Source organism: Triturus cristatus, chromosome 11, assembly GCF_964204655.1.
Source record: "Triturus cristatus chromosome 11, aTriCri1.1, whole genome shotgun sequence".
Classification (NCBI taxonomy): Eukaryota; Metazoa; Chordata; class Amphibia; order Caudata; family Salamandridae; genus Triturus; species Triturus cristatus.
This window is the reverse complement of record NC_140594.1, coordinates 76312787-76384875: the sequence shown is the minus strand read 5'-3', so window position 1 is coordinate 76384875 and position 72089 is coordinate 76312787.

Genomic DNA, 72089 nt, shown 5'->3' with positions numbered 1-72089 from the left:
GGGCTCATTTCTGAGCCCCTGCGTCACTTTTGCGCCGCCTGTGCGTCACTTTTTGTGACGCACCAGTGGCATAAAACATGCGCCATGTTGCGCCATATTTACAAAGTGACGCATCTAGGTAGATGCGTCACTTTGTAAACCCCTGCGCCACATTATACCTGCGCCAGGTATAATGTATGCAAGGGGGGCGTTTTGACGCAAAAAAGGGTCGTAGAAGTGACGCAGTCAAATCTACGAGATTTCACTGCGCCACTTCTAGTGTGCAAATGCGTCAATTTCTTGCGCCTGCCTCACAGCAGGCGTAAGACTGACGCAGGCCCTTTCACATGGGGCTTGCCCCATGTGAAAGGACACATTGCTGGAGTTGCGTCACTTTTGTGACACACTCCAGCGATGCGTCACTTTTGCGCCTATAGATACGTCAGAAATACTGACGTATCTGTGACTCCTTGCGACATGATGCGTCATACTGTAAATATGACGCACCACTGGAGTCGCAGGGAGGGCGCAGTGAAAAGTGGCGCATCACTGTTTTCACGCAGTGATGCGTCACTTTTCATAAATGAGGCCCTGATGTAGCTGCTATAAAGCTTGTGGTGAATTTTGGAGCACATTGTCTAAAGCATTGTGCAGTAGCACGCTGTCACGTACTGACAACACATTTTCCACTGAAGTGTCCACTGAATGTGCACATACATACAGTTTTACTGAAAAAATTAAACACATAGCAAACAAGTAATAACATGTGGAAATCAGTTTTCAGTGAATATTTATCAATTGTGCACCGAGTAAAGTGCTTAATTTGTCCTGATCCTATTAACATCTTTGTTTCCATCACACTTCAGAATTAGAAAAACAATTGCTTCATTTTTGATTTCCGAACTGCTGATGGTTACTGATATACGCGTACAGTTCATTTACAGGTATTTAGGTTTTGTAGTATATTACAAAACAAAGACGTCCTAAGCCTTTCCTTTCACCCACACTGTACCCCAGCAAGATTGTTGCATAGTACCCAAACCTCATCTCACTTTGTGGGTCAGAGAAGTGAAAGTAAACACCAATATCCATGTAAAAAGAATTAACAGTAATTTGTCAGAATACATAGCCTGACATTAGACCTCTGTCTTTGAGTCACCAAATGTGACAAGATAAATACAAAATGTAAAGGCATCTTTATTTATACATTCGCGACCCACCAGAAATCGGCTGGCGACCCACAGTTTGGGGAAACTTGCTCTAGGTACATGTGTAATCAAGAGTTATTAATATATTATTGTGGTATTTATTGACTTCTCAGAACCCAAAGCTGTGCCCCACATACAGAAATAGCCCTGCAAAAGTATCTGGTGCGGTCTAGAGACTGACTTAGCTCTCGGAGGGTCGTCAGTGAGACCCATGTATATAGTCATTGCACTGCAGCCCATAGGCCTTAGGCCCAGATTTGAGGGCAAAGGAATATCTAACCAGGAGGCCAAAATCACTTTAGCATGCATCACACCAATGTTGACCAGGTCTAGGGGTTGGGTGAAGGTCATGTTCTTGCCTAAGTGGATAGGTCAAGCCTGCCTATTTATGCACTTTGTGGCATCAACTCTCCTTCTAAGCTGCTTATTTATTTTACTTATTACCTATTTATTTATTGTTCTCAGCAACAAGCTGTGAGAAGGTGGCCTGGTATATGATGTCCACTAATTAAAGTGGGCACCCGGCGCCAGTCCAAACAACCCTTACGGTGATTTAAGAGGTCAAAGATAACCTTAGAAAGCTATCCAAGTGGTAGCTGTGGAGAGCAGACATCAGGCTTAGTCTTGAAGGAATGTTAAGCAGCTTGTTTCACCAGATAGTATTGGTTAAATGAAAGGAGAACCACACAGTAGTTATAAAAATATGTATTTAGTAATATAACACTATCTAGTAAGACACAGTATTCCCTTCACGGAGATAATCACAAAGCACACAATATTTAAGCACAGAAATGACAGTAAATAGCACTAATACACAGCGGGCCCCAGGGGGGACCAAACCATATACTAAGAAAGTGGTATAAGAACTACAACTCGAGTTAACACAATGTTGAGAGGACGTAGAATCGCTGGGACCCTAAGGAACCACTCAAGGTGAGTAAGTAGGGCCCCCACAGAGGATGGGTGCCGTGTGGGAACACGACCGCGTGCTCCGTACAATTCTTTGGGAAAGTTGCGTTTGAAGTTTTAGAGTTTAAGGACCCTTCCCAGTGGACTTCAAGAAACCCTATGAAAGACAGAAGGTTGGAGAGCCACCCCACCCGTGGATACAGAGGTACCCAAGTTATCTATCCCAGGGAAGCCGGGTGCATAAGTCTGGAGTGGCGTCGGAAACCGCTGTCAAACCCAATGGAGGACTTCGAAGAAGAGCCGCTGCTGGAAGGAGAAAAGTGTCTGTTGCAATCCAAAGGTGGATTCTTGTCAAAGAGTACATGAAAGCAGAGGGCACAGAGCCTGGGTCACTCAGGAGTGACCAGGGTCTCGGTAGACAAATGCCCACCGATGTCGGATGCTTCAGGTGCGTTGATGGAGCCATCGACTCTGCAGCTACAGGGACCAGTAGATGTCGAGGACAACCAGGAGCCGGATACTAGCTGTCCCACAAAGGATATCATGTGCTGAGGAGTTGGTGTCTGGCGGGAGCACCAACAAGTCTTGGCAACAGCAACTCATGCAGAAGGTCCAGGATGTGTACGGTTCAGACCAGCAAGGTCCAAGAGACTCACCAAACACAGGGGAGTCAGGGCAAGCCTGGAGCAACCAGGGGAGCCTAAGAAGAGCAAAGTTGACCCTCAAATGGACTCACAGGCCGGAGGCACAGGAGTCGCGAGTGGACCTTGAGTGATTTTACTAAACAACATGCCATGGAGCACTCGGTGTGAGGAGGGCAAAACTCTTGATAGGAAATGGTGCCAGGGGTAGGGGCTACTCGGATCCCAATGCACTTGTTCGGCAAATGCATATGCACTTGCAAATGTACACGGTGCACAGGGGTTAGGCTATTGCAGCCCCCACAAGGGATTCTGACCTCATACTTGATGAGAACACAGCTTGGATCTCGAGTGAGTTTGAAACTCACTTCCTGTGTTGCTGGAGTCTTCGGAGTCCGTAGGAGCTCAGGATCAGCAGACTGGACAGTAGTGTTGAGGTACCTGCGGATGCAGGGAGTAACTCCTGCACTCCAAGGGAGATACCTTTGATTGTCCTTGATGCTCCACATGTCCTGCATGGATCCTGTATGGTGCACAGGCCCAGACGATGCAGCAGACTGAGTGGGAGACGAAGTCAGCCCAAATAAAGTCCAGCAAAGTTCAGAGTGTCCAGACAGTCGAAGTTCAGTGGTTTTTTGTTCAGAATCTTGTCCACGTTGAATTTAAGGTCCTACAGCCAGGTAAGCCCTTATGTACCAAGCAAACACAAGGAGATGGTGGACGGAGTGCTGAAACTTTTCAAACACCCACCCCCAGTCACAGATCTGGGTTGAATCCATCATCATTCTTTAGCTCACTTTGCCACAAAGCCCTTATGTACCCACAGAAGAGGGTTGGAAAGATTCAGGGGAACCTCCCAGGGGAGGGTCTGGACAGTGGGGAGGTTACTCTCATGTCCTTTGTCCAGTCCAGTTTTGCACCAGAGCGGGAGCCAACTGCTTCCAGGACTGGTTTGAACTGGACTATGCACAGGGACACCAAATGTGCCCCTCATGCAGAATTTCAGTCCCTTGCAAGCGCACCCACCCAGCCCTAATACACTAAATCCTGTCTGGGAGGTGGTCGCACCTCCCTGTGACAGGATGCCTATTGTTCTGCCTTCCCCTGTTCGAGCTTGGTTCAGCAGCAGGAGGGCAGAAATGTGTCTCTGGTCGGCAGAAACCATTTTGTGCTGTCCTGGATTAGAAGGCTGGTACCGGGAACACCAGGGACCCCACAAAGCTAACTTCTGAGGGGTGGAATCATACCTCCCACACCGCTTACTGGTGTGGGGGGTATGATTCCAACATGTTTGACACCAAACACGATAGGGTTAGTTTCAGCTGTTTTAGAGTTGGCCATCACGCGGTCCCATAATGCCACTCTATATTTCGTAAATAGCTGCATCACTGACAACCCGGGAGAATGGACTCCGTAGGCTGCAGGGGTGTTCGGCTAATGCAGTGGCACCCTCTCACTTAGAACCAAGCACCCTGCCCTCAGGATTGTAAAGGCCTGCTAGAGGGGTGACTTATAGGTTTTAAGTGCACTGACCCTTACATATAGTAAACCGATATCTTAAGTAATTGGTGCATTCACCAATTTACACAGGCTGCAGTGGCAGGCCTGTAGGTTCCATTTTGCATGGCCTCTCATGGGTGGCATAATATATGCTTCAGCCCAAGGGAGGCCTCTGGGGTAACTATGCCCTGGGTACATGGGTACCATATACTAGGGACTGACAAGGGTACCCCCCGTATCCAATCTGGAGTGTACCTAAGTACATAACATAACAGTTTAAGGAAAAATTAGATTGACTGGGGTCCTGATTAGCAAGATCCCAGTCAGACTAGTCAAAAACAGTATCAGATTTAGCAAAAAGTGGGGGTAACCATAAGAAGCAGATCCTACCTTCCTACACAACCCATAAGAGATAAGTAAACATTCAAAATTACCCGTTAACCTCTTCTATGCCCATGACGAGATAGTCTCGTCATGGAGCACGGTTGCGCTGTGCCCATGACGAGACTATCTCGTCATGGACCCCACCCGCTAATGCAATGCCCGGCACAGGAGGGGGAAAGGGCGGGGCACTCAAGGGGTTAAAAAGTAAATCAAAATACAAATGAGTAGATAAATTGGGGAGGGAAGGGAGTGAGAGAATAGAGATAAAACATCAATCAAACCATGAAGCAGGCCTGCAGGTGAATGCATTCTCATTACTTATTTATTTTAGGACTTTGAACACTCGGCGGCACGGTGAGTGTGCAGGGAACACATGCATTTGATGAACTGTCTTTATTCGCTACGATTTATCCATTCTTTGTGAACAAATATGAATATATACAGCAGTTCAGCATACATACCAAGTCCATTTTTACTCATAACATGCTACGGTGTAAATATTTTAAATCAGGTTGAAGTATTTTGTAGCGACATACATTTTTATTTAGTTTTATAAATCATGGTTGTCCTGGTGGGGGTATGGTAACCAAAATTTCATGGATTAAATAGTGTCTCACAAAAAACGTATTGTGTCCTAAATATTGTTTACAAAGTTTTGTCCATTGGCGTTAATAATCCAAAACCTGTATTCAATGGAATAATTTTTTGGTAAATTATATTTAAGGCATAATATTTATACCAGAGTGTGTGTGTATATATATATATATATATATATATCTATATATATATATATCCAACCAACAAACAAAAGTTTGGCTCTCAGGAAAGACCAAGCAGCAGTCAAGAAAGGTGATCCAAGTTTAATCCTACACTAGGATTAAACTTGGATCACCTTTCTTGACTGCTGCTTGGTCTTTCCTGAGAGCGTACGACATATACTTTTGTTTGTTGGTTGGATAATTATCACCGGCATGCTCCGCCGGAGTGTACGCCACCTTCCAATGGGGCCCAGTATTCCAGAAGGAGCTGTGTTACTTTTCGTGTATATATATATATATATATATATATATATATATATATATATATATATATATATATATATAGCAAATAAACTATTGATTGAGTTTTTATTGGAATATAGCACCCATCGCGATCACAGTACAGCTTGTATATGCATCATTTAGACACAAGCTGGTCCCCATGGAAGGTCCTCCATGCATATAGATGGTGAGGCCGGATTGGCCCCTGATTTGGGATGTGTCCTTCACTTCTGAGGGAATTAACCCACCTCTTCCTGTACTTTGCCCACACCCCCCAGGTTTGTTTGTTTCTTTGGACTTCCCGAGGACTCATATATGGGTATCTTTTGTGTGCAGTATAGGTCCATTTCTGCCCTCCAGGCTACCAGTGGTGGGGCTTCTGCCTACTGCCAGAGGTGTGCGATGTTCCTCTTTGCTATCAACAGTCCCAGTTTGATGAGTGGTCGGCGTGAGTGTATCCCTCATTGTTCACCAGTGGGAGAAGAGCTATCTTTGGGGTCAGGGTGATTGTGCGCCCGACTAGAGTGCAGAGTGCCGCAGGGCTCTTCATTGAGCCTCACTCTCCTCATTGTGTACATCCGACCTCTAACAGACATCATGTGTGCTCAAGGCTTCACTATGGTATCTTATGTGGACGACACCCAGATCGTTATCTCCCTGTCACCCAATACTCGCTCAACCTGTGGAATACTAACTACCTGCCTGGAACAGGTGACCAGCTTGATCGCTACAAGCTGTCTCAAGTTAAATGGGGATAAAACAGAGGTTATGGTGACTGGGAACAATCTGTCACTCTGGGATTAATTCCTCTGCCCCCCTACCTTACTTGGCTTTGTGTCCCCCCCCATAAACCCAAAGTAAAGAGCCTTGAAGTCATATTAGATGAAGATCTAGACCATGGGTTCCCAGGCAAAGAAGGTTGCGGGCAACTGCTTTTGTCTCCTAAGGTTTCTTTCTAAGACACTCAAATGGTTCCCTATGTATTCTCGTAGAATGATGGTTCAAGGGCTGATACTCTCCCATCTGGACAACGGAAATTCACTCAACCTGGGTAGCCCCTCATATGTCATCAGAAGGATGCAGGTTACTCAGAATGCTGCAACCAGAGCTTTGCTGGCCTGCCCAAAACGGAATCTGCTCGCTTAGCGCTTGCTCAGCTTTATTGGCTGCCTATAATTAAAAGAATAGAATTTAAGGCCTTATGTATTGCCCATAGGATAAAGCATTTTCAGGCCCAGATATCCGTCAACATCTCATCACATCACTCCACACAGTCCCCCCAGAGAACTGAGATCGAATGCCCTCTTTTTTTGGATGTTCCCAGAATCAGGAACGCAAGATGCAGTAGTAAGTCATGCACAAATTATATACATAAAAAAAGTGCCTAAGTAATATATTTTTAAAAATTACTTCCTGTGCACGAACACAAAGTCCTCTCGTCTCTACCTCTTCTTTGGAAGTGGAACCGGAAGCAGCAACATCCTTGGCCAATCCTAGGGCTTCTCTCACCAGCATGAGAGAAACGCTATGATTGGTGAAAGCGACCTCACTCGGTGCTCCACAGCGCTCTTGAGGCTTTGGCTTGCTCTAACACAGCTGGGTTCCAGCCATTTAAAGTGCGAATGCATGGCTGGCCGTCCCAAGACGGCCGGGCAAAAAGTCATGCGTTCTTTAAACGGTGCTTTGCTAACCCTCCCTGCTGAGTGACATGCTGCTGTCACTCAGCAGCGGCCTCACCCATGTCCTGATGCTCTGTTCGGGATGGGACATGAAAAATAAAATAGTAAAAAATTACTTTTTTATGTTTCCTCTCTGGGACTTTGGGTGGGGGTTTCTGTGGGGCGACGCTCCAATGGAGCAGTCACCCCTGTCCATGATACGCATTCAAAAGCTTTCTCAGAGTCTACGAGCATCCCTGCCAGGGGGTAATGCATTCACCAGGGCATTGTGTAGGCTGCGTATATTATGGTGTGTCAACCAGGTAGGCATAAAGCCAGTTTGGTCCGTGTGCACTAAAGTGAGGAGTGCTTTGTAGATGCGCAGTGCCAGCGCCTTCATAAGTATTTTGGTTTCGCATTTGATCAATGATATGGGTCTGTATGGAGAACACAAATTGTGGGCAGTCGGTTTTTGTCGACGGGCACCATCAGGGATTCTTCCGGGTCGGGGGGGGGGGAGGACACCTCGCTTCTAGCACTTCTGTGTCGTTTTAAAAAGGGAGGGTAAGGATGTCAGCCTGGCAGTGTTAGGATTCGGCCGATAGGCTGTTTGAAATCTCCTTGGCTGTAATTGGAGCCCTCTAGGGCCAGTTGCTGTGTTGTTGAGATTTGGGGAATGCCTACCGCAGAGAGATAACTGTCAGTTTTGTGTGTGGGAGCCGTAAACATGTGAGTATAGAGTGTGCCATAGTAGTTTGTGGAGGTTCTTGCAATGTCATCAGGGGATTGTGTGGTGTGCTGTTGATGTCTTCAACGAGTGTGACATGGCGGTGTTTGTCTGGCACTTGGCATAACCAACGGAGGAGTTTGCCCGTCTTGTTGCCAAATTCTTAAAGGCGACTCTGCGACACCTGCTATAGTCTCCTGGCCTCCTCGGTTTCAAGCTGTCTAAGTGCTAGGCTGGCCATCTGTGGCCTATGTAGGGCCTCATCTGGGGCCTGCTCTATGTATCCTAGTTCTATCTGCTCTACCGCCCGGTCGAGGTCTGCAATCCCCTGTTGTTTCACCCTGCATCAGCGTGTCAGAGTGTATATCACTTTTCCCTGTGTCACTGCCCTGAATGCTGCCCACAGTATTGCCGTGGAGTCCACCATTGCCTTATTGGATTCAAAGAAATTAGTCGTTCCCTCTCGTATAGTTTCATGGAATGCCCTTTGCATCAACCCCAAGGCGCTAAGATGCCATGATGGGAGGGTCTGGAGGCTGCCACAGCTTACTTCTAGTTCCAGGAGGCATGACACAAAGGCCACGCACATGTATTTGTATGACTGCAATGGAGGGCATATGTGTCGTGGGGACCAATAATTAGTCCAAGAAGTATAGGGTGCTGTGCACCCCAGAAAAAGAAAGTTCATCCTTCTGCTTCTCGGTGAAAGCTTCTCCACATGTCCTTGAGTCCAAGTATGTTGGTAAATTAGGCCACGAGGGATGAAGTGGGTAGGGGGCGAGGCTGGAGGACCGTTCGGTTGAGCGTTGGGTCCATCAGCCCATTAAAATCGCCTCCAATTATCAAGAGGCCCAGAGGAGTTGCAAGGAGTGCTCCACTGAGTTGTGTAAGAAATGTTTGTCTGAAGGGCGACTGGACGTACACTGAGCATAGAACCAGAGGCGCCCCCCCCCCCCCCCCCAGTGCCTACCACCTATAAGGAGCAGCCCAGTGTGTCATGGTATATCTGCTCACTTTGAGCCGGTGTCTAGACTGGATCAGAATAGCTATGCCCGTGATCCACTGTGTAATTCTGAGTGGTAGACAGTCTTAATGCCATGCCACAGGAGGAGTCTGCAATGGTTTTTCTCAAGGTGTGTCTCCTGAAGGAGAAGGATGTCCACCCATGCCAGTTTAGCCCAAGTTCTGATGGACCAACATTTTATTTTGTTGAGTAGGCCGTTCACATTCCAAATCAGCCAGTAAAGTAATGTGGCTCTTCTACAGGGGCTGCCATCTGGTGTGTGGGACATTGTGCCCTATATGTGGTGTGGTGTTGGTGTCTGCCTTGGTGCGGTGTGCAAACTTAATGCAGTAACAAAAACCTAACAAACTGCGTCCCCACCCCCATCCTGCCACCGCATACGTCCAACCATGAAGTGCCTGTCATACTGATCTAGGGCCTCTGCTCTCTACCCCGGCAGGAGTGCCTATTGCATTTTGTCAGGGACCCTCCCAGTTGCTCCCCAACCAACCATAACAAACATAAACTGTCATAAAGAAAACTTTTAACCCCGTGAATGCATCCCTTTGGGCGGGTTCAGTTCAGATGTAGGATCTGTGCCCTTCTGTCCGAGAATTCTTTCTCCTGGTGGCCTCAGCACCGCCTTGTCATTGCATTTCTCAGTCCAGTCGTCACCAGTGTGTGGCCTTTGGCTCATTTGCCTGTGCTCTGGCTGGTTTCATTGTGGTATCTGCTTGAGTCATTAGGCGGGCATAGGTGTCAATGGTCCGATGTTTAGCCCTCTGAGGCCAAGTAATCATCTACGTACGGCATTGCTGGTCATCCGGCCAGTGGCGGCTGGTGGAATTTGAAACTGGTGAGGTGTATGCAGAACAAATCAACGTATGCGAGCAAGCGCAGCAAGTGAGCCCGACGGCAATAAGAGGGGTTCGGGGGGATTTTCCCACTGTGAAGAATTTTTTTAAAAATTGCCATCTTTTTGGTGCGATATCCAGCACTATTTCTGTGATAAATGGACTACAAATTCAGTTCTTCTAGGCATTCATAAAAGAAAACTCATACATTATTTCAGGGAATTTCTGGGTTGCCAAGCAAGTCTGACTTCTGAAGAGGGCTAGGGTACCAAGCAAGACTGCTTTGGCTCTACCCTTTCCAATAGAAAACACTAGTTAGTGATGTGAACAAGTTCAATGGACAAACCTGGGGTCTAGGGAGAGTCCCTCTCCTGAGAAAGAAATTTAAAACAGATTGGCAAATGGTGCATTTTAAAGCAAAGGAATGCAGCGATAAAGCAAGGCTTATTAAGCAGTGGGAACGTATAGTCTTGAAATATTAAACACATTAAAAACTGCCCCGTATCTTCTTGCATTAATTTGATCAACAGTTACTGTAATATGTAAATTGTTCTGCATGACAACTTTAGCCCTTTGGTCTCTGTCGTTTGCGTGCTTCGCTGGGGTGTCGGCCCGTCTCGCCCTGGGGAACCACAGGGACAAGTGCAGCAAGGAATTATGTCATCAGGGCAGGGGGTCACCTCCTTCCTCCTCAAGCCCCCAGGTCCCTGTAAATGGCCCAAGTCAACACTTCATATGTGCCGTCTGGGCCTAGAGCAACCACGCTTCACAGCACTGCACACAGACACTTGGTACTGGTCTTTCCGAAGAACCATGAGCGATCCTCTGCCCTTTATTTATACCAAATAATCCTAAAAATCCTGACCATGAAACAGGGTTCCGTTATCTGTTTTTATTTCATCAGGGAGGCCTAAGGTCGCAAAGATCTTCTCTAAAGCCGGCCTGACATTAGCAAGTGATGTGGACCTCACCAACTCCACCACAGAATATTTTGAATGGATGTCAATGAGTAATGCAGTCAGTCTTCCATCTGGAAAGCTTCTGAAATCCATGTTGATGGATGCATAACTTCTTCCTCCGTGATCACTGGTGCTACCGGGGGATAGCCGCTTGTGATGGAACAAGAGTGGCAACCTCTTACTTTTTCATCGACTATCTTATCACTCCCCGGAACCCATACTGTGTGTCGTTATTGAGCTTTGGGCTTATCAATCCCTTGTTGGTCCTACTGTGCTAAATACACTATTTGAGCTCACAGCCGTCTTGGAATTACAATTTGCTGGCCTCTCCGCAGCAGACCTTCAGCACTCACACTCAGCTCATCACGTACCTTCCACATCTGGGTCATAATCAATTGATCTTCCACTGCCAGTTCATTGATGCCATCCAGAAAGTTTCTCCACCTCTGGTACTTTCTGTTTACATACATCTTCTGCTATTGCTTCAAGGACCTCTGTTATCGATAACGCTACTGGTAGCGCCACTTCCACAATCATCTTTACGAAAGCCTCCGTGCTTTCATCTGCTTCTTTATCATGGATGGTGTTCTACCCCTGCGGGTGACGGGACAAGTAATCAGCTGGATTGTTCGTGCCAGGCCTGTAGAGAACCTCGAATGCATACTGTTGAAGTTGACCTGCCCAATGCTCAATCCTTGGGGGTCCATTACGGGCAGTGCCAGTGAGTAGAAGAACTAACGGCTTGTGGACCGTCACTTCTACAAATTTCTGTCCATATAAATAGAGATGAAAATGCCGACGCCCATCGTATTGCTAGAGGGTCTCTTTTGATCTGGGCATAACGCAGTTACACTTCCATGAATGCCCGGCTGGCATATGCAATGGTCACTCACCTGCCAGCACTCTTCTCCAGTGGTAGCACTGCCCCCAGGCCCACTGGGCTGGCATTGACCACCAGTTCCGTCTTCATTTGAGGACTGAAATACGCCACGGTAGCATCATGCAAGAGTGCCTCTTTCCCAGCCTTGACCGACTGCGCTGCTTCTCCAGTCCACTCCTACTGTCTGCCATGCTTGGTTAGAGCCCTTAGCGGTTCAGATAGAGTCACTAACTTCGGAATTAATTGTCTGCAATAATTAGCCATCCCCGAGAAACTTTGAACCACCGTCACATCAGCTGGTTTAGTAGCTTCCACTTTCTGGGGATCAACTTGCAGTCTCTTATGTGAAAAGTGATATCCAAAACATTCCCCTGAGTTTGTGTAAAATAGACACTTTTGATGATGGAGTGTCAAGCCCCTTTACGCCAGGTGCTGTAGTTGTAGTGCTGCTCTCAATCTCACATGGTGCTCTTCCAAAGTCATGGAGATGATCAAGATGTTGTCACTTACATTAATCACACCACAACCTAATGTGGGTAGAAAATGTTGTGATGTATCTACTTGCTTCGTCAAGTAACAGTTGATGATATCCAGCAATTTTTGAGAACTATTGAGCACCATTTAAATCTGCTATGATTTCATCAACAGTGGGTGTGGGATGTCTTTCCCTGCGAATTGCTTTATTAGGTAGTCTTGTGTCAACACATAGTCTCATAGCAACAGGTTGTTTTGACTTTGGAGCTATCACAAGCGAGAACACACACGGGATGGGTCCTTATACTTTTTCAATGACCTCCAACTGTTCAAGCTTTTGCAACTCCTCTCCCACTTATTGTCGCAGATGAAAGGGAACTCTTCTATGTTGTAACGCCACCGGGCAAATGGCTATGTCAATGTGCAGCTTAACTTTTACTCCATTAACAATTCAGGAAAATCCGTCAAAATGGCCGTGGCATGCAATTGAGGAATCTGACGAGCAAAGACAACTAGCCCCAGATCATCAGCCATATGGCACCCTGCAGGAGTCCCAGTGTCGCATTCGATTACATTAAACTTGGTGAGTGCTATCTTTCCTTCACTTTCAACTATCACCTCAATCACTCCTCTGAGAGGAATGAGATTGTGCCCCCCATGAGTGTAAATATTAGTCTTGGTCAACATCGGATGGGGACCTGGTGTCAACTTTCCAAACTGCGAGTCGTTCATCACGTTCACCGATGGCGCTGTGTCGATCAGGGCGGAAATCCTGACACCTTCAATAGTGATATGGCACGGGCGGTCTTTTCCACTGCTTTTTAACGCCCCATAAGGGAGATTGGGAATATTTCTTTGTTGTTGTCATCTACCACACAGCCCCCCTCGAGGACCTTGTGTTCCGACAGAGTATCATCATCTTCATCATTCTCCTCTACAGCCTGGTGTCTGAGCCATCCATGCCCACGAAGTCCAGACCCAGTCACACGACTACCGCTCTGACATACTTGTGCAAAATGGTTCAGCCAGCTACACTTGAGAAAGGGTTTCCCCTGCGCCAGGCAACCACTCGCTTACTTGTGCATGGCCCCACAGGACTTCTCACGTGACTTTGGACTACTCGTCTGTCAGACCCTGGCCGGTCTGCGTTGGATTGTCTCAACCTTCTCTTCCTTGACTTTTGTCATTCTTCTAGTCGACACCCTTGCCGCTCCTCTTGCTCCTCCCACATCTTCTGCTCTATTGTCCGCTAATTCATGTAGTCTTGATAGGATCAGTATTTCATCCAGAAATATTCTAGGTTGGCACATTATCAGCTTTCTCAAATTCGAGGATTTGCACCCTTATATAATTTGCACCCTGATTTCATCCAGACGGTCTATAGTTGTGCATGTGCTGGCGAGCCTTCTAATTCATGAGTAGAAACCATCAACTGATTCATCCTCCTGCTTCCGTGCCTGCCTTAACTTAAATCTTTCATATGGAAAATACTACTTACCCGTATGCATCTGTTCTTGGCATGTAGAGCTGCAGATCCACACACTTTGCCTAGATCGCCATCTGGTGTTGGGCCCGGATGTGTGCACTTGTTTTTGTCTTGAAAAAGTCTTTGGAAGTCACGAGATAGGCGACTCCTCCTTTGGATGATAGTGCGCATGGGCATCGGCTCCATCTTCAGATTGTTTTTCGCCAGCAGGTAAATGATGGAGTTTTGTGAGAAACAGATAAGATGTCCATGTATGCTGTATCTAAATAAGATAGTACTGGAACAGATAGAGGTAGCCGGGGAGGTGGGTGGACGTGTGTGGATCTGTAGCTCTACATGCCAAGAACGCATACTGGTAAGTAGCATTTTCCGTTCGAGGCATACGAGCTGCAGATCACACACTATGCATAGATTGTATAGCAGTACCCCCTCCTAGCAGCGACCACCAGTATCTGTTGCAGTAGTTTGAAATAATGTTTTGAGTACAGCTGGTCCACATTAGCTTGTTGTTTTGTTTGCACATCTACACAATAGTGCTTTGCGAATGTGTGCGGTGTAGACCATGTAGCTGCTTTGCAGATGTCATCTAAGGGAATGTTTCCTAAAAATGCCATTGAAGCCCCTATCTTTCGGGTAGAGCGGGCTTTAGGGGGAACTGATAATGTACATTTTGCTTTGTGATAGCAAATCTGTATGCATTTGACAATCCACCTTGCTATCCCAGATTTTGATATGGGGTTGCCTTTATGTGGTGGTGAGAAGGACACAAAAAGTTGTTTTGTCTTGCGAAAAGGTTTTATTCTTTCAATGTAATAAAGCAGTGCTCTTTTTACATCTAGAGTGTGAAGAGCTCTTTCTGCGACTGTTTTTGGTTGCAAGACGAATACTGGCAACTCCACAGACTGGTTGAGGTGGAAGGGAGAAATAACCTTAGAGAGGAATTTTTGATTGGTTCTGAGAACCACTTTGTTATGATGAAGTTGTAAAAAAGGTTCTTGAATAGTCAGTGCTTGTAGCTCACTGACTCTTCTAAGGGAAGTAATGGGCACTAGGAAAGCGACTTTCCATGTTAAAAATTGTAGCTCGTATTTGTGCAGAGGTTCAAAAGGAGGGCCCATTAGTCTTGTGAGAACTATGTTTAAATTCCACACAGGTGAGGGTGGTACCCTGGGTGGAATTATTCTTTTGAGGCCTTCCATAAATGCTTTGATGGCAGGTACCCTGAATAGCGACAAGTGTTGTCTATTTTGTAAGTAGGCTGCTATGGCAGCGAGGTGTAACCTAATAGATGTGTATGCTATGTTACACCTTTGGAGCTGCAGTAGATAACCTATGATGTGTTGAATAGACACATCTAGAGGATTGATGGTGTTATTGTGACAATATATCACAAACCGTTTCCACTTGGCTGCATAGCAGGCTCTAGTGGTGGGGCGTCTAGCTTCCTTGATAATGTTCATACAGTCAGGGAGAAGGTTAAGGTAACCGAACTGTAAGACCTCAGGAGCCAGATCTCTAGGTTTAGCTGTGCTGGGTCTGGGTGTCTGATCTCTCCACGACTCTGGGTTAAGAGGCGTGGGGAGAGGTGTAGTTTTTGGTGCAGGACTACAGATAGGTCCAGTAATGTGGTGTACCATGGTTGTCTGGCCCATGTTGGAGCAACTAGGATGAGAGTCAGTGAGTGTTGCTGTAGTTTGCGCACCACCAGTGGAATGAGTGGGAGAGGCGGTAAAGCGTACGTAAATCTGCCTGACCAATTCATCCATATCGCATTTCCTTTGAACAATGGGTGTGGATATCTGGCGGCAAAGCTTGGGCATTTGGCGTTTTCGTGTGTGTCGAAGAGATCTATCTCTGGTTGCCCCCACATGTGGGAAAATGGTTGAAGAACTTGCGGATGAAGTTCCCACTCATGAAACTGTTGCATCTGACGACTTAACAGATCGACTATGGCTGTCATGTTGTTGGTGCAGACTAGGACAGCTTTGCCTGATATTTGTTTCTGGAATGCCTTTAGGGCTAGGAAGATGGCTAGTAACTCCAGGTGATTGATGTGGAGTAACTTTTGTTGAGGCGTCCACCTGCCCTGCATAGTGTGATGTAATAGATGAGCTCCCCACTGTGGAACCGGCTCGATGAACGGTCGCCCTTTGGAAAGGTTAATGGTGTTCCACCACTGCAGAGAGCGGTGCGTGCGACCGTCCACCAACACCAGATCTGTCAGCTGACCTTGAGCCTGGTTCCACTGACGTGCCAGACATTCCTGCAGGGGGCGCATCTGGAGTCTTGCCTGAGGTACTATGAATATGCAAGAGGCCATCATCCCTATCAACTGCATGAACACTCGCGCTGGAAGAGAGTGTTGCGGGTGAAATTTTGATATGAGGGTTTGTATGCTTGCGATCATGGCTGGGCTGGGATATGCAAGTGCTTTTGAGGTGTTTATTGTGGCACTGACGTACTGCTGTATGTGGGACGTCTGTAGGTGAGACTTTGCGTGGTTTACTGTAAACCCTAAGTAGTGGAGTAGTTGGATGGTGGCGTGAGTGTGATGTACACACTGATGGTATGAGTTGACTTTTATGAGCCAATCGTCTAAGGATGGGAAGACGTGGATGTGCTGCCTTCTTAGTTGAGCAGCAACTACCACCAGACACTTGGTGAATACTCTGGGTGCTGTGGTGACTCCGAATGGGAGGACCTTGAATTAGTAGTGCTGACCGTCCACTATAAACCTGAGATATTTTCTGTGAGAGGTATGAATGGGAATATGAAAGTAGGCGTCCTTGAGATCTAGAGTGTCAAGGAAATCGCCTTGTGAGAGAAGAAAAAGGACCTATTGAAGCGTGACCATGTGAAAATGTTCCGAGTGTATGTACAGGGTCTGAGGTCTAGGATTGGTCTTAGAGAGCCATCCTTCTTTAGAATGCGGAAGTACAGGGAGTATAATCCTGTGTTTTGCTGTTGCAGGGGGACTGGTTCTATTGCATGTTTGTTTAGGAGGGAGATTACCTCCTGCTTTAGCAGCGATAAATGTTCCAGTGACATTGGGTGCTGTCTGGGTGGTATGTTTGGGGGGTAGAAGTGAGTTCTAGACAGTAACCAGATTGAACGATTTGTCTCACCCACCTGTCTGTGGTGATGTTGTTCCAGACAGGTAGGAAATGTAGCAATCTTCCCCCGACCGGAGTGGAATGGTCTGGGGGGAGCGGAGGGAAGTCATTGGGTAGGGGTGGAGGCAGAGAGGGTATTATTGGTCTTGCCTCTACCTTTGTTATTATTGCCTCTGTAGCCTCCTCTTTGATAACCTCTGGTGAATGTGGTCTGGGTGGGAGTTTTATAGGACGTGGAGGGATTGTCAGAGGAGTAGCCTCTGGAGGTGCCCCTGTAAGAGGAGCGACGAAAGGAACGTCTGGGAGCTTGTGATTGCAAGGCTCCCATTGATTTAGCCGTGTCTGTGTCTTTTTTCATCTTTTCGAGAGATGAATCCACGGCAGGCCCAAATAGATGCTCCTGGTCAAATGACTGGTTAAGAATGGAAGTTTGCACCTCAGGTTTAAAACCTGAAATGTGTAGCCATGCATGCCTACGCAGAAGGACACTTGTGTTGATGGCTCTGGAGGCGGTGTCTGCCACATCTAGAGCGCAACGTATGGAGGTGTTTGTGATGAGCTTACCCGTCTGTATGAGGTCGTTGACCTTAGTTTTGTATTTGTCAGGGAGGTGTTCAATAGGGACTCTAGCTCATCGTAGTGTGCCCTATTGTATCTGGCTAACAAAGCTTGAGTGTTAGCGATGCGCCATATATTAGCTGCTTGTGATGCCGTACGTTTACCAGAGGCGTCGAAGAGTTTTGACTCCTTGTCTGGAGGTGGAGCGTCCCCTGAGGTTTGCGAGTTAGCCCTTTTTCTGGCATTGGAGACCACTAAGGAGTCCAAGGGTATTTGGCCTTTAATGTATATGGGGTCTGCTGGGGAAGCTTTATATTTTTTCTCTATCCTGGGGTTTATAACCCTAGCCCTAACAGAATCTTTGAACACCTCAGGTGCATGTTTGATGACCCCTTTTAACATAGGGAGGACGGAGGTGGACTTTTGTGAAGTGTCAAAAGTGTCTATTAAGAAATCCTCTTCCACAGGGTCTGTATGTAAGGCAACCCTTTGGTATTGTGCAGCTCTGTGAATGAGCTGGGTGAACCCTATGGTATCCTCTGGAGGGGAAGGTCTAGAGAGGTAGATGTCGTCTTGTGGTACATTAGGGACATCTGGTGTGTTGTAATTGTCCCAGGGGTCTGAGGTATAAGGTGGACTAGGATCCCCTAGTGGTTCGTCTGCCCCCTCCCCTGTGTCAACAGAGGTGTCATCATCGTCCATTGGTGGAGATGGTGTAGGAGAGTGGTGTGGTGGAGGAGGTGGAGAAGGGACTCTGAGAGGCGATGTTGCAATGTCTCTCTTATAGGTGGTGGAGCCGGTGGAGGCGTGTCCAGTGGTCTCTTTTTGGAACTGAGAGTCAGTTGACCAGTCTTTGGGTCTTTTAGAAGAGTTTTTTGGGTGGGATCCGGTTTAAAAAGCTCCTCTGTTGGAGGCTGGTGTTTCGGCGCCGTTTTTTTGGGTTCCGAAGGCTTACGTGGCACTGATTCTTGAGTGGATTTGTGCTCCTTATGCTTTGAAGCGTGAGATTTTTTAGTTTCTGCAGGTTGTATTTTCGGTTCCGATTGTTTGTTTCGGTTCCGAAGGTTGAGAATGTGAATTCTTCGGTACTGTCTTTTTGCTCGGTTCCGGCGGCTTTTTCGGAGTCGAGGGGTCGGTGCCAGTAGGTTTGGGTGCCGAGAGCATGGATGTGGAGGCAGTGGTTGGCACTAAGGTGGAGGAAGGTTTCTTTTTCGGTGCCGGGGCTTGAGTTTGAGCACCGAGGGCAGGCTGACTCGATCCCGAGTGGCCTGAAGGCTTAGTTGTGGACTTCTTTTCCGGGCCCGAAGGCAGGGTGTGAGAAGTATTGTCTCGGTGTGCACCTAGGCCCGAAGGTGAAGGTGTTACCGAAGCCTTTTTCAGTGCAGGGGGGAGGGAGTCGGGGTCGACGTCAGTACTTACGACCCGCTTCCCAGGAGTGATGTCCTCGACGCCGGATTCATCGGCTTCGGAGGCGCCGACGGGGCCTTCTTCGACCCGCTCCTGTTCTGGCACATCGACGCCCTCCTGGAAGATGTCATCGGGAATGGATGCTGACGAGCGAGCCATTGTTCTTCGAGCTCGACGATCCTGAATGGTTTTCATGGAGGGGAAAGAGGCACAAGCTGGACAGTCTTTGGACTCATGCTCCGGTGAGAGGCAGAGGTTACACACCTCATGAAGATCTGGGTGTAGGAACTTCGACCCACATTGAGGACACTTCTTAAAAGGAGTCTTTCCATGAGCCAGAATGATTGGCCTAAGTAGGCCCGAAGGCCTTCGTCGACGACCGGAATCGAGGACTTCGAAATTGAAGAGATGCGCGACGACTAGGGATTGCGATCGAAACAATACCGGAAAAAGGGTGAGGATTGCACGTAGAAAGTTGGATCGGCACCGAACGGTAGCACAATAAACACATCCGAGCCCGATCTGAAGATTGAGCCGATGCCCATGCGCACTATCATCCAAAGGAGAAGTCACCTATCTCGTGACTTCCAAAGACTTTTCCAAGACAAAAACAAGTGCAAACATCCGGGCTCAACACCAGATGGCGATCTATGCATAGTGTGTGATCTGCAGCTCATATGCCTCGAACTCAGGCTTTCGTTTTGGGTCAAAGTATCTGTTGAGCGGATCCACCGCTACATCAAAGTCAGTGTTACTCTCAGTATTCGGAAGGTTTTCAAACAAATCATAGAGTTCATCGCCACTCAGTGAAGCATCATAGAGCGCTTTACAGCGTTATGAGTCTCTTGTGTTGCTTGAAAATAATTGCCCAACCTTCCCAACCACTGTCGCCAACGGGGATCAGCCGTCTCATGGTCTGCCAATTACCTGAAAGGTGGTAGCGCTGCCACTCATGCATGCGCACTGTCTGGATGCATGGGAGGAGCATCCGCTTTAGCAGCGATAAATGTTCCAGTGACATTGGGTGCTGTCTGGGTGGTATGTTTGGGGGGTAGAAGTGAGTTCTAGACAGTAACCAGATTGAACGATTTGTCTCACCCACCTGTCTGTGGTGATGTTGTTCCAGACAGGTAGGAAATGTAGCAATCTTCCCCCGACCGGAGTGGAATGGTCTGGGGGGAGCGGAGGGAAGTCATTGGGTAGGGGTGGAGGCAGAGAGGGTATTATTGGTCTTGCCTCTACCTTTGTTATTATTGCCTCTGTAGCCTCCTCTTTGATAACCTCTGGTGAATGTGGTCTGGGTGGGAGTTTTATAGGACGTGGAGGGATTGTCAGAGGAGTAGCCTCTGGAGGTGCCCCTGTGAGAAGTTGGCCTGGTATATGATGCTCACTAGTTAAAGTGATCACCTTGTACCATGCCAAGCAACCCTTATGGTGTGGTTGTAAGTCAACCTTTTCGGACTAGCTGCCCTAGTGGTAGCGTAGGCTAAGCAGTCTTTGAGGCTAAACTCGTGAAGCGTGTTAAGCCAGCTGTTTTACAAAATGCAACCCCCTTTTATACCAATGAAAGGACACCACACAGATATATTCAAAATATATATGTATTTATTTCTCAAAGTAACCCCTAGTCTCTTTATGAGCACAGGAGCACAAATCGTCAAACAAGATTACAGTAGAATACACAGAAGTTGCACTTTATATGGATAGGCCCTGGTGGCCACTCAAACCATATACTAAAATAGTGGTATAAGTACCACGAACAGAAAAGGGAAAAGGCCTAGGGCCTCTAGAATCGCTGGGCCTACAAGGAGCTAACTTCAGTTAGTGACCAGGAGGTCCACGGGTGGCGTGTGCAGAGCAAATAGTCACACGCGTGCTCCCATAGGTTTCAATGGGTGCGTAAAAAGTACAAAGTTACTGCAAAGAGGATCTTCCGGATGGACTAGGAACTCAAGATTTGGAACACAGGCACTAGAGATGTAATACTACACTTGGGCACAGGTGTGCCAGCTTTACCTCACCCACAGGAAGCGGGTGCATAGGCCTCGAAGTGCGTCGGGTTTCTTCTATCTGTTCCGTGGAGCTTGAAGACAAAGATGCTGCAGGCGGTCGGTCCGGGAGAGATGCAGTGGATCCAAGAGTGGATCGGAGATTTTGAAGACCTGTAAGCAGAGGGGACAGTGTTCACAGTCACTAGCCAGTGACCAGCGTGGCACCAGGTGGGTACCAGGCAATGTCGGGTGCAAACAGGGAGAAAGGTGTAGCTTGTCTCTGCAGCCACGTGGTCCCTGGAGGTCGACGACGTCCAGGAGTCGAGTCACGAGCTGTCCCACGCAGGCTCTCGCTGTCGGCGGTGTCGGCGACTTGATCGAAGCAAACAAGCCTTGGCAAAAGCAATTGTTGTAGGAAAAGGAAATAAGCTAATGGTTCTGACCAGCAAGGTCAGAAGGACTGCTCCTTTGGAGGGGAGCAAGGGCCAGTCTGGAGCAACCAGACCAGCGGTGTATTTCTTGAAGTTCGTCGCCAAGATGGCTACTAGCCAGCGGGCCAGCAACCGGTTAGGCGCGTCGAGTGGCAAAATGCAGAAGGGCCCCACGCAGATCGTGGAGATGCTGGAGGGCTCACCTTTGGTGCAGATGCTGCTCGGGTGTTGGGCTTCTCAGATCCCAAAGCACAACTTGGAGGAAGCCTCGGTTGTTGCACTTGTCAGCTTGTCGTAGTCGTTCCAAGATGGCTGGCTCCACGTGTCTCGGTGCCTCCACGGGTCTCCTCTTTTCAGGGACTGTGGATCGGGCGGTGAGAGGTCTGGAGGTCCAGGTCTTGTCAGTCTCTGGGCTCGGGCTCCGGCGGGAGGCGGCGGCAAAGCAGACGTTGATTCGCTGGATGGTGCTTGCGTTAGCAAGGTGGTCACTCCCTGACCACAGGGGAGATTGGCTTCAGTCCTCTGTGCAGCAGAGCGTCGAAGTTCCCGTCTTCTTCTTAGTATTAAGTTGATTCCAGGATGTCTGAAGTCTTAGGACACAGCTCCTACCTTTAAGCGGATTCTAGGGGCCGGACTACCTGCTAGGTCCCTCCCTATGGGTGGGACCAGGAAGGGGGGTGGTTACACCCCCAATCCTTTGTCCAGCTCGCCCCAGGCCCGGGACTGGTGTGCCCCAGGACCGGTTTGAACTGGCATATGCACCGAGGCTCCTTGTGAGCCACAGGCATGTCTGGTTTCTTTCAAGCCCTACCTGACCAATACACAAAATCCTGTCTGGGGTGGTGCACGCACCTCCCCTGGCAGGAAACCCTTTGTCCACACCTCCCAAGCTGGAAGGACTCCCAGCAGCAGGAGGGCAGACTTGTGTCGGTGGTGGCAGCATCCATTTTGTGGAGCTGAGGCTATGTCTGATTTTACCCGGGTTTCAGGTACTGTACATGTCGTGTCCCTCTAGAAGGGTGGAATGCTAACCCCGTCGCCAGAATTGGCGAGGGGTTAGAATTCCAATTCGTATGACACCTTACTCGACATGTTTTGATAAAGCCAAACCAAAGATAGCATTTAACCGCGAGGTTCATAATGCACTTAAGAGTATATGGTATGACGATATCTGGAAACAGTAGAAGGAAGTTGTTCCGACCACTGCAGACAGGCTCAGCTCATGCCAGAGCACTATCTCACATGGAACCAAGCACTCTGCCTTCAGGATTGTTAAGGCCTGCCATAGGAGTGACTTATAGGTTACCAGGTGTCCCATTTAAGGTTAGGTATAGGTATACTACACCTAAGTAAGAGGTGATTACACCAACTTACCCCAGCTGAGTGATCAGCCAGTTGTGTCAAATTGTTAGGCCAAGCCTGGGGTGGCATAATGCATGCTTCAGCCCCTGGCAGGCCTTGGGTACACCAATGCCCTGGGTACCTAGTGTACACTGGTACAGGGGCTGACAGGGTGATCCAACCAATTGGGTATGTACCTAGGGTACATGGAGTCCATTTTAAAGAGAGAACAGCCAGGCTGAGATCCTGAATAGCAGGATCTCAGGCCAACTAAGTCGAAAAACCAGCTAGACACTAGGCAAAAATTTGGGGGTAACCATAGTCAGATATCCACCTTCCTACAGCCCCTGTAAGAGGAGCGACGAAAGGAACGTCTGGGAGCTTGTGATTGCAAGGCTCCCATTGATTTAGCCGTGTCTGTGTCTTTTTTCATCTTTTCGAGAGATGAATCCACGGCAGGCCCAAATAGATGCTCCTGGTCAAATGACTGGTTAAGAATGGAAGTTTGCACCTCAGGTTTAAAACCTGAAATGTGTAGCCATGCATGCCTACGCAGAAGGACACTTGTGTTGATGGCTCTGGAGGCGGTGTCTGCCACATCTAGAGCGCAACGTATGGAGGTGTTTGTGATGAGCTTACCCGTCTGTATGAGGTCGTTGACCTTAGTTTTGTATTTGTCAGGGAGGTGTTCAATAGGGACTCTAGCTCATCGTAGTGTGCCCTATTGTATCTGGCTAACAAAGCTTGAGTGTTAGCGATGCGCCATATATTAGCTGCTTGTGATGCCGTACGTTTACCAGAGGCGTCGAAGAGTTTTGACTCCTTGTCTGGAGGTGGAGCGTCCCCTGAGGTTTGCGAGTTAGCCCTTTTTCTGGCATTGGAGACCACTAAGGAGTCCAAGGGTATTTGGCCTTTAATGTATATGGGGTCTGCTGGGGAAGCTTTATATTTTTTCTCTATCCTGGGGTTTATAACCCTAGCCCTAACAGAATCTTTGAACACCTCAGGTGCATGTTTGATGACCCCTTTTAACATAGGGAGGACGGAGGTGGACTTTTGTGAAGTGTCAAAAGTGTCTATTAAGAAATCCTCTTCCACAGGGTCTGTATGTAAGGCAACCCTTTGGTATTGTGCAGCTCTGTGAATGAGCTGGGTGAACCCTATGGTATCCTCTGGAGGAGAAGGTCTAGAGAGGTAGATGTCGTCTTGTGGTACATTAGGGACATCTGGTGTGTTGTAATTGTCCCAGGGGTCTGAGGTATAAGGTGGACTAGGATCCCCTAGTGGTTCGTCTGCCCCCTCCCCTGTGTCAACAGAGGTGTCATCATCGTCCATTGGTGGAGATGGTGTAGGAGAGTGGTGTGGTGGAGGAGGTGGAGAAGGGACTCTGAGAGGCGATGTTGCAATGTCTCTCTTATAGGTGGTGGAGCCGGTGGAGGCGTGTCCAGTGGTCTCTTTTTGGAACTGAGAGTCAGTTGACCAGTCTTTGGGTCTTTTAGAAGAGTTTTTTGGGTGGGATCCGGTTTAAAAAGCTCCTCTGTTGGAGGCTGGTGTTTCGGCGCCGTTTTTTTGGGTTCCGAAGGCTTACGTGGCACTGATTCTTGAGTGGATTTGTGCTCCTTATGCTTTGAAGCGTGAAATTTTTTAGTTTCTGCAGGTTGTATTTTCGGTTCCGATTGTTTGTTTCGGTTCCGAAGGTTGAGAATGTGAATTCTTCGGTACTGTCTTTTTGCTCGGTTCCGGCGGCTTTTTCGGAGTCGAGGGGTCGGTGCCAGTAGGTTTGGGTGCCGAGAGCATGGATGTGGAGTCAGTGGTTGGCACTAAGGTGGAGGAAGGTTTCTTTTTCGGTGCCGGGGCTTGAGTTTGAGCACCGAGGGCAGGCTGACTCGATCCCGAGTGGCCTGAAGGCTTAGTTGTGGACTTCTTTTCCGGGCCCGAAGGCGGGCTGTGAGAAGTATTGTCTCGGTGTGCACCTAGGCCCGAAGGTGAAGGTGTTACCGAAGCCTTTTTCAGTGCAGGGGGGAGGGGGTCGGGGTCGACGTCAGTACTTACGACCCGCTTCCCAGGAGTGATGTCCTCGACGCCGGATTCATCGGCTTCGGAGGTGCCGACGGGGCCTTCTTCGACCCGCTCCTGTTCTGGCACATCGACGCCCTCCTGGAAGATGTCATCGGGAATGGATGCTGACGAGCGAGCCATTGTTCTTCGAGCTCGACGATCCTGAATGGTTTTCATGGAGGGGAAAGAGGCACAAGCTGGACAGTCTTTGGACTCATGCTCCGGTGAGAAGCAGAGGTTACACACCTCATGAAGATCTGGGTGTAGGAACTTCGACCCACATTGAGGACACTTCTTAAAAGGAGTCTTTCCATGAGCCAGAATGATTGGCCTAAGTAGGCCCGAAGGCCTTCGTCGACGACCGGAATCGAGGACTTCGAAATTGAAGAGATGCGCGACGACTAGGGATTGCGATCGAAACAATACCGGAAAAAGGGTGAGGATTGCACGTAGAAAGTTGGATCGGCAACGGCACCGAACGGTAGCACAATAAACACATCCGAGCCCGATCTGAAGATTGAGCCGATGCCCATGCGCACTATCATCCAAAGGAGAAGTCACCTATCTCGTGACTTCCAAAGACTTTTCCAAGACAAAAACAAGTGCAAACATCCGGGCTCAACACCAGATGGCGATCTGTGCATAGTGTGTGATCTGCAGCTCATATGCATCGAACTCAGGCTTTCGTTTTGGGTCAAAGTATCTGTTGAGCGGATCCACCGCTACATCAAAGTCAGTGTTACTCTCAGTATTCGGAAGGTTTTCAAACAAATCATAGAGTTCATCGCCACTCAGTGAAGCATCATAGAGCGCTTTACAGCGTTATGAGTCTCTTGTGTTGCTTGAAAATAATTGCCCAACCTTCCCAACCACTGTCGCCAACGGGGATCAGCCCTCTCATGGTCTGCCAATTACCTGAAAGGTGGTAGCGCTGCCACTCATGCATGCGCACTGTTTGGATGCATGGGAGGAGCATCCGCGTGGCACGAAGAGCTAGCACTCTTATTGGATGAAGTTGACATAGTGCACTCTCTTTTTTACACAGCGTTCCTATGCTGATTCCACTAAGTAAGCTGGAGGAGCCATCCTCTATGTTAGGCATTCAACTCTACCCCCAACGATTTGGCCTCATGCTTCCCCAGCGTCCTGCACTGTCCTTCCACCACTTGCACTGGATCACAGGCGTATTGAAAACATCTCATCTCTGTTACTCATTCTGCAACTTGCATGCAGAATCCCCACTATCTGCCTTCACGGGGAGTACTGCCACGGCCACACCTATGCGGGCCACCTCTGGGACCGTTAATTCTGCTGGCGCATGTCTCCCCACCAATGGTTGGAATGGGTCCTGCACTTCGACTGGTGCGCCTCCGGCCACGTCGCTCTTTCACTGTTCCCACCAAAGGACCTCCGTGTTCATGCGGCCTGCTTCTGCTTTGCATTGCAGATACACGTCTCTTCTGCAGATGCCACGTGGGGATGGGGCACCATCAGTGGCCTTCACGCACTCCGACTGCGACCGCGTAAACACAACACTTCTCCGGACAGTCAGGAGACACCCATTGCATGCTCAGCGGGAGGGGGGCCAGGATCCGTTGGCCGCCACGTCACATACCCTCACTTCAATGCACTGAGCAGCCGCACAGCAAACTGCATGTGGCAGCAAAACCTAGCCTGCCACGCTGCACTCCACACCGAGAGGTGGGCATTCTCGCACGCAGAGAAAACTCCCGCAGTTGTCACCAGTGTAAAGGATCCAAGTCAACCCTCTGTATGTGCCGTCATCTGAGCCTAGAATAACCATGCTTCACAGCACTGCACAATTAGACACTTGGTGCTGGTCTCACCAAAGAACCACAAGCGATCCTCAGCCCTTTACTTATATCATTCGGCCGAGCCCGGTCTCCTGGGTTGTTGCGGGGATTCTGCTCATGCACAGAACTATGCGTAAGGAAACCAGGACCTCAGTGAATTGTGGTGTACCAAAAAACTCACCTCAGTACCCAGAACCCCTATCCGACTAGCATCAGTGTCTCATTCATTCTCCGTACTACAGCGAAGCTACCGATGATTAGACAACCCAGAACAAGCGACTTAGGTTACTCTCAGGAACGGTGGGAATCAAGAACACTCTTTCGTTTTTATTCTCATATCAGTCCACAACATGAGTAATCAGAGACCCGGAAAAGTTTAAAATGTTTATTTTTAACTACGTGCTCTAAGATGCAGTATAAGCAGACACATGATCAGAAATAAAACCAACAGCATTGTTACAATTCCATAAAACACAAAGGGAGAAATCATATTATAATGATAGTGGAAACAGGTCCTAAAGCACCTTGTGTACCACCCTCCCCTGGCTAGAAACTAGTTTTATAATGAAAGAAGGTCTCTAGGTTTGAATGGGGAACCCCATACCTCCAAGATCAGCTTGGGTGAATCACATCACAGGATCAGCACTGCTCTCTGTGTCTGGAAAGGTTTTCTCCAAATGCCAGCATCATGCATGCAATGCAATATTAAAGGCACCCGAGTTTCAGATATTTGCAGCCTTGTGCTTGTTGTGTCTAGAGCGTGGGCCGATCAACCTGAATTCAACAGCACACATTGTTATTTGACCTTGACGGCTTCTGCACACAGTGTTCAGACTAAGGTCGCGGTGTAAGTCTAGGGATGTGAAAAACAGACTGTTCTCATGTGAAGAAAAAACAAACAAGCAGTTTTACTTATAATAATATCTACCTGTAGTGTTGTGTGCAAAAGCAGCAAAGTGGCAAGATGGCGTTTAACATCCAAAACGCTTATGCTAACATAGCAATGTGTGCAGGCAAAACCCTGTCGTCACTACAGGGTGAATGTGCGATACATTGTATAGTTGAGGCCGGGTGGCACTCTACACTCCTCAGAGCCTCTTCATATATTACCCCCTTGATATCCACAGGGAACCTCTGCTTCAGCTTTTGGTGACCAGTGCGCCTGCCTCTCCCAAGGGCCGCACTGTTCCACCCCCAGCCTTAACTCAGCTTTGGAGCCTGCCAAGCACGCTCGGCATCGACCCCTTGGTCCGATTCTCACTAGTGTCCTCTGTGGGGGGGGTGGGAATTGAGGAGAATGTCCACAGAGGAAGCCTACCCGGCACCAGTGCAGATGTCCTTGTGCTAGGGTGTCCTTCCCTGCTGTCAGTATTCGACGAGGCTCGTCTCACCCCAGGTCCCCAGGGGGCACATGCGACCATGCGGCGCTCTGTTTGCCCCATGTCGGTGTGTGTCACATTTTTGGGGTGGCTGGTGGCTTCTTTGCTGCCCATGTTGCCCTCAGTCCCCTGCCTCACCCCCCTCCCCCACTCCCCTGGAGAGGGAAGCTGTAGGCAGGAAAGACAGCTGTCTTACTGTTGGTGCGGTTGCTTTTTAGAGCTGCGTACTGTAGCATGGCTGCCCGCTGTGCTATGGTGCCATCTGCCGATCAGTCTGGGGGTGATCCCCAGGGCGACGGGCATTTCCCCGGTGGGCCGCCAGGGTGGGGGCCTGTTTTGGGCCCCTGTGGGGTGTTTTTGTTACTGGGCCGTTTTTACAGCATAGCTGCAAAATCGGCCCCTGTAACAAAATCGGCCAAAACCGTCCCGGGCAAACAGCTCTGCTGTACCCCCAACCCCACGGGGTGGGGGCGGCCAAGCACTTTGCCAGTGCCAGTGTTAGTTCCCCGTACGGCTCTGGTGATACCGCAGTGCTTTTTTGGCTCTCACCTCAGCCATAGGGCTCTTCCCGCCACTCCCGGGGGGGCCCTGTTAGTGCAGCAGGCGCTGTCCCGAAGGATTCAAAGTGGTGAGGCTGATGCGGAGGACTAGAAGAGTGCGTCCGCCATGTTGGCTTCCTAGTCAAGCCCTCTAATCTTTTGTGTTAACTATTTTCTGACGTACAACATCTTGTTTGTCCATTTTTACAGCATATGGATTGTTGAGGGAGATAAATATCTCATTTGCCTCAAATTTCATAAAAACCACTGAACATCTGCATAAGGTATGACTACTTGTTGATGCTCAATTGACGTTTACTTTATCCCACTACAACCCATTCTAAACTTAGGTTAATTTCAAAGACAACTTTTTTGAGACCTCTTGTTACCCAAAACCATATAAATACTTAACACAAAAAAGAATACCTTGTTTCTAATATAGTACTTTATACCATGTATCTGTGTTTCTAAGTGCTTTTAAAGTTGTAATTGTTACTCAGTTCAACTCTAAAAGGGTTGAAGGCTGAGCTCGCGCTCTTGAGATTCAATCTTCTAACCAGCAAATGTCAGCAGCACGTTTACGGGTCACTGAGCTATCTTACTGTATTCTATGGGATGTAAGTTATAACTATTATCTTTTCTGTGATATGAATGGAAATTAAAGGGATACAGTTCAAGTGTTTTGTACATAAGGTACGGAGAAACATGATTATTTTAGTGATAACTAATCTTAGGTATTCAGGGCGATGCTTTACGGGTATTTGATAGTGAGCCTGCTTCCAAATTCCCTTCAAGCCTTTCAGTCAGGAACACACTGAATGAAACAAGCATTGACTAAAGGTTCCATGCGTTTATTTTTTATGTTAAAGTACACATTGCACCAGTAATTCCTGGCACAAGAGCCAGTGGTGCTGGAACAATTTTCATAATGGGGTGCTGACATAAACGTTATATCACTTGCGCCTATATGTCATCGTCTTGAGACCCTCACGGGTGATTTGCAGTGCTTTATAAATCCTGATTGATTGATTGATCACTTAAGTCATTGAGATTATGAAATATCCAAAACTCCCACAAAGGTCGCGTGTATCAAGTATCCACACTTGTTCAGCAGAAGTGTAAGAATGTGGTATGTAGTTGATGGTGCATGTTGGAGCACACTGTTGTAAATATATTAATAACGCATTGTGTGGTTCCATGATGTCATTTACAGACAGCTAAAGAAGAAAAATACCTAGGCAATTAACTGGTCAAACAAAGACCTAATACAATTCATTGACTCAGTGTACTAAACATTTAAATTAAAATATATATTTTATTGTTATAAATTCATAAAAACACAATCTGATCCAAAATATTGCGACATATTCCATTTGACAACATAATAACCAGAATATAATGCATACACAAAAATTAAATACAATATACAAATTTCAGACATACGACATAAAACCATATCAAAAATGAATATATTATTGCTTGTGAGAAAGACGTGGCTAGATGTTTAGACAAGGTTCTTGTTATTTGTCTACGCGCGTTTAGGCGTGTGAGCGCCTTCTTCAGGACAGCCACAGTAACCTCGAAGAGGTATGTGAATGGGACCAAAAACCAATGTTTGGACTCAATTACTTGTTGAAAAATGGCCAGGGATGTATGGAAAGTCAAACATTCATATGAAGGATAAAAGCTGCTAAAATCGGATCGTGCCTACTATTACAGATGTACAAATCTGATATGATATCCAAATAGCCAAGGCAACCCAGCCGGGTCCTCCAAAGTGATCCCTATGTGTGATGACCGGGAAAAGAGTCTGTATGATTTAAGTAAAGCATAACTCCAGAGTAGCTGGCTAAATCAAATTTGTATATAAGATTCAATAACAATAAGCACTCTGATCTGAGAGACGATGTATCATACGGCCGGGTTTCCAGAATCGCATGTCATTTACAGACAGCACATTTTCCATTGAAATGGGCAGTAAATGTCCACAGACATGCAGTTTTCCTGATAAAACTACACATCATACAAATAATAATGTTGGGGAATTGGGTTTCAGCTAATATTTATCATTAGTGCATCACCAAGTTAAGTTTTTTGACTTATTTTGATGCCATTAAAATGTTTGTTTCTACCACTAGTCAAAAAATGCTCCATTTGTGATTTACTAATATATATCCTAAGATATATAAATTGACGAATGTGTACAGATTATTTACAGGTATTAACATCTTGTGTGCTAGAATAGATACAATGACATCATGCAGCCTTCTCTTTGACATGCCTCTACCCCAGCAGGACTGTCACATAGTTCACTTTACAAAATCTTCTCACGTTGCAGTGAAACAGAAAAGTAAACAGCAGTCTCCATGTTAAAAGAATAAGCAGCACATTGCCAGATCCAGCCTCAAAATGTACCTCTGTCTATAAAGGCACGGCAAATGTGACCGGTTAAAAACAAAACTGAAACGGCGCCTTCTGACTTCAGCAAGGTTCCTTTGGGGGTGCTGCAGCACCCCTGCACCTGTACTTCCAGCGCCTAAGACTAAAAGCAGACTCCTTATTGAGCGTCAGTGCACATTGTGCATAAGTGTGATGCAGTCACTCACATCCGGGTAAGCCAGTGGCTGAGGATGGCTGCCCCGGTGCCCCAGGATGTAAACAGTCGCAGTTGGCGGCAAATTTGATTGACGTATAGTAGACCAATGGATGCAGAGGGATGAAGGAAAGCCCCTCTAACTAAGTATCTATATCATATGTATTTTTATTCAAAACAAAAGGCTAACGCCAGGCCTTAAATTGCAGGTTTACATTTTCTAAGGGACATGTGGCTGAATTCTAAAAAGCGCGCGACTAACTCTCTCCCTTAATCCCTCCCTGCCTGCAGTCTCTCCTGCTGACTCAAGAGGGCGCTCCAAACACAACAATGCTGCCAAGTATGCACGTGGCATGAGGCGGGCTGACGTCTCGGGTGGCGGCTGGATGTGGAAATGGCGGCCTGCGTTGGGTTTGGGTGACTGAGGCGCAAGGCCTGTGGCCTCGCTGCTTTGAACCCTGCAGCCAGCCAGGCTAAATTAAGACAAAAAACCAGCAGTGAGTGAGTGTCGTACTCCCGTGCGTTCACAAGACTCGAGTGTCCCTGCCTCGTGCACTCAGCTCGGTTTTAGGCCGTCGGCACAGAAGTGCCACGTGGCCGGTTCAGGAAAACGGAACTTTCCTTTCAGAGGTCACGCGGCTTCAAACTTGCTTTTTTCTCCAATCTCAGCCAGACGCAGGGGAAAGCGGGGAGTGCTGTAAATAAAGTTAGTTGACTATTAAAGTTGCGATAAACTAATTCTAAATAAACTTTTTTTTTCCCAATATAGATCATTTGCTCTGCGAGTATCAAGGAATTAGAGTCGGCTGCTGGACGGTTACCTCTAACCTCCCCTATTTCAATGACTTTAGCAGTGTAGTCGTGTTATTTACCTAACTAGCCTGTTCTTCTTTTTAATTCCGCCTTATTTTGCGCTTTCTTTTTAAAAATTCCTAGATTTGAAAGGCCGTGCAGCTGAAACTTGGTGGTTGAATTATTTAGAGTTTAACGGATGGGATACTCCGTCGCTATAATTAACGTATAATTCTATATGATACTGTAATGCACTTGTAATATGAAGCATGGGGCATCCGCCACGGTTGTATTACAAGCGTCATAGGCTGTAATGCACTTGTAATCCAGCGGACGGGACATCAGCCATGATTGTATTACAAGCGTCATAGGCTGTAATGCACTTGTAATCCAACGGACGGGGCACCCGCCATGGTTATATTACAAGCGTCATAGGCTGTAATGCACTTATACTGCAGCGGACAGGGCACCCGCCACGGTTGTATTACAAGCTTCATAGGCTGTAATGCACTTGCAATATGACGGATGGGGAAATCCGCCGCAGTTGTATTACAAGCGTCATAAACTGTAATGCACTTGTAATCCAGCGGACGGGACATCAGCCATGATTGTATTACAAGCGTCATAGGACGTAATGCATTTGTAATCCAGCGGACGGGGCATCTGCCATGATTGTTTTACAAGCGTCATAGGCTGTAATGCACTTGTCCAACGGACGGGGCACCCGCCACGGTTATATTACAAGCATCATAGGCTGTAATGCACTTATAATGCAGCGGACGGGGCACCCGCCACGGTTGTATTACAAGTGTCATATGCTGTAAGGCACTTGTAATCCAGCGGACAGGGCATCTGCCATGATTGTATTACAAGCATCATAGGCTGTTGTATTACAAGCGTCATGGGCTGTTGTATTACAAGTGTCATAGGCTGTAATGCACTTGTAATCTATTCGACGGGACATCCGCCACGGTTGTATTTCAAGCATCATAGGCAGTAATTCACTTGTAATCCAGCGGACAGGGCATCAGCCATGGTTGTTTTACAAGCGTCATAGGCTGTTGTATTACAAGTGTCATAGGCTGTAATGCACTTGTAATCTAGTGGACGGGACATCCGCCACGGTTGTATTACAAGCGTCATTGGCTGTTGTTTTACAAGTGTCATAGGCTGTAATTCACCTGTAATCCAGACGACAGGGCATCCGCCACGGTTGTATTACAAGCGTCATTGGCTGTTGTTTTACAAGTGTCATAGGCTGTAATTCACCTGTAATCCAGACGACAGGGCATCCGCCACGGTTGTATTACAAGAGTCATAGGCTGTAATACATTTCTAATCCAGAGCATGGGGCATCCGCCATGTTTGTGATGGAGTATCCCATCTAGCAAACTCCGAATCAAGGCCGATGTTGTCCTGCCAGTGTGTTAACCTACCAACTGGTATCCATTTTACCAACCTTCAAAGGACAAAAGGATGAGTGGACATTTTGAACTTCGAAACTGGTTACCTGCCGATTTCTGCAACAGCCGCAATACCCACTGAGTTTATTTCCAAATGATCTAGGTTTGTGTGGCCCTCAAGAGTTGGGCGACAGAACAAGCACTGTCCTGAGTGGGATTCCGACCTCTAAGCGTGGTTGCTGGGTCCTCTCTGCCTCATCCGCTCAACCCACTGAGCTAACTTTGCAAGTGTCCCAGCCGTGTGGATCTCTGCCGTCGTGGGGATGCAGACCATGGGCATGCCACTGCGTTTTCTGAAGCAGACACTGTCCGGCCGATCCGCTTGGTTTGCCCGGGTTTATTTGTCGAGGCTGTTGGAAATTCCATAAGGCCTTTTCTCTCTCATTTTTTTGTGACATTTGATACGCGTGGTATTTTAACCCTTGGGCTCCCGCCATTCTCCGGCATTGTGGCTGGAGGAATGTTGCATGAGGGAGGGTGAGTGTGAGTGAATGTGGGTGGGAAGGTATCCGATCCCACAGCAGCCCCCAGGCTCATGCCTGAAATAGTTAAACGTCCTTTTAAGGTGCGGAACCTGTCTGTGACAATCACCGGCATTTCTGTTTTACATCTCTCGTGGCGTTTTTTTAACTCTGTCTTGACCCGTAATCAGCCTTTTTTTTCCCTACATTGTGTTTAGACTGTGAAATATGTCTTGGAGAGTTTTAAACTTAAGTGAGAATGGGCTGTGTAAATATACATTCAATTCAGGTCCAAGTCATCCTGGGTGAGGGGGGTTCAGGCGAAGGATGTTAACCTTAAATTCCAGGGTTTTAAGGTGAATTTTTAAAAAATAACATCTGTACTTTGTGATGTTTTTCCTCTTGCAGGACAAGTAAGCACTGGAAAATCGTCATTCCTTAGGCGTCTTCTCTAAGGGTTAGAAACAACACGGTTGTATTGAATTGTACTTGCATTTATGTAGCGCTTGATAACCTGATAAAGGGAAAAACAACAGGAGTATAACGCATAAACCTAGTTGAGATCTGGGTAGGTAGATTTACAAACATGCAACAATATCTCAACCGGATTCATTCAAGATAATTATGCTTGTATGTGCAAGACATTTCAATAGAAGAACAAAGATGAGAGACTCCAAGTTATTTGCTGAATGTGCTCTTAGGCATCATATATTTAGAGGATTGAAATATACATAACAGTTATATAACCTGATAAGGCATCAAAGCACATGGGCAGGCGGGTAGCACCATACACTGTGCGTGGAGAGTGCTTGTTTGAAATAACGTAAGTAACCTCTGTGGTAAGCCATTTTAGTTTTACACAAACACAAAGGACTAGGAGGAAAAAAAAGCCTATGTGAGTGAATTCAGCGCGCACAAACTGTCAAACTTTGTTAAAGCTGCCCTCACCCACTAGTAGTGGCAAGCTTCATCAGTGGGCCTGCTAACAACATCCCTGCGCAGACCGATGCCTGGGATGGAGCATGAGGGAAGGGGTGACGATACAAACATACAAAAATCTTTGGTATAGGAATGTGCAGAAACTACATTAAATGTGATTAAAACTCGCTCGGGACTATCCCAACAATTTTGTTCATGGATTTGCTGGTCAGGATTAAAAATATTGTACAGGACGGTGATGATGGGGAACGTTATTATCCCTGCATCCCTCCTATCTAGATCTACGCAGCTCCGTCGTCTGCTCTTGCGCTCTGCAGTTCACCTCATCAAGGTCTCTTTAAATCTCTCTCCTAATCCGGTTCTCTTTAGCTCTGTGACCAGCATTTGCTCTCTCCTGTTCACTTGACATAGGTCTTCTGAGGTCCATCTCCTGATTCAGTTCTCTGCAGCTCTGTCTCTTGTGCTTGCTCTCTGCGGCTCACCTGATATTGGGCTCTTGAGATCCACCACCTGGTCCAGTTCCCAGCAGCTCTGTCTCAGGACCTAGGTTCTATAGTTCTGTCTCATCATCTGGCTCCGGGCAGCTCTTCCTCTGCTCCAGATCTCTGTCGCTCTGTCTTCTGCATGTTGCAGCTCTGTTTCCTGATCAACACTTGCCCCGTTTCTTCTTCGAGCGAGAGCTCCGTAAAGGCAGTGACTCATCTGATAACCTTTGAGGCCTGCTTCATTGTCTGATTCTGCAGTTGTCTCATGTCTAAGCTTTCTGCAGTCCTGTTTCATGATCTCATTCTCTGCAGCCCTCCTTCTGCTATGGATATCAGCAGCTCTCTGCTGCTCAAGCTCTTGCAGCTCTGTCTCTGACCTGTAGGGGTTACAGACAACCATGACAGATGCTCCTTGGAATCCACCCGTAGCTACAAAGAACCGCTCCTGATGTACAGTGGCAACAATCCGCCTTAGCAAATGATCTGGAAAGTGAATTCAAGCATGACAGAGGAGCAACCGAATTGGCAGGTACTGGGTACAGGTAGCCATGGCAAATAATCAGAAGAAACATCGCATGTCGAACTCAATACAACCGTACGGCCTTTCACGTTCGTTTAGTGCATTGCATAGACTAGGAAACCACAATGAACAACAAATAATCATTTTTGAAATGCATGAAGTTCCTTTATGCTTATCTGGTCAAGTTGATGAGAACCGTTCTTTACTTTAATATTCTGGTTTAATTGAGTAATCTATGTTTATTGATAACAATTAGATCTGTTTTGAATTCGATTTATACACCATGTGTGATCTGTGCTATTCATGTATTTGTTTTCTGACCCCTGAAGAAGGGTCGTACATGACCCGAAATGCATTGGGTGGAAATGGAATTTCAATTGAATGTTTTTGCATCTGAGGATATAAGATGCTAAAAAGAAAAGTTCTTTACTTAAGAAGGAAATTGAAGCATAAAATAAATGGTGAAGATTCACGAAATGAATGAGGACTCACATTGAAGTTATTTGATTATCAATAAGAGAAGAAACAGTTTGTTTCAATATGAACGTGCACACATCTAAGGGAAAGGAGTTCCTGCCCCACATATATTTGGATGTTCAAGGGCACTGTCAGATACAGTGCGGCAGATGTTGTAGCACAACACAAATTATTCTAAAATAGAACATTCAGGAATACTCGAGTGCACTGAGAAACTTTGTTATAAATAATCAGAAGAGTTCACATGGTGGCACCCAGGAGTAATCCACAGGCATGTACTGGATATGGGTAGCCATGGCACATGATCTGAGGAATATTCTCAAGTGGTGATAGCGAAACTACACTGCATGCAGGTAGCTGTAGGACGTGATCTGAAGGAATCCCCTTGAATATCAAAGGATCAATCCAGAGGCATGCAATGGGAAGTTCTGCTGGACACTTCTTCCCTAAGATTCCTCAATTTATGAATGTAGTCCAGGTGCCAGACTGGATTTAGAAACATTTTCTTCCCCAGCAATAGTCCTCCAGCTCTACCAAGTGGAGTTATATGGCTTCAGGAGTGACTTTGCCACCTTGGGTGTAACATCAGGAGATATAAGGGAGAGACCAAAGCTGTGGCTTCAGTTCTTGTTTGTTAAAACCTAATTAGCATGGGTTGGCAGCATTACCCCATGGTCTTTCACTAATAAAATTCACAGCTTTTGGCAGTGAGTAGCAGTAGTTCAAATTTTCCTCCTTAGGTTTTGAGTTTTAAACCCTGTCGTAAGGGCTGTAAATATATTTCTTTGACAGATCTGCATGTCATCTATATGTGGTGTCTTGGCTAGGGGTGGGCGACAGTTTCCGTTCCGCCTGCGGAAATTGCGACAATTCGACATTTTCGCGTTCCGCGCGGAACGCGAAAATGTCGAATTGTTGCAATTTCCGCGAGGGAACGCCTTGTCGAGTTGAAGGCAGCAGGTAAGCTCAAATTCAGTAACGCATTAATCAGCACAAAACATTCGGGAACTAGGTCGAGGCTGGGCAGGTGTGCTTTTCTCCCCATATCTACCGTCAAAAATTAGCTGTGGTCCTGGCGACTCCTTACCTGATGGAGCTCTGTGCAGCCATGACTTTCTCGAGCGCAATCCCCGTGTAGTTCCTGACACCAGGAGGTTCTGTCTCCTCGTCTGCTGCTCTGATCGGTCTCTGGCCCACGGTATGTGAACTGCATGGAAGCCCCGCCCCAAACACCAGCGGTGGGCAACGTCTTCCCGCCCTTTCCCCCACTATGATGGACAGCTGACTCGAGGGGGCCCGTCGGCGCCGTGGTGTGCTTTTCTCCCCATATCTACCGTCAAAAATTAGATGTGGTCCTTGATGGAGCTCTGTGCAGCCATGACTTTCTCGAGCGCAATCCCCGTGTAGTTCCTGACACCAGGAGGTTCTGTCTCCTCGTCTGCTGCTCTGATCGGTCTCTGGCCCGCGGCATGTGAACTGCATGGAAGCCCCGCCCCACACACCAGCGGTGGGCAACGTCTTCCTGCCCTTTCCCCCACTATGAAAGTGAAACCCCAACCGGAAGCAAAATCTCCACGATCACACGAAATATCGCGTGATCGCGGAGATTTTGTGCCGTTTCGCGATATTTGGCGAAAGGCACTTCCGGTAATTCCGCCCACCCCTAGTCTTGGCTCAGATCATGATCCATCGGCTTACAGCTCCTGCACTTTCATGCATCCACAGGCCATCAGAGAACAGCAGGCAAAGTTATTTTGGAATAAGGCCCATTGGTACGCCCTTAAACTGTCTCTTTTTTTATTCAGGTATGTCTTTGTCAGCAAGCGGTCTGGAGATACTGTACACCGTGTAGTGCGCCTAAATTGCGGGGAAGTATTCTTCCTTTAGGAAATGTTCTGCTCCAGTGACCGTCTGGAGACTTGACGCCATTGATCTTTTCATCATCTAAGCTTGTTCCGATACCGAAGAGGATGAAGCAGGAGCTCCCGCTCCCATCTGCCAACCCCTCGCATGTATAGGCCTTTGGTCAAGTCATGCTGCACATATTTAGGACTGCCTTGTTACCCTCTGTGCTGAAAACCTACCCCCAGCATTAGGCCTGCTCCCGTGCATTTGACGATTCTGGAGACTTTGAGCCTGACATCTCCCAACCATTCACCACCTCAGGCTTCAGCCTCTGCACCGCTGCAGAAGACGCATACACTTTTCAAGGCACTGATCCCTGCACTTTCAATGCTGCCTACAGTGCCATGTCTGGTACCGCCCTTGGAACCGATCCTAATGCTGCTTCCACCCTCAAAGTCATCAGACATTATCCCAGTGGAAAAAGAAAAGGTTTATACCTATTTCTATAGCTAACCCATTACAGAGCGACTCCCTATTGCTCAGTTAACTGCTTAGATTGATAAACTTTTTGGATGAGACTCCTATCTTATAACTACGGCTGCACAGACGATGATGACTTAGATGCTGATAATCTCCCTCGCCTTTTACAATACTGATGCTGGACTTAAAGAATGTTGGTGGCCCCAACACATCTCCAGAAGGGAATATCTCTTATCCCTCTGGGCCTCGTTTAGAGAAAGTCAGTTTGTTCACCTCAGTGGTATGTAAGCTGCAGAAACCTTGGAAGTATCCTTGCACACACCATTGAGTCATAGTCCAACATTTTGACTGAAATCGTGTAGCCATCTTCTGTGATAGTCGAGTGGTCACTTCCCTGGGATTCAGCTGCCGGGGAGAAACACTTTCAGGCCCGGCAATCTACAAACAATGTGCACAATGACACTGGTGGCACCTTCTTCCCCAAAGTTTCTGCCATCGCATCCTTACCCAGAGAGCCTCCCAGTAAGCCCCTTCCACTAAACAGAACCCTAATGTCTTTCCTATAGTTCCTCCAGAAAAAAGGTTTAAGAGGCATGACTGAAAAGGGCGACATAGGGCGGAAAAGTCTTTTCACAGATAATATCACATGCCTCCTTTGCTGCTATGTTAACAGCCTTTGGGAGTTAGCAAAAATTACCATTATCAGCCTTGCCGACAGCGCGAAAAAGGTGCTTCAGATCTCATCAATGTTGGCCTGGACACCTCCAAACAAATACTCAAATGTGGCTCGGACTCCAATGATACAGTGCATGATCTATGACCATGGGCATTACCTTGCGCCATCACGCCTGGGTGTGCTCCACAAGTTTTTGGGATGATGTTTTTGTCTTTTCTCATGATGTCCAAGAAACACTAATGGAGATGACCTTTGATGGTTAACGACTCAGGGGGCCGATTCCGGTCTTGCTCGGAAGGGCTCCAAATGGGTCCAGCCGGAAAATGCACGAGCCGTATGCGTGTTTTCCGACCGACTCGTACAGCTGTACGAGCAAGCAAGTGCGATGAGAGAAACGCAAATTCGCGGACCGAATCGTTTCCGGGACCGAACCGCTCCGTACGTCTCATCCGTAAGCAAACCGTGCCGTGCAATGTAGGCGATTCCGACCGAGCCAGTATGATGCACGATTCGGACAGCCGGATCGAGTTGGAGCCTCCGACACATAAACGGTCCGGGAAGCGGACTTCGGGGGTCCGCGCCGACCACCCTTCACCCGCAGCCTTACGAGTCGATCACAGGGGGGCACATGCATGTACGGTGCAGGTGGCACAGATGCGTCCCCACTACAGGGGCGCCCTTGTGCGCAACGTACCTTTTTCATCAATGGGAGCCTATGTAGCCTATGTACGCGTCGTACAACAGGCTCCCATTGACTTCAATGGGGCTCCGAGCGACCCGTGTCCATCAGCACTTTGTTCGCATCGTACTCGGGCGCTCGGAGCCCCAGAGCACGAGTCGGTCGGAAAAGCCCTCCGGATCCGAGTCGGACGGAGCCTTCTCCCAGCGAGATCGGAATCGGCCCCTCAGTGGTGAAATATCGGATTCCTCCCGTAAGCAATTCAGAAATATTTGCTCCCTATGGGTCTGACCATCCTGCATAACAGTTCCACGAACAGTCAAGGAAGATTTGGGGCTTCTCAAGGGTGTAATAGTCCAGTCAGTGACAGCTGTTGCAACAAATCCTTAGAGGGCAGGGGCAGATCTAGAGGACACCATCAACAGGAGCAGCTCCAATCCCCATTGCCTCCTGCTGGCTCAGCTGCCTCAAAACCGTTTTCATTTCACCCCTTACACCAGCAGTTCCTCTGTGAGGAGCATCTTCTACTTCGCTGCCAATTTTGAAGCAAACAGGATGGATCGCTGGATATACCAGCATATTTGCAGGGGCTACAACCAATCTTTCTTGTCTTCCCTCTCGACCAGGATGTACTCCCCGACACTGGCCTCAGTCTTGTAGGTGGAGGATTGCTGGACCTGCAGGTGTCTACATTCATCTGCTAGTCTTACTCTTAGGTGCTACACGAGGTTCACTCTGGGGTCACAGCACTATCAGTTTGTGCTTCTAAAATTTGGTCTGACCATTGCCCTGCATGCGTTTACTATTGTGCTTGTAGTGGTGGTGTCTTTACTAAGGAGGCCAAGAGTCCTTCTATTTCTGTACTTAGATGACAGGTTGGTGACGACATGATTAATTCCACCAGTCATGGAATATCTTCAGCCCACTATGACTCTCCTGCACGAGCCTGGCTTTACCATCTACTACCGGCAAGAGTCTTACCTCGTCCTCAAGCAGAGGTTGGCGTTCATAGGTGCAGTTTTAGACATGACCTGTATCAAGGAGTTTGCTCCTCTTCAAACAATTTAATACATTTAGGGTATGATTCAAATTCCAGTTGTTGATCCTCGCTAAACGATGCATTGCTATGCATTGGAAGGCGCCGGGGGGGGCCCCCCCATAGCAGCATGGGTGGGGGCCAACAAGAAGTGGGGCAAGGCGGAGGAAACCACACTCAGAACGGAGGAGGCCCGTGGGATGCGCAAACACCCCATCTCCATGCCCTGGGCCATGCTAATGCACACATTCACACAGGAAACTGAGGCAGCGGCGAGCTCGGGACTGATAGACCCTTCGCGGGCGCCCGCCACTCCGGAATCCACCCTGGGTAATGCGCAGGCAGGTCCAGCACCCGGTGTCTCGCAGGGGTTACCACCACGGGCCTCACAGCCAGAGTCCTCATAGGCCAGGCGCGATGCTCCTGCCCCCCCCCCCCGCCCCCTCCCCATCTCCGCGTCCGCGGCCACACTGGCCCTCTCCCACATGATGGTCCGACCTCAAGAGTGCGCAGCTACTAATACTCCCGATGGGCGACACAGTGCACCCCCCCTTTTCCCTGGTTTTCGGCCCCCAGTTAGTTAGTGGTTAATCAATGGCCGCACTTCCATAGCCTCCGCGACGCCCCTCACAGGGGGTTCAGTCACATTGCACGGCGTCCCTGCCACGAGGCGACCTAGGCGCACTCCCGTAGGGCACACTCAGAGGCTGGACCCAGGCACATATCTGCAGCCCCACTCAGGACAGCGATGAACGGCCTGAAGAGCCGAGAGGCTGCTAGATTGTAAGAACTGTGACTGGGCGCACTTGAAATGTAAATCTATGTGATAATGGCGATATCGCATGTGCCTGCGTGTTTCACTATCTATAAATGCCAATAAAGAAAGCTTTTTCAAAAAAAATGATTCAAATTCCAGTTCTGTGAGCCTTACGCCTTTTAGGCCTGATAGTCTCAAGCCTCCTGCTGGTGCCAGATGGCAGATGAGAACCCTCTAGTGGCTCCAGCATTAGCAGAATCTCTTGGCTTGGGTGCAGATATACAAGTCAGTTTTCTTGGAGATTTTACTTGTTACTGTGTCACTCCAACATTTTGGCGTTTTGTTCCTTTCAGCCCTCCACAGTTGCAGGCTAAAGCGGTTATGGTTACCTCCTTATTGGGTTGGGCTACTTATCCAGGCGGCGTGAGTGCAAGGTGCATGTGGTCCCCATCGGAGCTGTGCCCGCACATCAGTATTTTGGAAATGGAGGTGGCCCACTTTCCCTAAAGGCTTTGCTCCTTTCCTTTCAGGGAGCACCATTCAAGTTCTGTTGAACATCACAACAACCGTCCATTATTTCAACAAACAGGGTGGTGCCAGGTCTTAGGCTCTATGTTGGGAAGAAATATGACTGTGGCGAATGGTTCTGCTATGGGGCTTTTCCCCAGTTCAAAATGCAAAGGCAATCTACATTCAAAAACAGATCACCAACTTGTTAAAGGCATTCAGATCTCTGTTCTAGTTTAATCATAAAATCGTCAACGCATCTGGGCATGGTCTCAGCACTTTGTCACTAGAGAAATGAAAACATTACCCATATATTCCACCACCATTGTCAACCATATGAAGCAAAACAGTCCCCAAGACTCTGCTAAATCACGAAGCTAGAATTCAGAAAACCTGGGAAACGTTCACCAGAATTTCAGAAGAGACTTTCACAAAATCGTAAACAAATCCATTCAGTGGACAACTTTAAAGACCAAATTCACACAAACATCACCTACTAGAAACTTTCTGGTCACTTATAATAAACATTCCTGGCCAGATACAAAAGGGGAAATTACACCAATCCCCAACAAGCATCAGCAAAGCCAATAGTTTTAGTAACCGAAATCTGCTAACATGCAGCATAAGCACATTAAGAACAGACAGATAAGTCTATGGTTGTAAAGTAGTCCCTCATGCAGTTCAATGCAAGCACTTGAGTGGGGGTGGAAGTGTACAGCTAAACAGCCAGTATCATAAGGTGAGAGATGATTACTCAACTGAGCTGATCCAAGAAGTGATTGACAAATTCTCAAACCATTGACTGGAAGAGGCGGGCAGGCCAAAGCCCACTCTAAGTATATTGTAAGCAAGAGGACTGTTTGACAAATGCTCTGTGGAACACAGACCTACAAATAGAAATGGAAAATCAGAACTGTATAGGAATACTATAGACCAACTGGCCTTGGTTGATCAAGGCACTAAAAAACGTGTGTCGCCACACAGCTCACAACCTACCTGAATGTCACTTTTGTACTTGTAGGCCACTAGGCTGGCTTCAGATGAACATACAGTGCAGAAAGAGTGACACTGAAACAGATTTGATATTCAGCATATCCTTTCAGTGGCGTAACAAAACTTGAGGGGGCCCCTTGCAAAGTACATGGAGCCCGACCCAGTCTGAAGGAGATGTGTGCCTTCTAGTCTTATTAGTTGTGTTGATATTGGGGACCACAAGAAACTTCTCAACAAAAAGTGGGATTAAGAAAGCAAGTACTTAGTTGTTATACTACATTCCTTGGCAGTGGGTGAATATATTTCAACCGGAGAACTGATGTTATGTGGAGCTTCCCACAGATCCTTTCTAATGCCAAGGATATTTAAACTACAATAGGACCCTTGTATTTGAACCTAGTGGATATTGGCTTTGGAATCCACCATTATGCAAACTATACAGAATTATACCTAAGATTATCGTCTCTACACCCACCCGCCCTTCACTGAAAAACTACAATAGTGGGTGACTGAAAAATTCGTGATGCCAAAGCCACCAAGACAGAATTTCTGCTCATCACCACGAAACTAAAAAGTAAAATTGACCCAAACCTACTTAAGTCTACAGTTTGAAGGCTTCAAGCCATCCTTGTCAATCACGGTAAAATCACACTGTTTCACTAATGATACCCTACTTTCATTCACACCTCACATAAACAAATTGGCACAATCATCAACCTTCCACATATTGTTGCTAAAGGAGAAACCTTCTCCCCAAATCAGTTAAAGACAGCAGAATATGCACTTCTAATATTCTAACTTAACCAGAGGGTGGACTCACCATCAGCATAATATATGAAAGAACAAATTTGACCACATCTCACCTATTCTGTAGAAGCTGCATTGGCTCCCCCTAGAACTAACTTTAAAATTAGACGCATGACTTACAGGCATCCACCTTCAGAGATGAGGCGACCTCTCCTCTCCAGGCTACTCACCAGATCAAAGGTCTGCAGATTTTCTCAGAAGCGAAGACTCTTTATGCCTAGAACCACCAAGAACCACCAAGTTCAGCACTTCCCAAGCCATGAATCAATCCTTCCCTTGGGCATAGCCAAGCAGCTGGAACTCACTCTTGGTTAAACTGCGAAGGCAATCAAATATTCTGTCATTCAGAAGGGCAATTAAAACACTCTTATTAAAGCTACCTCTGTGCTTTAGAGTCAATAATCCTTACCAGATTTCTTACTTAATTCTCTAGTTTCTTGGCCAGTTAGTTTTAGGCTGATAGTTTCTCCATTCTTTATAAGTGAAGATCTCAGTTTCAGAGGGTTCTTCATTATTCATTTATCTGGGATATGAAGACAGTGGCCAGGTCTTGATAATTTTAGTTCTTAAGGGTTTTCAAATTTTAGGAAACGAGTTGTTTATGGGTCATTTATGAGTCATTATGAGTTTCTGCCATAGGGTAGCGCAGCAGGCCTTGCTGCTGCGCTGCCCTACGGTAAAAGAAAAGGGCAGGGATGTGCTGTATCTATGAACTACAGCGCATTCCTGTCCTTATCCCCAGTGCCAGCGCACAATGGGCCGCCGTGCGCCAGCGCAGTCACCTTTGCACCATGGTGCAAGGTCGCCTGCATTGTGGGGATGATTATTTTTGTGCAGAAAGGGAAACCTTCCTGCACAAAAACAATCACAAGAGGCTTTTTCCTCTTTCTATGTGTGCTGCAGAATGCAGCACACACAGAAAGAGGAAAAACGAGGAACAACGAGGGGAAATAAAGATATTTCACCTCGTTGTGCCTTCCTTACGCCTCCCATTTTTTCTCTCTGCATGCAGTCAAGAAGATCTGCAGTGAGAGGCAAGCCCCCAAATCCATTAGCTTTTGTCATCCATCTAAGTGCATCTGAAACCATAGACTTAAATCCATGGAAAAAAGAGTTCTGAACTAATAAATGATAACCACCAGTGGTTTAAGATTATCAAGGAAGGTACATAGTTCGAAATCAGACCTCTTTTAAGACTCTAATAGTTAGGTGTAGAAAGAAGAATCTCCAAGAGACCCTGGGACACAATTATTTTCCGACACCTCACTTTTTCCCCTCATTGAGCCATTAATGCGCCTGTAATGAGTTGGTCCTGTTGGAGGTAAGCCTCCTGTGGGGCCTTCTGGTCCCTCGGTTTGGTGATTTGAAGACCGAATAATCTCTACATTCTGTCATTTATTCGACCTGGGCAGAATCTTTCACTTTGCTTAAACTTCCTTTTTAAAATTTTACTCTTGTATCCATATTCTAAGTTTGAAAGTCCAACTCCAAGCCCTCTCCTAAGTGTCCTTAATCTTTAAAATACCAACTACGACTTTCCCATAGGATTGTACAGAGCTCACGGCTGTGTTCTCACACTGCACGCGTCCCCCGTGGGTCCCCTGTGTCACTACCTTGGGTGGTTCCTTGGGGTCCCAGCGATTCTATGTGCTCTAGGCACTGTGTCTAGTCAAGTCGTGGTTCTTATTCCACTTTCTTAATATATGGCTTGGTCTCCCCCTGGGGCCCACTGTGTATTGTGCTATTTACTGTCGTTTTACTACTGTAATATTGTGTGCCTTGCTCTCTAATCTCATAAAGAGGTTAGTAGTGAGTGTTTAGAAATAAATACATATATTTTATATATACCTTGTGTGGATCTCCTTTCATTTGGTCATTCAGGTTATAATCTGGTAAACCAAGCTGCTTTACACTCCTTCAAGACTTAGCCTGAAGGCTGCTCTCCATAGCTACCACTAGGATAGCTTTCAATAAAGGTTGTCTTTAACCTAATCATCAATAAGGGTTGTTTGGACTGGTACAAGGTGCCCACTTTAATTAGTGGACAGCATATACCAGGCCAACTTCTCACAATTATTTTGTAGATGGTGGACACAGACGGGTTTTCTTTAATGTCCAAAGGGGAAAACGCAGGATGAGGCTCCCCCCAGTATCAGTGTGAGGAGCCCAAGATGAACCTCCGGTTCTTGAATGAGGAAGCGGGGGTCCCATTGCAAAGGTTGACAAGCTAGAAAGAACAGCTGAATGGGGCTTGAGGGCCTCCAGTTCATCACCTCAGTTTTGCAAAAAGAATGAGCATTAGGGAGTTGAATACTTGCACTGGAGGCAATGACACGCATGCAGAGTTGGAAGTGAGTCGCTACTAACGCCTTAGTATCGCAATGACACGCATGCAGAGTTGGAAGTGAGTCGCTACTAACGCCTTAGTATCGCAATGACACGCATGCAGAGTTGGAAGTGAGTCGCTACTAACGCCTTAGTATCGCAATGACACGCATGCAGAGTTGGAAGTGAGTTGCTACCAACTCCTTAGTATCGCAATGACACACATGCAGAGTTGGAAGTGAGTCGCTACTAACGCCTTAGTATCGCAATGACACACATGCAGAGTTGGAAGTGAGTGGCTAAAACGCCTTAGTATCGCAATGACACGCATGCAGAGTTGGAAGTGAGTCGCTAGCAACGCCTTAGTATCGCAATGACACTCATGCAGAGTTGGAAGTGAGTCGTTACTAACGCCTTAGTATCGCAATGACACGCATGCAGAGTTGGAAGTGAGTGGCTACTAACGCCTTAGTATCGCAATGACACGCATGCAGAGTTGGAAGTGAGTGGCTACTAACGCCTTAGTATCGCAATGACACACATGCAGAGCTGGAAGTGAGTCGCTACTAACACCTTAGTATCGCAATGACACGCATGCAGAGTTGGAAGTGAGTCGCTACCAACGCCTTAGTATCGCAATGACACGCATGAAGAGATGGAAGTGAGTCGCTACCAACGCCTTAGTATCGCAATGACACGCATGCAGAGTTGGAAGTGAGTCGCTACCAACGCCTTAGTATCGCAATGACACGCATGAAGAGATGGAAGGGAGTCGCTACCAACGCCTTAGTATCGCAATGATACGCATGCAGAGTTGGAAGTGAGTCGCTACCAACGCCTTAGTATCGCAATGACACGCATGCAGAGTTGGAAGTGAGTGGCTACTAACGCCTTAGTATCGCAATGACACGCATGCAGAGTTGGAAGTGAGTGGCTACTAACGCCTTAGTATCGCAATGACACACATGCAGAGTTGGAAGTGAGTCGCTACTAACGCCTTAGTATCGCAATGACACGCATGCAGAGTTGGAAGTGAGTCGCTACTAACGCCTTAGTATCGCAATGACACGCATGCAGAGTTGGAAGTGAGTCGCTACTAACGCCTTAGTATCGCAATGACACGCATGCAGAGTTGGAAGTGAGTCGCTACTAACGCCTTAGTATCGCAATGACACGCATTCAGAGTTGGAAGTGAGTCGCTACTAACGCCTTAGTATCGCAATGACACGCATGCAGAGTTGGAAGTGAGTCGCTACCAACGCCTTAGTATCGCAATGACACGCATGAAGAGATGGAAGTGAGTCGCTACCAACGCCTTAGTATCGCAATGACACGCATGCAGAGTTGGAAGTGAGTCGCTACCAACGCCTTAGTATCGCAATGACACGCATGAAGAGATGGAAGGGAGTCGCTACCAACGCCTTAGTATCGCAATGATACGCATGCAGAGTTGGAAGTGAGTCGCTACCAACGCCTTAGTATCGCAATGACACGCATGCAGAGTTGGAAGTGAGTGGCTACTAACGCCTTAGTATCGCAATGACACGCATGCAGAGTTGGAAGTGAGTGGCTACTAACGCCTTAGTATCGCAATGACACACATGCAGAGTTGGAAGTGAGTCGCTACTAACGCCTTAGTATCGCAATGACACGCATGCAGAGTTGGAAGTGAGTCGCTACTAACGCCTTAGTATCGCAATGACACGCATGCAGAGTTGGAAGTGAGTCGCTACTAACGCCTTAGTATCGCAATGACACGCATGCAGAGTTGGAAGTGAGTCGCTACTAACGCCTTAGTATCGCAATGACACGCATTCAGAGTTGGAAGTGAGTCGCTACTAACGCCTTAGTATCGCAATGACACGCATGCAGAGTTGGAAGTGAGTAGCTACTAACGCCTGAGTATCGCAATCACACACATGCAGAGTTGGAAGTGAGTAGCTACTAACGCCTTAGTATCGCAATGACACGCATGCAGAGTTGGAAGTGAGTCGCTACTAACGCCTTAGTATCGCAATGACACGCATGCAGAGTTGGAAGTGAGTCGCTACCAACGCCTTAGTATCGCAATGACACACATGCAGAGTTGGAAGTGAGTCGCTACTAACGCCTTAGTATCATCTAAGGCAGTGGTTCAGAACCTGTGGTCCGAGGACCCTTGGGGGACCACAATGTGTACTCAGGGGGTCCGTGACTGTTTAGCAAAATGAAATAATATTAAAATTAATACATTAACGTTAATAATGTGTATACAATTAAAGAAGCAAAATTGAAAATGTGAAAACTTCCAGGTTTGATTGTGAATTAAACATAAGAACAAAAAATGTGACCAATGTTTTGGTGTATGTTTGCTTTTGGTTTTTTTGTGTATTACATTAAGGTTCAAATCATAGACATTGCTTAACCTTGGGGTCTCCGACTTCCAATAATGAGTGGGGGGGGGGGAGCTTGAGGGGGGAAGCGGGGGCGAATTTAAGTGATGATTCACTGGGGTGCCACAAAAGTCGAAAGGTTAGGCACCACTGATGTAAATGGAAAAGAGATTTGAGCAATTGTCCATGTACATATAAAAAATACAACTCAGCAGGAACAATGACAGAGGCCACGGGAAGAACATTAGTGTTGAACAGGACATTGCCCGCTGGATCAGCCACTTGTGCCGGACATGTTGCAACTAGAGAGCGCAACTCCTAACAGCGGAGACTGGTTTACGTCTTACTGGGTCAACATAGCCATAATAGATAGGTGTGTAGAAGGGCCCTAATGTGTAATATTGCATTTGGGACAAAGCCATTGCATATCTGGGAGAGGACCAGATGTTGCAACGGCTCAGGAGCCCGTCTTGCATTATGCGCCTGCGCGCCACATATATATGATTAACATTGGGTAAAAGCAGACAGACAGAGCCCGCCAAGTTACTTTTGTTTAAGGCCACCTACAGCCAGCCCTCACTTTTTAGACAGCCATGCTTTGAATTCTGGGTCTTGTAGTCTTCCTTTTCCAAGGGCTGAAATGCTGCGCTGAATGTGTGTTAACTAGTCTGGGCCACCTTTGTTTAATAACATCTGGTTCGATTGTAAAACCTGTTGTGTGTGGCATCATTCACTAGAGGGCTCTTTTATTCACGACAGGGCCCCTTTGGCACCTCCGCCTGCCCACACTTACGCTCAATTAACAGCGTACCACCGAGTGGGGCAATGCGAGCACCTGTTGCCAGCGCCTAGACGAGGCCCAGTTTGGGGAGTGCGCTATGGAAGCGCGCTAGTCTCTTGCGTCTGAGAGGGAAGGCGCCGTCGCGGCCTTGTTTTCGGATGCCAGGCAGGGTACCTTCTTCCTCCTGGGTGACCTTTCACCGTCTGAGTTTTATCGGCCTCTTCCCAGGCTGAGGAAGGGGCCTGAGCGCAGGGGGTGGGGGTGTTACCAGCGCGAGCTGCAGCCAGGGATGCTTGGAATTCTTCAAACATTACGATCCCGTCAGTTGTCGGACAGAAAAAAACAGCCTCGCGTTTGATCTCCGTGCAGTTTTCTGTCTTGGGGCCGTCGCTAATTCCTTGTGGGGAGGGAGCCTGTACCTCACGGCTGTATTGTGAATGTAGGGGGGGCGGAGGTGGGGGCGTCCCGGGGGACGACAACCTGTGGGGAGCCTTCCGAGCACATGTCCGGCCTGCTGCACGAGTCTCTCTCTGCCTAAGATGGCGGGACTCTGCTGCTGAGCGAACAGCGCAACCGATACACGAGGCTCCGACACACACAGGGTTTTTCAAGGAGGAATTACTTTCACTGCGGAAACCATGAAAAGGTTCGAGAATTATGTGGCCTTAGGTCTCGCCCAAAACCGCGCATGCGCAGTGGCTTTTGAGACAGTTTATTTACAGGGAGCTTAGAGGCCACCCACTGCTTACCACTGGTCGCTTCACTGTCACTCTCATTTGCCTGCTTTTCGTAAATTGGTACATGTGGCATTCACTTCTGCTTCTTGAGTTTGTCCTTGCCCTGGAGCATGGCCCAATTACTTGTGTTCTTGTGCTCCCTTAATTGGGGGCTACCTTTTCTTTTTGTGTAAGCTCTGGACTAGAGTGCGTGTCCTTTCCAGCATTCTCCCACGTGTACTCTGCCTCTTTGTTGCTTCGCCACCCCCGCTGCCCTCCATGTTGCTGACTCTCTTGTGTTACTTGCCCCCGCAGTCCTTGTTGTTCCTTGCCCCTTTTCACTGTCCGTGCTGTTGCTTGCCCACCTGCAATCCATCTTGTAGCTTGCCCCTACCCATTGTTCGTGTTGCGGCTCTCCCAAACTGCTCTCCTCCCAACTCACCTGCCGTCCGTGTAGTTGCTCTCCCTCCCGCCCCACCTGCTGTCCATGCTGTTACTTTCCCTGTCCCCTACACCCACTCCCTCTGTGTTGCCTCCAAGGAAATGGTGCAAGAGTCCTGGGTTTTCATTTAGCCACATAATGCATTCTGGAAGTCGTAGTTCTTCTCACATCAATGGAACTAAATGATTTAAAAACAATGATTTGTAAGAGAAAAGCCTAGCAGCAGACGCTGACTCCTTAATCACATGGAACTGTCGCATAACCTTACTGCTGCCGAATGTTTGATCAAATATTTATTCAGGATATGTAGAGCATAGCTACTTCACTAGTGAGAGTCTTGAGGCGCTGTTGGATAGTGCTGCCTGATCTCCCATTGGTTGAACATCCATGTTCTGCTTAGAAAGGGCGATCACACCTAGCTAGCCCCCATTAGGGCATCCCGACCCTCAGCAGGCAGGATATCCAGGTGGAAAATCATGGATTGCTACTACTGAGTAGTGTTGGGCCAACTGCTGCCCTTGGTGCCCAGAGCGGCAGCAGAACGTTTCCTGCTCCCGTGCAAGGATGTGAAACCTGCCTCAACTTTACAGGCTTCACATGTCGCAAACCTTCTGAAATGACAAAATATGTGCAAACTTACAATGCATTTAACTTCGTAACTTTGCACCCCCCCCAAAAAATAGGTGTTTATTGTGATACACACCTATATGTTTACTCTAGTTCGGGTGAGAAGGTATGGTTCCATTGACATCTCTTTCCAGAGCTCGGTTACGAGAGTGTCAGGGCGAGACTTACTGAATTCTCAAGCCACGCAGCGCAGCAGCCACAAATGCAGTTGTATTGTGGGAGAAGGAGAGAGCAGGAGAACTCTATATCTACAGAGATATGGGTCACTCCTTCCCTCTCCCTAGAGCTGGTGCAGAATTTTGCTGCTTAGCGCCATGGACACACCTAACTTTTCCTACCTGGTATGTGTTGTGAACAGTGCAGCACACATGCAAAGTCAGAAAAGAAAGGAGAAATGAAAGCATTTCTCCTTTTAACACCTGCTTTTAAGTGGCACTAATTTTTTATCAAAACCATGTCTCAAATTTTTCATAGTTAGGGTTTTGCATTAAAGTGTGGGTGGTTGCATTGGAACGCCCATGAACCACCCATATAACGCCCCTTGACGCTAAGTAAGGCACAGCAGCGCTTTGAGCTGCTTTGCATACATTTTAGGCAACTGTTTGTTTTGTGCTGGAGAGGAAATAAAAAAACATATTTTGCTTATTTGCGTCACCCTTGTGATGCAAACACTGCGCAAACGCTTTGTAAATCTGTCCCTCAGTCTCACATCTTTGCACACAGTCTCTTGGTCAGCCAGCATCAATGCTATTGGTTGACTTTAAAAGAGCTTCAAGGTTATGTATTTTCAGTAGGTCTGGTGTTTGCCAAGATCTTTTGATTTTACTAAAATTATATCTACAATAGACTTACTTTCCGTTACCGTCTACATGTATTGGTCTGTTATTGTGTCATTCATATTTTTGTAGCTCCCTGCACAGCATAGAGCATGGTACAGTGGGTCAGCCTACTGAAATCATTGGCTAACTTCATTGCGAGTAATGGCATTCTGCACTTTCACAAGGAGCACAACCACACAAAAAAGTTGGTACCTTCAGTGCCAGGGACTTTTAAAGGCAAAGTATGCTTTTTGAGACCGAAAAATATTTTCTATTATTTTTTCAGATTGAGTCAATAAAGTTTGGCAAAATAAAACATGACAAACGAACAAGCATTGACAAAGTGAACAAGCATTCGTATAGCCAATAAGTCTCGCTTTTGGGACCTTCTAAGTATTTAGTTATGCAGCACAATATCCTTGGTACAACAACATCAACTGTTGCATGGCTCAGCACTTATAAGGTCCCAAAGGCAAGACCTATTGGCTATGCCAATGCTTATTGTCATTGGTGATGGGCGTGGCATCATCACAGACATCATCGCACTTTTACGCTCCTAAAATGTGCTCACAACCCTTCAAAAATTTATATATTGTAACTTAACATTTTTCATGTACTCTGTCCAGTGGCGTTAAAAATAAGTCTTGTATATATGCCACATACCACTACACTGCAGGGCATTGTTTTTCATGACCAAAACTGAGTTTCACTTAAAGCCAGGGTCTCACACCACATGCATAAGCCAGACATAATGTCTTTGCGAACACTGGAAAAACAAAAAAAGCATCAAAAAAGGATTGCGTTTTCTATAGAATATGGGTAATAAGGAATTGATTGTAAAAAAAGTGTGATGATGGAAAGTATTTTTTTCAGATTTAAAATAGTCCCTCATTCACGAAGCACTCCGTAGAAGGAGGACTGATACACCAAACAGCCAATAGCATCAGTTAAGAGACTGACAGAGCCAAAGTGCACTCTGAGTTAATTTTTTTAAATAGTAAGAGCAGGTTGACACGGCTGCACTGATAAGCCAGACCTAATAAAAAAAATGCTAAAAATATGAGCATCCATATCTATTTGAGGAAGCTTTTAACTTGTTGCATGGTTTCTGCCTATAGGCGTTCTCTGTCTGCCTTCTGTCTCTCTTTGGTTAGAAGAAAGTGGCTTCATGTAGTCTGCAGAATTATTGGCTTAATGCGACAAGCAATAAATGGGTGAATGGTTGGATGGATGGACAGAGACATGAGAAGGAGGAGGAAAGGTTTGGATACGTGGATGGGTGATTGGTCTGCAGCAACATATCTGCGGATGACTGTTATACAAACGTGGGTGAATGATGAATGAATGGCTAGATGGACAGTAATTATAAAACAGTGTTGCCGTCACATAGATGACTGGAGCTGTTTCATGCACTAGTCTGTACTCTTTGGTTTCACTTTAAGTCAACAAACCTACAATAAACCGTATATATATATTTTATCCCACTTGCCACACATTTCACTTTTATCCTTGTGAAAAAAAGTAGTGACTTTTCTTAAAGTTTGCGTGACAATGTCAGGACTTCCACGACTGGGGGATTGTCTCTGTAGTCACAACCTGTGTGCAAGGCCCAGACCTCCTGCCCAGGATGAATGCTGCAACAGGTTGTTTTCGAAAGGCGAACTTTCGCCCTTCCCCATCTGCAGATAATCTTTGGGCGTGCTGCTGACGTCACGGCCGTGTCTTCTGGCAGTCAGATAGACTTCCTCTTGTTTCCTTAATTCCTTGTAGGGACATCTGATTCCAGGCCATTCGGACTTCTAAATCCTGCTTTGCACTGCCTCGGGGCCCTGATGTTCAAGGAAAAGCTTCTAAAGGGACCAGGAGCCAAGGGCGGGAAAAGGTTGGCTTGGCTACTGGCGCAAGGCAAGGAGGACAATATGAGGCCTCTCTGCTGGGGTCAAGCTCAACCGTTACGTGACAGGCTGTGATAAGTGGGAGGCATTTTTCATCTTTTCCCAGTTGCACACCGCTTGTAAGAAACGTTTACTGTCTCACACTCCAGTATGCACTGTGCACACTCACGTACATTGTGGAAGGGTGCAAGATCACACACTGGGGTGCAGTTATTGCCACAGGGCAAACTACCAACCTCCAGACACAAATCTGTGAGCCAACACTCACGAGCACACTGACAAAATGTAAATCCTGAACTCTGCACTGCACTAAAATTGTATCACGTGACATCTGAATGGTCTTGGGCAAAAACTGCTGATTAAGGAGTCCCGTCCCGACTCCGCAAACACAGACAGCATGAAACAAAACACATCCAGGAGACAGGGCTGGGGAGCAGGCCCCTGGGGCAGTGTGAAACCAGAGGTGGGGAGGTCTCCTGAGCTCCGGGGAGGCATAGAGAATCAGAGGGGGTAAGGAGTAATAAATGGGGGCACGGAGGAGGTGGGGGAGGGGGAGAAAAAGAGAGAAAGAAGGTTGTGAAGGCTTGGGTATGGGAGAGTAAGGGGTAAAGGGACGAAGGGAGAGACAGAGGGGATATTGAGGAGGAAACATGGAAAGGAGTCCTTGTGTAACGTAACCGATGCTCACGTAAAGCGCTCCAATACCTTCGGGTCTAGTTCGCGCTATATAAATCTGCAAAAAAAAGGGAGTAGAGCATGAAGAGAAGGGGAAACGTGAAAACATCAACAGGATGGGGAGAATGAGTGCGGTGATTGGGGCATGGAGCTGAAATAGCTGTCCGAGCAGGAGAGGCGCGTGCAAATTAAGGAACCTACTGGCTCTGCCAATTTCTTTTGGTGGTGCTGTACAGCATCTGGACCCTCTGCAACATCGTCAAAAGACGTGCAGCCGCAACCGGGAGTTCTGTGCGCGTACGCGAGCAAAAATAAAATAAAACAAGATGCGCCAAAAGGAAATAAAAGAAGACGTGCGGCCGCGAGACACACTCTGTGGTGGGGGAGTGGCGGACAAGCGAGAGGAAAGCCAGATCGGAGGAAAGCCAGGGCGCTGAAAGCTGGCGGCTGCGTGTGTGCACGCAAGTGTGAACGCAAGCGCTAGGCCGTGTGGCAGCACTTTTAAAAGCCCCAACTAAATGTCTCGCAGAGCAGCGCATGTGCTGGCACAGGCGAGACCTAAAAAGGGCAACTAACACCAGACCCACTGGCTTTGCCAATGCTTGTTTCTTTTTTTGGGCCAAGTTTTTCAAATCTCATCCTTGTGGACCCCTAGAATGTGAGATCTCCTGAGCTGCATCAGAGGCAGAGTGGACTGTAGGATGGAATGAACAGGTGACTCCAGGTCAGCTGGATATCCGTGTTCCAGTCGTGGCCCTTGACGTTTCAACTCAAGGTCATTGCCGTGTCGGATAGTCTGTCATCTTTATCTACTTTCTACCCTATGAAGGTACTTAGGTAATGCATTTATGTGTATATTCTGACTTGGCATTTATTGGTTTGTTTTTAAAAATATGTAGTATGTGCTGTTAACAATGCTTTCTAGCACTCTTTTGTGCAAGCATCACTGTAGCTCTGTAACAACGCATGCTCTGTAAAGTGGCTCTGACACCCTTGAGGTTGGGTCTGCACTCCATATAACTGATAGTAAATAAAGGTACCCTGAAAGATCCAGTCTTGCTTCAGTTCGATTCGACCATCTCGACTTGTATATTAGAAAACAGTGTTGTGTAAAAGAGATTCTCAAGCTTGGAAAAACTGTGACTCACTCACATGGATCCACTGGTTTACTTAAATCTGTCTAGATAACTCTGGAGATTTTAATGAAGTCCCGGTTTTTGAGGCAAAAGCATCAAACACGCCAAGGTTTTAGTATCACTTTTTACCTTATAAGAATGGGTGTGCAAATTTATCCCTGTGTGACTATGATCATGCCTAGGGGTTTGTGAAATGTATCAGGCCTGCTTCACTGGTGAAGTTTTGCAAACAAAAAGAATGAATGATTTGTGACCGGGCTTAGAGTTCAGATTTCCAGGTTGCCCTGGAAGTCCAGATGAGTGCTCATCAGAAATGTTCTTGCAGCCAAGTCACCAACCATGAGGGTAGATCCCTCATCTGAGAAGCCCCCTCCGCTACACCTGCTAACCAGATTACAAGAAAGCCTTATCACCATCCCCTTGAACCCAGATCTTTACCCTCGTCAAGAGAGTGTGACAAGGATGACTTTAGGCTCTCTAGGGACTGCCAGGCTCATCCACGAGATAGAGGCCAAGGGTAGGGTTGAAAGCTCTGACAAGTCCCCATCAGAGCTGTGGCAGCCCTGGGCTTGGACCAGGCCGTGGTCTCTGCAAGTGGGGTGGAAAGCTCTATGCCACAATCAGTTCTCCAGTCTTGTCCGGAGTGGGGTCTCCAGGACCTAAGCTCAGTTCGCTGTGGAGTAACAAAGTGACCAGGATGGGATTGCGCAGTGCTGGAAAAGGCTCCTCAGCTCCTGCCCGCATGAAAGTTATGACAGGTCGCGGTCAAACTCTGGCAGGCCCAACACTTACACAGACTTATTAAGGGCTGCCATGCTCCTGCAGGGCTGAAAGCTGTGACCAGTTTCCAGTTCGCAGGTGCAGCTCCCCAGGCAATGGGCCTAGTTACCAGCTCAGGGTGTCAAACAGTGCTCAGGACAGGTTCCACAGTCCCAGAGAGGGCTCCTCAGCTGACGCAGGTTAAAAGCTCAGACATGTTGCAGTGAAACTCTGGTTTAGCTTGGGGCACGAGTCCCTAAACCTAGGCTCTATTTGCCATCCCTTGGGATCCCAAAGTATACAAGTTAGAGTTCTGCGGGCTGGCACAGGCTCCCTTGTTCAGACCCGAAGGAAAGCTCTAACCAGGTTCCAGGGAGGCGGAAGCCCTGCATGGAGGCTTGTACCAGGGGGCCATGGTCTCAGCCTTCATCTCCCAGCCTGGGATGGCCCATGCACCCATTGCAGCCTACCAGAGGACTTGCAGGGCCTCATGGGCATCTCAGGGGCAAAAGGCTCTTGCTGGACTCCAGCCAGAGATCCAACTAGTCCCTGGGACTTGGAACCCAGGTTCCAGCTACCAGACTGGGATGTCCCTCTGTGTCCACCCTTTCTCCTCAGTGGAAGCAGAAAGTCACACCCATCTGCTATTGGAATGCATAATAAGAAAATACGTCCAGACTATGAGGTTGACCATCTGGTCGTGTTCCATAGGAAATTAATGGTATAACCAGATAACTAGGCTGCTCTGGAAGTCCCTATCAGGGTTCATTTGAACCTTTTGCCAAGACAGGGTTCCAGGACACCAGATACATTTGTTCAAATATCCCCTTTGGTCACTCAGGCTACACAGAATACAAGAAAGACCAGTCTCATTCCCCTTGCTATGGGTGGGCTTAGAGAAACCACCAGAAAAACAAGATCCGTCTCCCTGTCAAAAAGGTGTGGCAAGGGTGACTTTGGGATGCACGAGGTGCATAGTGCCTTCAGGACCACTCTGGTGAACAGCGGTGAAGACTGATGACTAAGAGCTCTTTAGGTTGGCATGGAGCAGACCCATGGTCTTGGGCATCGGCCAGCAGTCTAAGATGTCCTAAAGTACCCAGGACTGAGTTCTGCATGTGTGGCGCAGGGTCTGCTGGTCTGACAGGGTGGGTAGCTGTGAACGGGTCTTCACTAAGAATTCCAGCTGGACTTCTGGACAGGGTCCTTTTTCCCAGGTTCTGGGCTCCAACCATTGGTGTACCAAAGTACCCAGGGCGGAGCTCCACAGGCAAAGTGTGGGCTCCCCTACTCGGGCACAGTGGGAAGCTCCCACCAGTTCCCCATGTTATAGTACATGTCTGGCACTGCTTTTTAAATGAAGCAGTTTTTCTGTTTTTTAAATGGGGAGGGGAGTTGGCCTAACGGCTAGGGCGGTCAACCTCGAATCTGGGGAACCGGGTTCGAGTCTCGGCAATGACGCTAAACATCCTGTGATTCTGGGCAAATCACTTAATCTCCCTGTGCCTAACAAAAATGAATGTGTCCTCATGTAATGCAACTGGTGCTATGTAAAGCGCTCTGATACCCGATACCGGGTCAAGTTCGCGCTATATAAAACTCTGTAAAAAAAAAATGCAACCCGTCTTTCATAAAGGAAAACGGGATGCATTTAAAAAAGAAAAATGAAACTTTTCAGTTTCATATTTTTAGTGGTCCCCGGGACCACTGCCTGCTCTTACAAACTATTTTCTCACACACTCACAATGGGGAAGGGGTCCACTTGAAGTTGGTGGTAAACTGCAAGTGCTTTGCGGCTGCAAATGCGGTCACAAAACAATAGTACATGGCAGTGAGTCTCGGTATTAGGATGGGATGCCCCTTCCTAATAGCTAGAGTCGCGAAAGCTATTTTGTGAGTCAGTGACTCGCAAAATAGCGTTTGTACATGCCAGGACCCTTTTTTGCGGTCGCAAACAGGCCGATCTCCAGTTTGCGAGTGCAATTAGGGTCGTACATCTGGCCCCTAGTCGTTTTCTTACCTTTTAAATCTATAGGTTTGATTTAAGCACGTTGTCCAAACCACCTTTGTATTGTCTCTGAAATAAAATTTCCTTGGCCAAAAGGTTATTTGTAATGAAACTGAACTGAAATTATTTAAGTGCGGATTCATCGCCAGATGTACAAAGTCACTTGCAACTGCAAAATGTCTTTTAGGCATATATTACACCCATTTTGCAAGTCAGAAAATTATTTCGGATTTACAAAATGGGCTTAGCGACCTATACTGAATCACAATTAAGAAGGGTCATCCCCTTCTGATTGCAATTCGCTAGGCCAGATATCAATGGGTTGCAACTTGCAAATCCTTTATCAGATACAGATACCTGAAAGGAGGTGGAAAATTACTCATAAAAGAGGAGTATCCTTGGGACACCTTTCTCTTTGTGAATGATGTGAGGCAACCTCAGGGGAACAGGCAAGTGGTCAGAGGGACAACTGCCTGATTTTCCCAAATAGTTTTTTTTTCAAGCAACATCACCGGTCCCTTTAAGGAATGTGGACTGCTTCAAAAACAAAGGTTTTCCCATTTGGCAATGAAAACACAGTTCCTTGCAGGCCCCCACCCCTGTGTTTGTAGTCAATCATAGGGGGTCAGGAATAGTGACCTGGGTCATTAATATTCATTAGGCTGGTCATTGATTTTGCCTGTGACCCTGTAGAGCATTGGTTTCAAATCATTGACAGGTCGTAAAATGTTAAGGACATATTTACGAGCCACTTTGCCTCGCTCTTGCACCACGCAATGTGGCGCAAGAGCGATGCAAATTAAAATGAGATTTCTGTAGCCATGCAAGGCCACCATGCGTGCGCCTGAGTGTCTTCATAAATATCCAGCAATGCAACGCAGTGCAAATTGCCGCCTTGCATTACTCTGCACCAGTGAGGCATTTCCATGGGCGTTGCGTGGGTGTTCCCAGGTCTACCAGAAGAGGTAGAATTGGGAATGCGCCAAAAACGTACGCCTCTTCAGGCGAGGCGTAACGAGGAGAAATATGTTTATTTCTCCTCGTTTTTTCCTTTTTCTATATGTACTGCATTCTGCAGCACTCATAGAAAGAGGGAAAAGCCTCAGGTGATTGTTTTTGTGCTGGAAGGTGCCCCTTCCTGCACAAAAACAATCCTCCTTACAACGCAGGCATCCTATAGTGCAAGGGTGACTGAGTTGGAGCTAGGCAGCCAAAAGGGCACCAGTGCAGGGGAAAAGGCAGGAATGCACCGTATTGACTTAAATATGGCACATTCATGCCCTTTCTCTGTCACACAGTGCAGCGCTTCAATGTGGCTTGCTGTGCTGCACTGTGTGACTTGGCCATAATTATGGCCCTTTGAGTGCAATTTGAACCACTTTTTGCAACCTGAACTTAGGGGCTCATTAGGATGGCGGACGGACTGGAGTCGGTCCGCCATCCTGGCGTAAACCGGGACTGTCCGCCATACATGCGGTGGTCCCACATACCCGAACAGAATGTGACCGTCACCATGGCGGTCGGATCTTGATTTTTACATTGTGGCGGGTGCTGCTGACAGCAGCACCCGCCGCAATGGCAAAATGCCACGTTGTGCATTTCTCAGTACTACGTGGCAGGCACCACACGGTGCCTGCCAGGTAGTGCTGGGAAATGTAGGGGGGACCATGGGTACCCCCCAAGTGCACCATCACCTCCCCCCAACACAAGGGGGGGCCCGCAATGGGCCCCGGTCTCTAATCCACACCAGCCTTTCCATGGCGGCGAAAGGCCTGCAATATAAAGCATCCTAATTTGGTGGACGGTGCCTTCTAGGCACCGCCACCATTTAGGGCTATGGGATCCGTCCGCCAGGCAATCTTTAAGATTGCTTTTGGCGGACCGGTGGCGGATGGTCTTTGTGTCCGCCACAGTCCGAGTGCGATTACCTCCTCCATTGTAATGTGGCGGGGGGAAAATTGCGGTACGATTTAGGAAGGACCGCGACCACATGGCTGGTGGTGATGGGCCTTCCGCAATCGTTATCGCCCCTTATAGTACATACATTGCCCTTGAACACTTACTTCTAGCAGAACATAGGATGTGAAGAACCGGGCTCATTAAGCCTGGCGGCGCAGGGTACGCCTGAAATCTTCTGAGTTCGCCTTCCAAATTACAGAGACACGGAACACTCTGTTTGGCATAGGAACTTCAATTTATTAGCTGCAGCTAGGTACAGTTGTCCTAGAAGTACATCAGTGGTAGGTTCTCAGGAGACTGTCACTTCAATCCGTGGCTCACAGTCTTTTGTAGCGCTTGAATCCCCTAAAGCAACAACCCCCTCAATGTGCAATAAAAATACAAATCATCCACAAGAAAACATTCTTTGTACAAGATACAGGATAATGGGTAATAGAAATTCCTTCCCTAAGGTCGTGTTCTCTACCCGACCCTATAGGTCAGGCGGCATAGCCATTCCTTGGTTAAATTAATTTACGACAGGACGTGTTTGCGTGTTGAAGATGGTGATTCGTAAAACAACTGGAGAGGCCGAGAACGGTCACCAAGGGTCAACAGATGGTTATCTCGGCGATTAGTTGCTTCGAGCCGGGTCTCAGAATGGACTTAGCTCAGGGAAATAGGAAAGGTCGTGTAATATGCGCAACAGTGTAGAATGTGAAAGAAACGCTACGAAGGTTGAAGGTGCCTGAGTGAGGGCAACAGCGTAAAGGTGTTACTAGGGAAGATGGGGCCATATTTGAATTTCCTCAGACACTCCTTTTGCCATTACTCAGGCAAAGAAACCAGAGGCTGTTGTTAATCCGAATCGACTTCAATAGCCATGAAATCTACAAGCTGTTGTTGCAGCATTATCTTTGTGTTCGCTGCTTTCTGTGATACCGGATTTGGAACACACAGGGTGGCGCAGAGCCCGCATATAGCTGGACCACATTGTAGGCAAAGGCAACATGAGAAGAGAATAGCCAAAGTCGCTCCGACAAAGGTAAGAATCTTCCATCCCCATGTAGACAGTAGTCCCCCAAATCATCCCATCAGAGACCAATTCCCTTCATCCTGGTGAACGGACTCAGCGATCTTATGTAGCTTAGAGATGGCTTGGTATACTGTAGGGGCGTTGTCTGGAATAAAAATGCAACAGCTAGATCCGATCAATCTGCATACGCCCCCACGGTCAGCAAGGATGATATCTAATACCATCCTGTTCTGAAGAGTGACAAGGCGGTCAGCAGCGAGTTCTGCAGTGATGTTACTCAAAGCTCCAGCTGTTTCATTGACAGTGGCTTCTACAACTCGAATTAGTTGTCTTATGTCTCTATTGTTGGCTATTGAGCCCCAGAATGGAAGGAGTCCTTTCAAGATATCCCCGACTTCTTGTCCTGACGTATCCTGGTCAGACGCCACCCCTCTTTTCTGTAAATGATGCTTGGCATCTGCTATATATGTAGGGGGCAACAACCAAGCGATATAACAAGTGCCTCTCCAATTACCTGGTAGAGAAGTGTAAGCCTTATTCCCACACACGAAGTATGTATTACGTGAGGGAACCATGCGAGGCCAATCTGTCCCATTCAATGTCACAATATGTTGGCAATCGCTTGTACCTTTACATTCTAACCCTCCTTTCCTAATACAGAATGGTGCTTGTCCAGGTACTACTAGAAAAGTTTGTCCTTTTCGAGAGGTTCTATTAGAGGGCAGAAAATACAAATCCGTAGATTTGGTTTGACGATCAGCATATTCTGACTTCTCACTATCCGTCCCATATATCCTTTTTCTGTCCCGCCAACATAAATGGTATAGATGTACTCCCAAGCCCCTTACTTCTTGAGTATCCCCATCTCCAGAAAATACCCAACTGGCGCTCAATTCCCACCATGCACTACAAGAGCCATTAAATGAAAAAGGAAGGGTAATGTATGGCATTCCAGTAATCACCGAACTTGGCAGAAGACCGCAAACCCAACAGTTCGTCGCATTAGTAGCCAATTGATGTTGGTGTAGCATGGAAACAAATGTGTTGTTGCGGAATTCACTCCTTCTTGACTCAACATGAGGTGGTAGAGTGACATGTGTATGCATTTCAACCGTAACTTTGGGAGTAGGCTGTGTAAAAATTACGTGTAGTCCCCATCCTATACAAGACAATATAATACATATCAAAATCAATATTATTAAAACCACTATAAAACGATTATGCAATAATTTACAATGCTTCGTGCTCATTGTATGTATTTTGTCCATTCCCTTGTTAACAGTCATTTCCAGCTCTAAATATTGCCTGTGACGGGAGGTTGCTTCACTCAGCTGTGATTGTCTGTAGTTCTTTATACTTTCCTACAAGTCCCACAGGCCTAGAGCCACATTTGGGTCACAATTCTGAGACTTACGATCACGGCCCAGCAATCATGTGGAAATCGGGATAAAAACAAAGTCAATGAAGCACTATTGAGGTATTTTTGTTCAGTCTGGGCCTCAAATCGTACCTCCGGCAACCAGGTACAGTTTGCTCTTGGAAAAGGAGATGTGGTTTAAGTAGTCTCCAATTTCACTGCCGGTGGTATAGCTGTCTGGAGGAACTCGTCGTCGTCTTGTCCTGCTCCGGCAAAGTCTAGGCGCGCATCGCTGAATAGTCCAAATCTTGGTACTCTTCCGGTTTCAGAGTCACTAATTCGTTTATGAACCCATTGATCATAAGGCAATGGTAGGGGCACTTTCTTGCAATGTACCCCATGTACCCAGTTCTTTTTGCCGACCACCTTTACTGCAGTATGCGTCGTCAGTAGCACCTGACGAGGTTCTCTCCAGCGAGGTTCCAAGTACTTTGACCTCTGGAAGTTTTTGACGCAGACCCAGTCTCCCGGCCGTATGGTGTGACCAGGATCCGTTGAAGCATGGGGCAAAGTATCTTGTACCTGTTGGTGAAGGACACGTAACTTAGTGGTTAGATCATGTAAATAGTCAATTAACAATGGATGCTCTATCTCTGAGTATTTCTTTGGCCTAGGGACTCCCCAAACGTTTGCAGAGTGTCCAAAGACAACCTCATAAGGACTAAGCCCCATAAGGGAATGGGTGGTTGTTCTGGTGGATAAGAGAGCCAAGGGCAAGGCATCAGGCCAGGCAAGACCCGTGCTGGCCTGTATTTTCGCCAGTTTAAGCTTAAGGGTGCCATTATGGCATTCCACCAAACCTGCTGACTGAGGATGGTTTGCTGCGTGGAACTCTTGCTGAATGGCAAGGCCTGTACATACTTTCTGCATGATCTGACCCACAAATTCACTTCCGTTGTCACTCCAAATAATTCTCGGTAACCCAAATCTTGGCAGAAACTCCTTCAAAAGGACTTTTGCCGTGGATAGAGCAGTATTATCTTTCAGGGGATAGGCCTCTACCCATCGGGAGAAGGCACATACCACAACAAGAACGTACTTCAGATTGTTACATCATTCCATGTGGATGCAATCTATTTGTAAAACCTCAAAAGGGTAAGTTGGGGAAGCAAAGTGTCCTGCTGGTGTTGGTGTTCCCCGGGTTATGCATCAAGTATACAATACAATGCTTAACCAGATTGTCTGCACATTTAGGGATCTCCACATTCTTCCATACCGGAGCCAGAAGCTTGCATATATCTTTAGCGCTAATATGGGCTGGATCATGTGCCATGGTAACAACTGGGAGTACATAAGCATCTGGTAACAACCAGCGTTGATGTTCTGACAAGTCTGTCCAGCACCCTGTCACATCCAATCTTCCTATACTTTCTTTCCACGTACTCAATTCTTTCTCTGTGGCCTCTGCCTGGATCATTTTCACACTGTCCACAGTATTCTCACACATCCCTCCTTGTGCAACCCATCTAGCAGAGCCCGCAACATACATGCGGCTTGAAGTGTCTCTAGCTGTCGCTTTCGCTATGTGGTCTGCGAAACATTTCCTTGACCTACATCATCAGTGATCTTCTTATGTGCACTACACTTCACAATCGCTATCTGAGTGGGCAAGGTGAGTGATTCAAGGAGGTCATTTACCAATTGGCCATGCTGTATCATAGTGCCATGGGATGTGAGAAACCCTCTTTCCTTCCACAGGCGGCCAAAACTATGGGCCACTCCAAACGCATACTGACTATCAGTATACACATTCACCCTTTTTCCTTCAGCCAACACACAAGCTCTAGTCAGTGCTATCAATTCAGCTGCCTGGGCTGAGTTATGTATAATACGCGCTGTTTCTACAACAGAGTATAAGGTAGTGACTGCATATGCTGAGGTCGTTTCACCATTGGGAAGCTTAAAACAAGAACCGTCCACCCATAAGGTCCCATCCGGGTCCGGGAGTGGAGTATCCTTTAAATCAACTCTGCCTTTTGTCTGTTCCTCCGTGCGGAGGAAGCAGTCGTTTTGCTCCTGAGTGTCATTTTCTACTGGAATTGGCAGCAATGTTGCCGGGTTCAAGGTATTACATCGCTTAATGTGTATGTGACTAGCCAAGAGCGTCAATTCGTACCCCGAAAGGCGTGCACTCGTGAGGTGTTGGGTCTTTGTTCTATTTAGGAGGGTGTCTACTGCATGCGGTACCATGACAATAAGGGTATTATCTAATACCAATCCAGCAGACTGGCGAATGGAAACTGCCGCTGCTGCTGTAGCCCTCAAACAGCTAGGTAATGCCTTGGCCACTGGATCTAACGTGGCCAAAAAATATGCACAGGGGCGTTGCTTTTCCCCAAATCGTTGCGTTAAAACTGATAACGCGCAACCTTCTTTCTCATGAACATAGAGTGTGAAAGGCTTACTGTAATCAGGAGTACCTAACACAGGGGCAGAGCACAAGGCAGTGCGTAAATCAGTGAAACTTTTCTGACATTCCGCAGTCCATGGAAGCGGGTGTGGTGTATCTTTAAGAGTGAGTGCCAACAAAGGTTTTGCCAGAAGGGAAAAATTGGGGATCCATTGTCTACAATAAGAGGTAATACCCAAAAAGGCACGCACCTCTTTTTGCGTACATGGAATAGGCATTTGGGCAATTGCTTGGATACGTTCTGGGGTCAATCGCCGTCCCTCCTTTGACAAGAGATGACCTAGGTAGGTAACCTCTTGGCAGCAATATTGCAATTTTGATGGTGAAACCTTGTGGTTGTGGTCAGATAAGTGGTGTAACAGTGAAATGGTAGCCTTTTTACAAGTGCCTTCAGAATCTGCTGCAACCAACAGGTCATCCACATATTGAATGAGAGTGGCCCCTGGTGGTAAACACAAAGTATCGAGCTGTGATTTCAATGCTTGACTATAAATGGAGGGGCTCTCGCAATAGCCTTGAGGAGCTCGCTTGAACCGGAAGCTTCGGCCTGCTAAGGAGAAGCCAAAAATATCCCTACTTTCCTCAGCAATGGGAATGCTGAAGAAAGCATTTTTGAGGTCAATGACGGAAAACCAGGAAGCTGAGGCTGGTATCATTGTCAGCAGGGCATTAATATCCGGGACAACAGGGAATTGAGGTACCACAATCTTGTTGACCTCTCTGAGATCAATCACAAAACGATAGACAGGTGGCTGAGAAGGGTTGGTTCGTTTAAAAACAGGCAGGACAGGGCTATTACATACATTTCCCCTAGTCTCTTCGACCACATCGTTTTGTACCAAATCATGAACTATAGTCAAAAGAGCTTTTTCGCCGTCACTGGAAATTTTATATTGTGTAATGCGAGGAAATTTAGTATTAGGCTTGAGTGTTACAATGTAGGGAGGAATCCGCAGGAGGCCCACATCATTGGGGCCGGTGGCCCAGAGGGTGGCTGGAAGAGATTGTAATTCAGGGGGAAGCTGATCTTTAGACAAGTTCATCGGTGAGGTCAATTTCTTACCTAAGGTAAGACGTACACCAGAAGGGGAACAGTGTAATGTCGCATACAATCTCTTCAATAAATCCAAGCCCAACAAATTTTCACCACAACCAGTTGTTAAAAGGAGTGCAGCCTTCACTTTGTAAGGACCTATTGAAATGGGCAAAGGGCATGAAACTGGGTTTTGAACTGGGGCGCCAGAAAAACCTACAGAAACATTTGTACAGCCAGACAAAGGTGCCCCAGGGAGTTTAGAGTGAATCATAGAGCTCTTTGTTGCACCAGTGTCTAATAGGAATGGCTCTGTAACACCTAGTGCTTCCACATCAACATAAGGCCCACTTTGGTCCACTGGAACTTATACTACTCCCTTACTTTGTCCATGGCTGTCCTAGCTAGGTTGGGAATTCTGACTCTCATCCTCAGTATAGTAATCACTGTTGTAATAGTTGGTAGACTGAACATTTTGCTGATCAAAATAATTCGTGGAGTTTCCAGGGGGCATGGAACGTTGGTTATTAGGCGGCGTACCTCGTCCTCTACCTCTTGGTGCTGACTGATAACCACCCTGGCCTCGTGACGCGGGAATACCGCTTGTGCGCTGTAACAAAACCGGGCAATTATACTTTAAATGGCCTTCTTCTTTACAGTAAGCGCATTGATTTTGGCCCAGTGGGGGTCGGGGAACAAAAGGTTCAGACCTCTGCAACTGTCTCTGGAATTGTGGAGACGGCTGATATTCACGTTGGGCAGGGCGAGGAGGATAAGCTTGTTGCAAAAGAACTTTTGTTTTCAACTCTTTGGTCTTTTTATCAAGTTTCTCTCTTTCCTCTTTATCCCTATTTTCAAAGTACTGGGCAGTAGCCAATATCTGGGCCGAAGAGGAGACCGCCCACGCACTTTCAGAATTCTTCAATTTATTAGATATTTCCGGAACCAAATTTGACACAAATTTGTCTACAAACAACCGTGCTCATATCCTGACCACTATGATCGATGAACGTCTCCTCGAAACGAGTGAAGAAATCAGAGACGTTTTTATCCGCTTTCTGCTTACAAGCTGCTAACTTATCCCAATTAACTCGCAGAGGTGGCATCATAGTTTTCAGTAAGGCAATGATCCTAGCTGGGAGTTCTGTAATTAGAGCCTCAGGTGTGGCACCACCCACTTGGAGTCTGTCCGCGGCGAGTATGGCAGCCAAATCACCCCCCAGTTCCCCCACATGGTCCTCATTCCGAATCCTAGCCCATAACGGTTGTGGGACCACATTACCCATTAGCATGTCTATATTGGCCAAATTCATAATACATGCATCGACAGTTTGGGACAACTCTTTGTAGTACCCAGCAGGATTTTTACGGGAGTCCGGTAACGACTGCTTAAGGGCCAATACCTCAGATCGTTTCCACGGAACGTGTACCCACACACGTTGAAAGTGAGCAGGTATAAGAGCATTACCACCCTGAGCTGCAACCTCCTCTCTCCACACTGGGGGAACCTCTCTCATGGGATAGTGTTTTAATTTTCGCCTGATGGACGAATCGCGTTTTGGCAAGGACCGGCAGGCAAGCATCATTCTAAAAGTGACAAGCGTTCCTACCGCGTCCTCAACCTCTGCACCCACAATCAGCCCTTTATCAAACTCGGCCTGGACATCGAACAGGCCCTGAGGGGCTCGTCCCAATCCCATATCCTCCCACTCTTGACTTAAAATGTTACACATAGTACCAAAAACATATCTCTGCGTTGGCGCCTCCCACTGCTGAAAGGTGACCATAATATCTTGCACACTATACTGGGGGCCATTTGTGATCCACCTTCGGGCTTGAAGATCTAGCACTTCCCGTTCCTCCGGACCTGGGAGCTGACTACGAGTTTGTCTACGAGGAGGAACAGGGGTCATTTGAAATGTCCCAAAGAGAGGGGACAAAAGGCCAGAAACGGTATCGATCATTCGCCTCCGAGCGGAGGGAGAATTCGTCATTAGGACAGGAGACAGAATATTAGGCGGGGCAGAAGAGGGAGTAACATTTACGAAGGGAGCCAAAGGTAAGGGAGAGCTCGGTAATACCGGAGAAAGCTGTGGTGGGGGTGCAGGAACCGATTGAGGAGCGACAGGTGGGACAACAGGCGGAACAGGCGGGGCAGGTGCTAATAATAAAGGTGCATTCGCTCCGGGGGCAGGCGGTAATCCAAAAGGTACATTAGCTCCCTGCGCATAGGGCGGGGGTAATCTCAACAGATGGGACATTCAGGAATCCATTTCAGGGTCCACATTTTTCTCCGTAGGGGAAGTTGGCAACACTGGATAACATTTATCTACCGCCATACGATGTTGCCTATCTGAGACCTCAATCGCATGATCGGTTTCATTATTTTTAAACTGTTGCGCAGCTTGTAAAATAGACATATCCCTCCTATCTCTTTTAGCTTGTTTTATTTCTTTCTGTTTGGCCTCCTTACGCCATAGGCGAAAAGAGTCAAACATAGCCGGCCGGGCTTTTCGCTTAAACAAAGTGTTCTCCAAATTATCTAAAATATTGAGCTCTAAACTGCAGTTCTGTGGCCATCGTAAAACACCATCTTTCCTAGTATAGCGTACCCATACCTCATTAAAAGCTATGGGGCCAATACGATGTTTAGAATATACTTCATAAGTGGGAGTTCCGGCCGGAGGAATTGGACAAGAGTCCTCCAGTCGGGAAGCCCTATCGCGATTACAACAAAACCATCTTCCAAACTTACTGAAACCAGGCATCGCTACCACAATAGTTTCTGTACAAACTTCAAGGGGTTAATTAGTCACTTTATAGTACAAAAAACTGCACTCACCCCTCGATTTCGGCTTTTGCAAAAGTCGAACAAAGACAAAACAAAGACAAAGGAGTGGCCACTATACTTAACTTAACCAGATGTTTCCGTACGCCAACAGAGGTCCGTCTGATGTCTCGTGATACCAATTACCAAGGGAGCCAAAGCGTGGCCGCAGTCAGGGCAGCAGGTCTTTGCAGCCGTTGGAAGGGAGAAGCCACACTGTAAAAACCTTCGGTCCACTTACGACATGCAGGGGTCGATCACGTGGTGCGCGTCCTCCGGAATTTCCTTGCTGGGCTCCTCACGATCCTCGGGCTGGACCCACGACCTCTGAAGCGGCCTCACAGAGGGCACCAATTGAAGAACCGGGCTCATTAAGCCTGGCGGCGCAGGGTACGCCTGAAATCTTCTGAGTTCACCTTCCAAATTACAGAGACACGGAACACTCTGTTTGGCATAGGAACTTCAATTTATTAGCTGCAGCTAGGTACAGTTGTCCTAGAAGTACATCAGTGGTAGGTTCTCAGGAGACTGCCACTTCAATCCATGGCTCACAGTCTTTTGTAGCGCTTGAATCCCCTAAAGCAACAACCCCCTCAATGTGCAATAAAAATACAAATCATCCACAAGAAAACATTCTTTGTACAAGATACAGGATAATGGGTAATAGAAATTCCTTCCCTAAGGTCGTGTTCTCTACCCAACCCTATAGGTCAGGCGGCATAGCCATTCCTTGGTTAAATTAATTTACGACAGGACGTGTTTGCGTGTTGAAGATGGTGATTCGTAAAAGAACTGGAGAGGCCGAGAACGGTCACCAAGGGTCAACAGATGGTTATCTCGGGGATTAGTTGCTTCGAGCCGGGTCTCAGAATGGACTTAGCTCAGGGAAATAGGAACTGTCGTGTAATATGCGCAACAGTATAGAATGTGAAAGAAACGCTATGAAGGTTGAAGGGGAGTGAGGGCAACAGCGTAAAGGTGTTACTAGGGAAGATAGGGCCGTATTTGAATTTCCTCAGATGTCCTTTGTGCTTTTCATGTAGTTATTCTTAAGTTTGGCCTGAGACAAACTTAAAACTGTAGTCGCGCCAGTATCATGTAATCAAAAAAGTAAAGAATATATACAAGTATACAACCAGAGAGGGACTTTGGGTCAACCCTTTTCTTCCACTAGTATGTTCAACGGTAATTTCCCTGTTTCTTCCTTCCTCTGTGGCAAAGTCCATAGCACTGGGTCAGCTGCCTTCAGCCATTAGCTCTCTTCCATTTGTCCGATCACGTGTGCACTTCCTCCTAACAAGAAGCACAGTTCAGTGCTAGGGATGGTGGGTAAATACTTTACTTTCCCAGTGCTTTTTTCATTCTCTAGCCTTTTTTTGTGGTCATCCTTGTGTCTTTAAATTATGTTTTCAGGTTCCAGGAATTGAAATCCAACAGTATATTTTCTTTGGGCCAATAATTGCAAAGCTATATGGTTGCATATAGCTGCCACACTTAAGGGGTGACATATTTTTCGTTTTTGCAACATAAGTTTGCAATAAAAAATCTGAAATAACCACAGGAACCTGCAGGATCCGACTCATTGGCTTTGCCGATGCTTGTTGCCCTTGTTAGCACTGTGTTTGATTTGTTGTGTGTTTTGAGTGCACAGTGTATTTTACAGGTGAAATAAGCGTCGCGTTGGACGTGTGTAAACACAATACCGTGTTGCCTATTTCCACAGTATGAACCCATTTCTGAGTCCATTATATTTGTTGTGTGATGCTGAGTGTATACAAATGTTTGGCACCTCACAACACTCCTTATATATTCAATCTCGATGCAACCGGATAAGTCTCCGAAATTTAAAGAAGAGTCTGGTCTTGCGATGTCGGTTTTTTGCCCCCTGGGATCGGCGGTAGGTTTATTGCTTCTGCTCGTTAACACTTTCGTAGAAGCCGAAAACGGCTTGTTAGGTGCCGAAGGGCTGCTAATTAGCACCGCTGAATATCCACTAGGTGTTCACGAGCCGTGTTTTCGTTAATTGAGATGCTTCTCTTCCAGTAGGATCATGGGAAATGTAGTTTTTGCTCATGTTAAGCAAACCACCAAACGTCTTCTTGCGTCTTCATAAAACACTCCAATGGGGCTTGAAAGTCATTGATTAGTAATGATAAAAAAAAAAAATTCTAAGCAAGTTAATAACAACATTCAAACAACGAGACGACGAAAGAAACAAAATGAACATAACTATAAATGTGCGAAAAAATAAACATTAAATAACAAAGCAAAACACTGTTCTGTGAATTTTATGCATCTTTATCAAAACATCAAAAAACTTTTCATAAAAGTTGCACACATTTTGATTTGATTTCGTTCCCTTTTTAAAAGAATCTGCACATTAACTAATTATCCGTTCTTTTTTCATTAGAATTATGTGTGTCTTGTAAATGAGTTGCACAAATGTCATAAAATAACTCCCCACATTTCACAATAATTCAGTGCAAACCTGCAACAACGATTTTTTCACGTTTTAATAGCACAATTGTGAAACTGTTGTTACAAATCCTGAATGTTGTACAGAATTCTGCACACATATTTACTTAATTATAATAAAGCATACATAATTGTGCAAATGATCTAAATTATTCTGTTAATTTTAGAAATAATTATATGATTTTTATTAACGGATTTTAACCTTGAACAAATAATTCTACTCACCTTTTAACAAATTTTGTGAATTTCACAACGAATTCTGAAAAATTATTTTTTTAATCTTTCTTTTTGTTTTGAAAAAATATGTACAATTTATAAAATAACGTTTTGCAAGTTTTAAAGATTCGAATGTACGTTGTGAATAATTCTCTATACTTTTTAATAAACTCCTCAACTCTTAGTTTCATTTGCTGTATATTTATACTTTACTACATTTCTACATATTGCATTTGCTGTATAGTTATACTTTATTACAATTCTGCATATTTGTATGCCCTTTTTAAAGAATATGGTTTACAGTCATTTACTGGAGAGCTGCACATTTTCAAAAACGATA